Genomic DNA, 72,089 nt, shown 5'->3' with positions numbered 1-72,089 from the left:
GTGGAAATTTGTACAGTTCCAGCAGTGTTCCAATCTGGGCAGAAATTGCACATGTTGTTCCAGTAAGGGCTGCTAGAGACTTGCTCTCTCTCCTACAGGTGTAATTTGGGATGTCGTTGCCCAGCCCTGAGAGCCAAGTGAGTGAACTCTCCAGTGTCCTCTGTTCATAGTGCAGGACATTATAGAGATCAACTCCCAAAGATATGTTGGGTAAAAAATGGTGGTTTCTGTTGATTTCCTCAATGGCAAAAACCAAGGCCACAACATACTTATAGTTCTTGTACTGAAACCTGCTGTGACGGATGGGGCTCCTTAGGGAAAAGACTCAAACCACAATTATCTTCAAATCCAATGTAATCACTTAATTAAGGAAGAATGCCAAGCCAACTCATTCCATCTGTGGCAACAGCTCTCCTGAAGCCTTAGAATTTATAGCTAAATCAAGTAACATCACCTGGGCTCTGGAACATCCTTACTGAATTCCACACACATGGAGAAAAGTGATTAAGTTTATGAGAAAAGTTTAATGAATGGAAAAGCAGATCACATTCAGAGTGCGTTTTGTAAATGGTTCTTTGGTTCAGGATCCAAAATGCTTGTTCATTTGAACACATCATCAAATGCTTCAGAGAACAGCAATAATATCAACATGAGATTGGAGATAGCCCTGGGGAGGAAGAGTAATTACAACTGAAGGCTCTGGGACAAGCAGAGAAGCACGGCATCTGTGGGTTGAGAATGGTGCAGCAGAAGGCTGGCAATCAAACTGCCTAAATTTCTGCCCCATGAAACTCGTGTATCTGCCACTGTCAACAACCAGGCAGCTAGGATGAGCTTCAGAGTTCCCATGAAGAAGGAATCACCGTAAAGCAGGAACATCTGGGAGAAGTTTGAAGGAATTAAAACTGAAAACACTTAGGAGTCTAAGAGACACAGCCTTGTACAGTTTAAAAATTGAAAATGTGATTACCAAAACTGACTGAAATAGAAAATAAAGAGAGAATATTATACAAATGTGGCCATGTGGTTTCAAGAGAACATTTGAGAAAAAAATTCCAAATATCCACCAGGCCTGGAAGAATTTACGTGGGGCGTTGCCTGCACGCCAATTTGGCCAGGAACAAGGTCTCCTGAGCTGGTGTGAATGGAGAGCAGAGGGCGAAAAGCAAAGCATTTAGCCTTTCGTCCTGCAATGAGAAAAAGCTCTCCCTCCAGCATCCAGGTGCCTGAAGCTGCGGGGACACATGAGTTGAGCTTGACTTCTGCCCCCAGGAGACTCACCCCAGACCTTCCCTGACAACACACCTGTCATTATAAATAACATGTCAATACATTTGAACATTTAGATGAAATTCACAAATTGCCAGGAAAATGAAAGTTAGCAAAACTTTCTCAAGAAGAAATGAGAAATCTGAATAGTCCCATATCTAAAGAAGAAACTGAATCCATAGTTTAAAACATTCCCACATTTCATCGTGGCCAACACCGCTGCCGGCAAATTCCACCAAACATTCAGGAGAGAAATAATACACATTGACTCTAGCTCTTCCACAGAACAGGAAAAATGGGAAAACTTTTTGATTTATTTTATGAGAATAGATTAACTTTGCTACAAAAATCTTACAAGGTCATTACAGGAAAGGAAATTTACAAGCCTCTTTTTTTCTGGAACTAAACTCATGTATTCCTAAAAAAAATTAACCTTCCAAATCCAGCTCCATATTTGAAGCAGGCCACATCATGACCAAATTTGCTTAAAGCATTGCCATTCAGTGTGCTACTTCCTGAAAAAGGAGAAAAAATAATCTGGGTAACTGTGGTTATTATCCATTATATATATCATGTATAATCTACTATAAACAGAACTGGTCATGTTCTGTTTGTTGGCCTGGGTGGTGTTAACACATGTGTACACTTTTTGATAACTTATCAATCTTTACACTTGGATTTGTGCTCTATTTGATTGTATGTCATATTTCAACAAATATGTTTATTAAAAAGAGAAAATGAAAGCACAACAATGAATGAAAAACACAACAGTTATCCAATTGAGAAGTGCCCAGAGGACTAACCAGAAAGTTTGGGGAAAACAAACCGAAACAGACCTAACAAGTTAAAATGCAGAGTTATTTAGAGTCAATACAAACCGGAAATTTACCTTATTGAAGGTGAAATTGTAGAGATATACACATGTGCATGTGAGTATTCTATCATGTATACATACATGTATGTGATATACATAGGTACATGCATTATATATATGTGTGTTTGTGGACACACACGCACATATGCTTCTCTCTATATATAGAACTTATAGGAGGTATATATATGTGTGTGTGTGTGTATCTATACATATACATACGGCTGCTCTGGAGAGGGAGGGAGGGACAGATGTTTACTGACCACCTACAAGGTTTCTCAAACTTAATTTTTCCAACATTTGAAATGTCATTTTTTTTAAATTAATATATGTTTCAATAATACATTTGTATTTTAATGTGTTATACCAGTATAATCCCAGCATTTTTAATTTGTTCATTAATGGCAGAATTCTCCAGCTTGTATGCATTCTCTTGATGCTGTGATGTAATAGGCTGGGCGCTGACAGCCTGCCTTTTGTATTCCACAAACCTCAAGTTTGTGGTCTCTCTCTGGCCTGCGGATTTGGACCAAGTTTGTGCATGTGCTCACTAGCTGTTCTCCAAAATTCACTCTAACCACCACTGTTGGGAGCATACACAAGGAAGAAGCCCTAGGGTGGAGGTGTGTGTATGTGAGGCACGCAGAGCACTGGGGGTGCCTAAGGGCCAGCTGGGGAGATCCATGGGTGAGGCATACCCCACAAGTCATGGGAGACTTCTTGATGGAGTGCTCAGTGCAGTTACAGGATCCACATCCTTTAAAGCCCTCTAAGAGTACCTATCTGCCAATGCCCCCAAACTCTTCAACCCATCCACACTCATATTTTTGTGCTCCAACAGAGGGCTGGAACTTCTCTTCTTGAAACCTGGACTTCCACAAAGGCCCTCTCCTCTGTGTGTCATGATCTAAGACAGTGTTTTCAGGGGTTTCCATGCAGCAGCTGAAAGGAGCTTGAGCTGGTTCACGGGCCACTGCAGGGTCCAGAGCTGGGACCGAGGTCTGTCTGCCTATTACCAGATGCATGGCTGGGTGAGACTCCCTCTGGGTCCCTTGGCATATGGTGCTGGATCCCACTTCTCCCACAAAGGCACTTTTGTCTATGGATGGATGCCAAAGCATTGTTAGTGCAGGAGTAGAAAAACAGGAGGTGTCTTATTCCACCATGATGCTGATATCACTCTCCTTTGAATTATAGAGATTCCAATTTGACTCAGTTTTTCAGGAGCCTGCTATTTGCCTACAATTCTCTACAACCTCAGACTCTCCCAGACCCACTCTATGAAGGACATAGAAAGAATGTTCTCAGATCTACTTAGAAGGGCCAGGCAAATAAAAGCCAACAAATTGGTTCTGGTCATTCTGCTGGGAACAGAGGGCAGTGGACGTCTCATACATTCTGGTTTGGAAGCAAGAATTCTTGTTCTCTGTGGATGAAGAAACAACAAGAAAAGAGAGCCTGTGGTAGGTAAATACATGCTTGATTCATCTGAAAAGTTCATGTCCTCCCCTTCAACTTGAAGGTTAGTGTAGGGAGAGAGCACGGGTAGTTTCCACTGTTCACCTTCTCCCTTAATATTCAGAACAGAGAATCAGTTTTATTTTGGGTGGCAATTCAACAAACTAAAAGATAAAGTTCCTAACCCTTCTTGCAGATAAGAGTGACCAGACCAAATTCAGGCCAATGATGTGTGACAAGAAGTATGGAGTGGGGGTTTGTGGAGGCTGCACAGATGGAACTGACATAGATGGGAGGTTCAGCATTAGACACGTGACACCAATCCACAGGTGTTGTAGGTATTATCTCATATACACCTGACGATGTTCCTAGAAAGCTGTTTTTAGCACCATCCCCATTGTGCAGGTTGGGAGACTGGGGAGATCTTGAGAGGCACAGTGGCTTTTCCAGGACACAGAACTGGTAGGATAAAAGAGGTGTGACTTCAGCTCTGTCTCCTCAAAGATGGCCACTGGTTCCACTCCCAAGGAGCTGTGGGGAGGGTGGTGATGGATATTTGTGTACAGTGATGGAGATGACATGGGCAAGGAGGGAGAGTAGCCAACAGCCTAGCGGGGGCTTTGGGTGGGTCTGATTGAAGGAAGGGGCCAAGTAATAGAACCTTGAAGAAGTGACCTCACTTCCTTGGTGACAGCCCCCAACAGAACTTAGAACTCTGGTTACCAGGCAGCCACACTGTAACCACAGCCTCCTGTCCAGTTCATTTGAGTGGAGACACTCGACACAGCAGGATGTTCTCGTGTTGTCCCGTGACTTTCCGAGGCTCTGGCCCCCGGAAAGCCAAGAATGAGAGCATATTAAGTGGCTTTAGACATTGGCTCAGCCCTCACTTCGAATGTCTGTGGCCTTTTGGCAGGAGGAACCATCAGGTAACAGCGTAGCCCAGGGCAGGCCACTCTAAGTCAGGCCACAAGTGTGATCCCAAATGGACAGCCCCACACCCCTTGACCCTCATTGTGTGTGTGTGTGTGTGTGTGTGTGTGTGTGTGTGTATGTGGGAGGTGGAGTTAGAGAAGTTAGTATGGGGAGGAACCACCCTGAGCAGGAGCAGGTAGCTAAATGGTGGAGATCTGGTTGTGTGTCATGTTCACACTGAAGATCTTGGCTGCAGGAGAGGATGGTGAGTGCTGGGGACCAAGCTCTTCTACCCACATGTGAATCCCAGGCCATCGAGGTGTTCACATTCCTTCCCTGATGGAGACTATGCAGATGCCCCTCTGTGCCTGAACTGTGGTGGGGTTTCCCTCTGTGGCGAAGTCCAGGCAGGCCCCTGATGCCTCCTGGCCTGACTTCTGGGCACTATCACTGCAGAGCTGCACCCAAGTGATGGTTGAGGAGCTGGTAGATGGTTTCCAGTTCGCCATCTCCCTGGAGAGGACACAGGTGCACCAGTCCCTCAATGAAGAGGGCTGGTCTGAGGTGAGTGTGGGTGCAGAGGGGTCTCATACCCAGGACTCTGAGATGACCAAGGCACTACTAGAATGCAGACTCAAATCTGAGTCTCCCCTGGAACCCCCCAGGGTTTTCTCATTAGAGTGCTCCACAGTCCCACTCCCAAAGGAATCTGGACCTCCACTCCTTCCCACCAGCTACACAGGAGGGTAGAAAGTCACCTCAATCCTCCCGCTGGTTCACCATGATGTCATTGAGTGTATGTACCTCCTCTTCTCCCTCAGTGTGAGGATGAGTCCACCGTGAATTTCAATGAGGCCTGCAGGATGCGGGCCCTCCAGACAGGCATGATGGACAAGCTGACAGAGTCCATCGCACCAGCTTTCCTGAGGAGGAACATCTCTAGCTTCACCACCTTCATGGTCAACTACTCGGCCTTAGACACATCCCACCAAGTCAAGGACCAGCTGTTTACTAGGTGAGTGGCCACTCCCACCTCAGCACAGTGGTGACTCTGCCCCCTGCCAGCTATGTGTCCTGGGAGTGTCACCAAATCTCTCTGAGCCTCAGTTTGCTCCTAGAAAAGTAGGGTGGGAAAGGATAAATTTCATGGGGATCTTGTAGGAACTCATGGGATCAGCCATGGCGGGTGCTTACATGGTGCCTGGCTCTGCAGAGAGGGCTGTGGACGTGCTGTGGTTGTCATGGTGTTTATTTCTCTCTTCCCCGTCAAAAGTAGTCTGCCTCACCCATCTCTGAGATGCGGCCTTTCTGAGTTTGGAAAAGCACATGGAAACCACCCTGTCAAGGAGTTGGAGATTCCATTCAGCTGGTCCTGGTCCTTTTCCTTGGGGTAGCCAGTCAAGGATCTCTGGGGCAGCAGAGAGGCCCTAGGCCCACTCAGGTGTCTGGGATGGTTCTGGGTGGACTACATTTATTCAACCATGTAGATTAAGCACCTACTGCATGCAGGACATTTGGAGACAGTAAACTCAGTGAATGAAGGAGACACAATGCGTGGCCTCAATTTCCGTCTGAGAGTCAGACATTGACATTAGACATCATTCGCAGGTCTTGTCATCCACCGTCGATCCCAAGGGATGCCCTCATAGCCTCCTTTACATCTGGAGGCATCTCCCCTTATTCCAGCCAGGAGGGCAGAGCGCAGGACCACCTAAAAAAGTGAGTGGTCTTTGGGTCCAGAAGGACGGCCTCCTGTCTCTAAAGAACAAGCTGTTGGGGGAGAGATGGAGGCTGTGGCTGAGGGGAGCCTGTCAGACGCCGCATCTCATGCATCTTTTGATTCCCATGGGAAGGCAGAGGCCCGGTGGCTTCCACTCCAGGAGGACAGGAGTCAAAGAGCTATGGATGGGTGCCAGGACCCCTGGGAACCAGAGGGGTCGCTGGGCTGAGTTCTCCCCTAGAAACCCATTCCCACCACAGACCCATTTGAATCTGCCTCCCCTTCTCCACATCTACCTCTTCTGGCCACCGCCTCCAGACCCAGAACAGGAGGTGTGTGAGCAACCTGGTCACAAATCTGTCTCAGTGCTCAATCCAGTTGCACAAGTGCATGGAGGGCTGGGGTGGGCTGTGTCCCAGACCTTCAGGAGAAGAGTGTCAGTGGGAAGAGAGTCACAACAGACTCTGTGTCAACCTGCTGGATAAGCAGGCCTGCCACTGCCAGGACAGCCTCGTAGGGGTCAGGGCTGCCATGTGGCTCTCACCTGGATGGAGAGGGGCAGGCATAGGGTCCAGTCCCAAGCCAGGGTGTCTTGGGTGAGAAGTGTGGAGGGAAAGGCCAGGCCTCTGACTCTGTTGCCCAACTGCCTCCCCCAGTGCCATCTCTTCTCTGGTGGGAACCTGCCTGGACCCAGCGCAGGATTTCTGGGAGCTCCTGCACTATCCCTGCTTCAGCATGAAGCTGGCCTCTCTGCATCTCAGCTTGCCTGGCTCGGAGCTGCAGGGCCACGCCTACCTTCTCCAGGTCCAGCTGGAGCATCCACGGCCCATTGAGGCAGAGCTGGAAGGTGAGGCGACTGCAGTCTCGGATGACAATTTGCAGAGTGTTCGGAGGCCTGGTTCACTTCAAGGCAGTGGGGTCTTTCCTGGCTTTGACAGGCACAGGGGAAGTCAGCTACTTGAGTGACACTGTTTCTTTCTCCTGCTGCAGTACCATCTCCAGAGCTCCCTCCAGCTCCAGAGCCAGAGCAAGGGCCAGCTCCATGGCTAGATCCAGCTCCAGCTCTAGTTCCACCACCTGTGCTAGAGCTGGAGCCAGTGTCACCTCCACCAGTCTCTCCAGGGCCAGAGCCACCACCAACATCAGCTCCAGCCCCAGTGCCAGCTCCTGAGCTGGAGCCAGCTGGACCATTGGCTCCAGGGAGAATCCTCCCTCCACCTGGAGAGATAACAGCAGAGCCAGATCCAGCCCCAGAGCCCGCCTGCCCCTGGGATGTGACCACCAAGAACCTGCTGAGGGAGGAGAAGCCTGACTTCTTGGAGTTCCCTCCCCGGCTGGTGGCAGAGCAGTTGACACTGATGGATGTGGTGAGCAGCGGGGCTCTCAGGGCAGGTGGGGCCGGCCTTCCCTGTGCCATCAGCTGCCCCACACCTGCCATTTCCTGATCCAGAATCCCATGATCTCGGTCCAACCTCTTGCTTCCCCACTTACCCTCATGTGACCTGAGCAGCCTTCTTAACTCCCAAGCCTTTGCTGTCCTCATGTGGACAGTAGGGATGGACTTTGAGAGCAGCTGCCATGCAGAGTGGCTGTGCAGGTGGATGAGGTGGAGCAGAGAGGAAGTTGGGCAGAGTCGGCGCTTTGGTGGCGGAGGGGAGCACACTGAAGTGCTGTCTCGTCCTTGGGTAGTTCACTCATTTGCCCAGGAGGCCTCAACAGCCTCAACGCTAATTAGGCACTTAATGTGTACATGACTACAAGGCAGACAAACAAAGCCCGTGGTTGTTGCTGCCTTGGGGGAATGTGCATCTGAAAGAGGAGTCAGACCCCAGGATGGTCAGAATGGGTGGAAGATGCCCCTAGAGATGGTCAGGAAGGAGCTGAGTTCTGGTGCTTGGAGGAAGTGAGACTGGGCGACGAGCAAATGCCACTTCCCTGTGCCACAGTATCGGTTCCTGGGTCATCCTGTGCTGGGTGCCCTCAGGGGACACAGGCAACACCCAGGGACTCCCACAAGCCTCAGGCCGCATTCTCAGCTTCCTGATCTCCAGCTCTCACCACTGACCTGGCCTGGGACTGGGGCTGCAGATGCTGAGCTGGGCTGTGGCAGGGCTGGGTGACACTCCCTGTCCTCCCCAGGAGCTCTTCAAGACAGTGAGGCCCCACGACTTCCTCGACTCCATCTGGTCCCAGTGTGACAACAGGGGCAATGAGCACCTGGCACCCAGCATCCATGCCACCACGACGCACTTTAACAGAGTGGTCGAATGTGTCATCACCACCTGCATTGGGGACCCGAGCATGACAGCCCAGGACAGGGCCAGGGTGGTGGAGCTCTGGATCCAGGTGGCCAAGGTAAGATGTGGGAGGCCCTGGGAGCCCCTCTCTGGAGTCGGGGGAACTGCCCCTTCTCCTTTCTCAGCTCTCATGTTTGAAGTCCGTGGTCTGAGCTTTTGCACAATCCTCAGGCCCCTCCTGCCAGGCCTCGATGACCTGACTCCTGGTCCCTGTGCTGGGAAGCTCATCCCTTCCTGGGTTCCTTCCTTGGCTTGAGCTGAAATCCTCCTCCCTGGAAGTATTCCTCATCAGATTCCAGCTGTGCATTTCCCGGGTCCCTGAGCTGCTGTCTCATCCACGATAGGAGACATCAATGAGGCGACAGAAGCCAGAGGAAGCAGGGCTCCAGCTCCCCCTCACAGCTCATTCTCTTTCCTTCCCCAGGAATGCCAAGGCCTGAGGAACCTTTCCTCTCTCCATGCGATCCTCTGGGCTCTGCAGGGCCCCTCCATTCAACGTTTAAAAGAGATGTGGAGACAGGTGTCCAGGTGGGTAGGCCTCTCTCCATGCGAGCACCACCTGGGTGGACCAGACACCCCCCACAGGGCTGGCATTGCCCTTCAATCAGTTGGGACCTCCTGGGAGACAGCAAACCCTGGGGATAGGGTCTGACCTGCTTGGCAGGCTGGAAGTCTTTCTGAAAACTTAGGCCAGTGGTTCTGCTTCAGGAATCAGTTTCCCTAAGTGACAGATCATGGCTTGAACCAAATTGAAGATTTTCAAGTGTTTGCAGCAACAGAACTCTCTGTCCACGTGAAATTAAGACTGTTTAAAACACATCTGCTGAGAAAATAAGAGAATGGAGGCCCCAGGTGACAATAGGAGAGCCCCCTCCCCAGTCCCAGACACCTCAGGGCTCAGAGGACACGGTGAAAATGCTCACCCAGGCTGTCTGGATCTTCTGGGTTTTCAAACAAAAGGGGTTTACCCTCAAACCACTCCACAGTGTTTCTTTCCTTTTTTCCCTCCTCAGGAAGAACTGTCAAATGCTTAAAAACATCCTCCAAACATGCCACCGGGAGAGCAGGAAGCTTCTCAAGGAGGTGAGTGGAGGCTGGAGAACTGGAAGGATGGGAGGTGAGGTGGGGAGGGACCAGGCAGGATGTGCTTTGGTAAGTTTTTCACTTAAGGTTCCCCGAGAAATAACGGTCTGTCTTGTCCAGCTGGACAGGAAGCGGGGGTGTGAGCTGCAGGGGCAAGTGGGGACTGTTTGGGGCAGGAGGCCTTGGTCATGGGATACAGTGGTGTCGCCTGGACTGTTCCAAGAGGTGAGGAGCTGGCAGAATGAGCAGGTGTCTGGCTTCCATGCGGACCCATCAGCTGGCCCTCATCATCCTCCAGGCTGGTGGGTGGATGGAGTGGGTGGGGGTTCCTTTCTTCCTAAAGCAACCCAGTCTGTCCTCAGGAAGCCAGGCCCCTCCTGCTCCTTCTGTCTTCACTGCACCTCACAGGGGAGGGCATTCTGCCTGTCCCAGGGATGGGCACTGTGAGGTCACACAGGCCTTGTGGACACAGGGGCTGCACAGCCTTGGGCCAAATGGTGGATCTGGGACAGAACTGTGTGCTCTCTGGGACTGTGCACTCTAGCCCGATAGTGGTCACTGCTGACAAACCAGTGAGTCTCCCCCGGTGCCTTGTCGACAAGGATACGCCCCAGATGGCAATGAGAATTATAGAGGAACCTACAGATTCTTAATGGACCTTCCTGACAGATTCTTAATGGCCTCCATCGAGGCCCTGGCAGGAGGGGCCTAAGGATTGTGCAAAAGCTCAGACCACAGACTTCAAACATGAGAGCTGAGAAAGGAGAAGGGACATTAGAAATGTCCAAGTGAAAAAGGATGCAAATGTCACCATTACACAGTGCCATGGTCACCCCCTACACTTTCACTCAGATGTGGCACATAGGGGTTCCCTTCCTGAGTGAGTGAAGGAGGAGTTCTGTGCAGGGACTATCCTGAGGGGATCCATGGAGCTGAGGACTTTGGCATGGCCTCAGGTCCAGCCTGGTGTCAGAGAATCCCAGGGGGCTGGAAAACACAGAAGCCACTTGCATGGGACCCCGAGACACCTTGTGCCTCTCCATCCATGGCTCAGGTTGACTGAGGGCCTCAACACACCCCGAGAGTCCAGAGGACAGGACATTGGTCCGAGGTGTGTCTGGAGGAGGAGTGAAGGCCAGGGTCAGGGCCTCTGGCTGGGAGGGGGAGCGGTCTCCTCTGTGGTCCCCTGAGCAAGTCATTGCCCCTCTGTGGGCCTCGGTCTCCTCATCTGGGTAATAGAGGGAGATGATCTGTGGTGCAGGCCTCACACGGGTGATGAGGTACAAGGGGGAGAGAAATGTGCAGGAGCTTTGTGCTCCTCCTCCTCGAGGGGGGAGGGGACAGCACTGGTGACAGTCAGATGACACTGAGTCCTCAGGGGACCCTGGGAGGCATGGGGAGTCCTCCTCACACTTTCCTGATGAGGAGAGAGGCTTAGGGGCCTGGGCAGGCCTGAGGGCACAGAGGAGGGAGTGTTGGAGCTGGGAGTGATCTAGAATCAGGGCACCCTGGAATGGGAGCAGCCATAGACACCAGATGTCCAGGGTCCAGGATCAGGGTCCTGGGAGACACGGGAAAGGTAGCATGGCCTCCCTGAGCCTGTCCTTGACCCTGCAGGAGGTGATATCTGTGAGGGCCACCCTACAGATGGACCCCCAGGGAGCCCAGGAGAGACAGCAGCAGCAGGTGAGGTGGCCTGAGGGGGAGGATCCAGGTGTCAGAGGAGGGGTCACTCACCTCACGGCTGGAGGCCTCCCTAAGAGAGGGGTCCCTCCTCCTCCAGCCCAGCTCCAGGAGCCCAAGAGCCTGAAAGGCCTGCCCTGGAAGTGACCAGGAGGAGGCCTGGAAGGGCTGGGCCCAGGATGGGTTAGGGTGGGGAGGAGCAGGGACCACATACCCTGGGATTTGCCAAAAGCCGCCCCTGGGAGGTGACTGGGGAAGTTGGGTGGTCCTGGAGGGGGTAACTGGGGGGAGGCCGCTGAGGGTCCTAGGCTGTTCTCTGTGGGAGTCTGTGGTGGGCAGGAGGCTGGGGTGAAGGGATTTGGGGGAGGGTCCATGGGGGCACCTGAGAGGTGGGACTCATCTCACCACTCCCACCCTGATTTCACAGGGTGTCGTCCCCTTCCTGGGCATGTTCCTCTATCACCTGAAGCTGCTGGACATTGGGATGGAGGATGACCTGGAAGTGAGTGAGCCTGGTGGTGGAGACAGGGAGCAGGATCCTGAGGTTTCGGAGGCGAGAGCCCTGCACTGGGACCTGAGCTCTCAGTATCTGGCAAACCTCCTCTCATGAGAGCCCCATGGCCACCCCTGGGAGCTGGGGAGTCAGGCACATCTTAGCAATGCGTGAATAGACGCTCCGCATAAGCCCCCCACCAGTCTACCTGGGCTGGTGAAGCTCATAGCTGCCTGCCTGCAGAGCTGCAGGAGGCTGTGTCTGAGATGGATTCAGCCTCCCCCTCGGGCCCTGCCCCTGGGGGAGTGCCATCAGCCCCTGCAAGTGAGGAAGCACTTCTGTGTTCCAGCTGTCCCTTCCTCCCTGAGGCCTCAGTCTCCCCGTCTGTCATCAGAGAGGGTGTGCTACATAAGGTCTCTGGCCTCAGCTCCCCTGTCCCTCCTGCCCTGGAGCCCAGAGCCTGGCCCAGTGTCAAGTTCTCTTTGTGGAAGGTCTGCCCTCTGCTGGGCCCTGACATTCCTGCAGCCTGAGAAGGGGTGGGATGGGGCTTGGTTATGGGCTTAGGGGGCTGTTTCTGATGGACATTGGCTGTCTCCCTTCCAGGGAAATCGGGTGAACTTCCAGAAATGGTGTGAGGTGAGCAGCTATGGGGAGGGTGGGGATGTGGAAATCAGAGACCTCGCCTGGCAAGACTTTCTCTGGCCTCATCCCTTGGGTCTTACATTTATTGGGAGAGTCAGATCCACAAAGCTGGGGATCCCATCATGTTGGCGGGTGCGGGAGGGGCTGGCATCAAGGACACCTTTCTGGATGAGGAAGTAATTCAAGCCAACTGTGAGGACAGGCAAGTCCTGAATGGAGTGGGAAGGAAGGAGGGTTCCCGAGTGAGCACAGACCCCAGACCAGATCCTCACTCTGCACAAGTCCCTGGCAGCGTCCCCTACCCAAGCCCTGTCTGCATTCTGTCCTTCCTCCCAGAAACTCAAACTCATCCGGAGGATCCAGCTGCTCCAGCAGGCTGCAAATGCCTATGACCTGGAGCCCGACGAGCGATTTGGGGCCTGGTTCCAAGCCATGGAGCCCATCAGTGTCCATGAGAGGTGAGGGGGACAGGACTTGGGTGAGGGCAGGGCAGACTCTCTCTGATGGCCAGCTCCAGAGCCTGTGGCCTGGCTCGCTGATCAGCCACAGAACTCGTAGCGTGGTGACCCATGGGGCACCAGGACTCAGCTGCTGGCAGGCTCTGGGAGGGGCACCTGAGGTGTGGCTCCTGGTAGCTCACAGGTCCACTCTGTCCTGTAGCTACTGGGTCTCCTGCCAGCTGGAGCCCGCACACCAGAAGGCGAGCAAAATGCGGCTCTTCATGAGGAAGAGGAACCGGACATCCTCCAGTTCAGGGCCGAGTGAGTGTTGGGACCAGGAGCGACTGACTCCAGGGGCTCAGTACAGCTTCGGGCTAAGCATGGGACTGGATCCCAGCTCCACTGCTGAGCAGGCCTGGGACAGGCCGCTCCCCTCTCCTCTCTGGGATTCAGTTGCATCCTCTGAAATGGGTGATGCTAAATGATGCCTCCTGCATCAGGGACAAACGAGGTGCTGTTGATGGACTGAGCACTCGGTACAGGGTTTGGATCAGAGTGCAGGGGAACAGGGAGTTGTGCCATGATTCTCAGGAAGGATCCCCAAAATAGTCTGTTTCTTCTCTTCAGCCACCATGCCCTTGGCGATGAGCCATCACACTCTGGAGACCACAAGTGCAGCTCCTCCTGACCAGCAGGGACACTGGCGCCCTCGGGGTGCACCGGGCCAGCTCTTCCCACCCTGAGTGAACGAGGACATCCTAAGACTTCCCCTGGTTTCTCCTAAATCCCGAGAAGGAGGGCACCACCCCCTCCCTCTCCCTGACATCACCACGCCAGCCACTGTTAACCCATTGGGAAGGAGTGATATTATTTCTTTAACAGTAAATGGTAGATTTGACTCTTACATTATATCCTGTTTCTTTCACAGCCTGGGTGTTGTGGTGTGGTTCTTTCACTTCTTATGCTCATGTAAATGAGACACAGAATCTCACTTTCCTCCTTGAATGAAGAACTTGTGTATCGTCACAGCTTATTGTATGTGGGAGAATGGAGGAGGGCCACCCTCCTCCCTGGCTACTGAATGAAACCCTCAAGTCCCCCTTCCTCAGAGGACAGGTGCATTTCACTGTGGTTCACCTGGGCCAGGAGCAGAGACAGCCCCTCAGATCTCCCTGGATGTAGAGGTTGGAGGGACTTTCCCAGGCAAAACAATAACCACTGAAATGTGGGTGTCTTTCAAATAGCACTTACCAGGACCATGTCCTTCCCCAGGACAGCGGCTGTCTTTCTACAGCTTTCCAGGAAGAAGGAATGTTTTTTGCTTCTCTTGTTGAGGTTTCTTTGATCAGATATTGGAACTTGCCGTTTTCTAATCAGTGTCTGGATTCGCATCAACACTAAATGAGGAAAAAATGTAAAAAGATAAAACTTTGCATGTGGAACGGACAAGGACAGAGGAAGACCATGTGCAGATGGACTAAGGGCCGACAGGACACCCCCATCAGGCCGCCTCTAGGGCTTCCTGTTCACCCTTCGCCTAGACTGGAATCCTCCTGGGACCTGGCCCATGCCCTTGGAAGTCCTTTTCCCCCTTGTTTCATGTCACTTTATGATGAAGTGCTGCTATTCCCGCCCAACTCTAGAGCTTTATGGATCAGATAATACCCAGTTCATAACAGTCATCTCAGACTGTCCCATAATTAGGTATTTAGTCCCAACCAGCACCAAGTAGCAAGAAAGGTGCCATTTCTCAAAAGGAAAATGGATATCTGCATGGTTTTGCTTTAAAATCCTAGGTGTATGCATTGTCATTCTCTTGTGGAGGCCTGCCAGAAGATCCCGAAAACAGCCCTAAATGCCAAAGACCTGCTGATTCATATGGCCTAAATGGTAGAATAGCTTATACTGTACCCTGGACCAGCTTCAGAGACTTCTTTTGCTCTGAGCCCCATTTGAAACTCAGTAAATATGCAAAGTAAATCACTCAAATGAGACACATATTGGCTCCAGAACCCAAAGAGGCCCACAAAGCATTGGATCTTTTTTAATGTTAATAGGTGGAAGATACATCAACTTAACTTTCACATTGAAGGAGGGATCTCAGTATGCCCCAGAACCCTAGAGCCCTACAAACCCACCAAGTCTTCATGGGGTTTATCTCCCACTTATATATCTTACTAAAGCTTCCAGGGTATTTGCTACTTCCTGCCCAACAAATCTATTAGCATGATTTCATGGATTATTTAGCCTCGATTATGACAGAGAGGGCTAGAGCCGAAAGTAACAGTGAATGTTTTGTTGACCCGATCATGTGGAAGCAAATTACTTCTTGGTTGATGTAGAGAGAATAAAGCATTTGCCAGAACAATAGTTGCATACCAGTTTTTAGAGACTGTGCTGTTTTGCTCCAGTAAGGAGACTACATCTGTAAAAGCAGCAGCATTTAGGATCACCACCTGATTAAGTGTATGAAAATCTGCTACCACTCTCCTAAACCCCACTACCATGCATACAGGCCAAGTCAACACACTTGCATCTCTCAAGACTTGCATGGTGGCATTACTCTCCACAGACTTCCTCAGGGATGCAATATTGCTTTTGATTTATTATTTTGGTTGAACAGGGAAATTCCAGTGGTTTCCAGTTGGTCTTTCCTGTTATATAAGCCATTGTTCTACAGGCAGGGAGCCAGTGTGAAGAGTCTGCTAGTTTGCAAATGTGTTCTTGAGAACTATAAATTCAGGTAAAATTTAGATACAAAGAGAATTCCTATTGGGTTGTATGTGTGGACCCACTGGGCCCACTGTGAGAAGGAATCAGACCAAAGAACTATTTATCATCTAATCTCTCTCAATCTCCACTCTGACTATTTGACCAAAAAGCATTAGGGATCCCCAGGAATTAGCATCAACTCCAATTCTATCTTAGTCATTCCAAAAAAATCTGGCTGTTTCCCTCTTCCCATGCACAGATACCTTGGTAAAGGGTCCCAGGTCACTTTCAGAAGGGCAAAGAGGAAGATTTACAGTATACTATGTTGGCAGGGTTATAGCATTCTTCCTCAAAGGGACCCCACTCACATCTCAATTTCGAATATCTATCCCTGCACCAGTACCAAACTGCTTCTATTAATACAGCTTTATAATGTGTCTTGAAAATTGATAAGGCAATTCCTAATATATTCAATGATTGTTTTGGCATTCTTTTTTTTTTTTTTGGAAGATTGGCCCTGAGCTAACATCTATTGCCAATCTTCCTCTTTTTTCTTGAGGAAGATTGTCCCTGAGCTAACATCTGTGCCAACGTTCCTCTATTTTGTGTATGGGATGCTGCCACGGCATGGCTCGATGAGCAGTGTGTAGGTCCACGCCCAGGATCCGAATCCTCGAACCCCAGGTCATTGAAGCAGAGTGCAAGAACTTAACCACTATGCCACTGGGCCGGCCCCATATGTTGGCATTCTTATATATTTCCTTGTCCTAATGAATTTTGGAATCCATTTGGCAAAATCCACACACACAAAAATTCTATTAGCATTTTTATTGAGATTGTTTGGATTTATAAATTAATTCAGGGAACACAGAAATTTTTCATAACATTAAGTTATCCCGTCAGTGAACATGATATATCTACTTATTTGGCCATTTTATATCTTTTATTAAATTCTACAATTTTCTCAGTAGAAGTCTTATACATTTTTGTTAGTTTTAGTCCTAATCGGTCTCACATAAAAAATTTAAAACTTTTATGGACTCACATTCTCATCCAGCTATTTCCCTTTCCACTTTATAGTCAAACATCTTGAAAGAGTTGTCTACACTACATGTTTCCATTTACTCATCTCACTTCCTCTTAAACATAGCGCAATTTGGATTCAATGAGCTCCACTTCATCAAAACTGCTCAGTCACTGATGACACACACAACTTTAAAAATCCACAAGTTTTTTCCTGACCCTTATCTTGCTTGATTTTTAAAAAATTTATATGTTTTCACTTTCAGTTTCCAGTTCTGCTCGTAAGGAGCTTGGAAGTTACCGCTCCATCCTGATAACAAGCAAAAAGCTGAACAGACTGAAAAATCAACAAACAACTATTCTTGGATCCATAAGACAGGGGAGGACACAGGGTAAACTGCTGCCCCCAAGAGTGGAGAGATGGACAGGCAAACACAGAGAGCCGCAGCTCACCAGAGCAGAGACTCGCGCAGAAACCACCTCCAGAACCAGCGCCAGGGTAGGAAAACCTGAACTGTAATGGACAGATTGGTGAAGGCTCAGTGTGGACAACTCTGAAAGTGAAGAACTCTGGGGTGATCCAGCCATAGAGGGGCCCCCAGAACATTGTGAGATTACCTCCAGGAGCTTGACTAGGTTCCCACAGTAAGTATCTGAGAAAAATCCCCTTGTGCTCCTGGCAGGAGGAGGGGAAAAGGAGCCATTCTGAAATACTCCAGAGCACTCTGTTCTTCTTAACAAGGCCCACCCTCAGGGAAAACTGCCTAACAAGAGCTTAACCTACTGGAGTATTATCAGAGCCTAATTGACCTAGGGGAGGGGAAATACCCAACTCCAGCCCACTCTAGCCATCCTGTCTCACCTAAGGGGGAAAAAAAAAACTGAGAAACAGTCATGAAGTTCACAGTGCAGAGGCATAGGCTCACTGAAAAACTGAGACCTAATCTTAGGACTATAGAATGCTTCCCCTCCCCAACACCTCACTGCCACATCACTAAAGGCCTATTTACAGCAGTTCCTTTTACCCAGTGCATCATATACAGCTATCAAGAAAATTTACCAGGCATATACCAAAACACAAAAAACATAATTTGAAGAGACAGAGTAAGTATCAAAATCAAACATGGCAAGGATGTTGGAATCATCAGACTGGGAATTTAAAACAACTGTGATTAATATGCTAAGAGCTCTAATGGATAAAGTAAACAGCATGCAAGAACAGATGGGTAATGTAAGCAGAGAGATGGAAACCCTAAGAAAGATTCAGAAAGAAATGCTAGCAATAAAAATCACTGTAACAGAAACGAAGAATGGCTTTGAGGAGCTTATTAGTAGGCCAGACATGGCTGAGGAAAGAATCTCTGAGCTAGAGGATATATCAATAGAATCCTTGAAAACTGTAGAGCAAAAAGAACAAAGACTGAAAAAAAAAAAAAAAACAGACTATCCAAGGACTGTGGGACAACTACAAAAGATGTAACATACGTGTAATGGGATTACCAGAAGGAGAAAAAAGAGAGAAAGGAACAGAAGAAATATTTGGAAAAATAATGATCAAGAATTTTCCCAAATTAATGTCAGACACCAAACCACAGATCCAGGAATCTCAAAGAATACTGAGCAAGATAAATGCCCCCAAAAATTACACTTAGGTATATCTTCAAATTATAACCAAAAATAAAGAAAAAATCCTGAAAGTAGCCAGAGTATAAAAACATCTTACCTATAGAGGAACAAAGATGAGAATTACATCTAACTTCTCAGAAACCATGCAAGCAAGTAGAAAGTTGAGTAAAATATTTAAAGTGTTCAGAGAAAAAACCCCACCAACCTAGAATTCTATACTCTATGAAATTATTCTTCAAAAGTGAAGGAGAAATAAAGACTTTCTCAGGCAAACAAAAATTGAGGGACTATGTTGCCAATAGACCTGCTCTGCAAGAAATGTTAAAAGAGGTTCTTTAGAGAGAAGGAAAATAATATAGGTCAGAAATTCAGATCTACATAAAGAAAGGATGAGAGTTGAAGAAGGAATAACTGAAAGTAAACCAAAAACTCTTATTTTTCTTATTCTTAATCTATCTAACAGATAACAGTTTGTTTAAAATAACAATGTATTTGATTATGTACGCTTACGAATATGTATGCTTATGTGTGCTTACATATAAGTGAAATGAATAACAGCAATGATACAAGGGATGGGAGTAAGGAATTAGGATTATTTTGTTATTATAAAATACTTATGCTACCCAGGAAGTAGTATAGTGTTATTTGAAAATGGACTTGGATTAGTTGTAAATATATATTGCACTCTAGGGTAACCACTAAAAAAGTTTTAAAAAACTGTAACTGATATGCTAAGAAAGGAGAGAAAATGGAATCATACAAAATGCTCAATTAAAACCATAAAAGGCAGAAAAAGAGTGGAAGACAAAAACAGGAACAAAAAACAAAAGAAACAGGGGCCGGCCCAGTGGCGCAGTGGTTAACTGTGCGTGCTCTGCTGCGGCAGCTTGGGGTTCGCAGGTTCGGATCCCAGGCGTGCACCAACGCACAGCTTGCTAAGCCATGCTGTGGCGGCGTCCCGTATAAAGTAGAAGAGGATGGGCACGGATGTTAGCCCAGGGCCAGTCTTCCTCAAGAAAAAAGAGGAGGATTGGCATCGGATGTTAGCTCAGGGCTAGTCCTCCTTACAAACAAAAAAAACCAACACACAAGAGAAACAAATAGAAAACAGTAATGAATATAGTAAGTATATGTCAACTATATCAAAAAACACTTTAAATGTCAATGATCTAAATGTACCACTTAAAAAACAGAGAACGTCAGAAGGGATCAAAAAACATGACCTAACTATATGTTGTCTACCAGAAACCCACTTTCAATACAAAGACACATATAGATTAAAAGTAAACGGGCAGAGAGAAATATACCATGCTAACAATAATCAAAACAAAGCAACAGTAGCTATAGTAATCTCAGACAGAGCAGACTTTAAAGTAAGGAAAGTTATCAGAGATAAATAAAAGCATTATATAATGATAAAGGGGTCAATTCTCAAAGAAAACATAACAATTCTGAACGTGCATGTGCCTAACAACAGAGTGTCAAACAATGTCAGGCAAACACTGATAGAACTATAAGCAGAAATAGACAAATCCACTATAATAGTTGGCGACTTCAACACCCCTCTCTCAGAAATGGACAGATCTAGCAGGCAGAAAATCAGTAAGGACACAGTTGAACTCAACAGCATCATCAATCAACTAGATATAATTGACATCTATAGAGCACTTCATCCAATGATAGCAGATCACACTTTCTTCTCAAGCTTGCATGGAGCATTCACCAAGATAGACCACATCCTGAGACATAAAACACCTCAACAAATTTAAAAAAATAGAAATCATACAATGCCTGCTTTCAGACCACAATGGAATTAAACTAGAAATCAATAATAACACTTTACATGTTTTAAATTTACATAATTCACTCTTTGTGATGTATATTTCTATGGATTTTGACAAATGCATAGAACTGTGTATACCATCACAGTCATGATCCAAAAAGTTTCATCACCCCAAAAATTCCTGCTTGCTGCCTCTTTGTGATCAACCCCTCCCCACACCCCACTCCTGGCAACCTCAGATTTGCCTTCTATCTCAATAGTTTAGCCTTTCCCAGAATGTCATATAAATGGAGTCATACCATATGATGCCTTTGGGTTCTAGCTTCTTTCACTTAACAAAATACCTTTGAGATTCACACATGTTGTTGCATGAATCCATCAGGGTTACTTTCTCCCTTGTGTTGCTAAGTAGTATTCCAGTGTATAGATATACCACAAACTGTTGATTCATTTATTTACATTGGAGTTGTTTCCAAGTTTTAACAATTAAAAATAAAGCTGAAATAAACATGCGTGTACAGATTTTTGTGTGCACATAAGTTTTTAGTTCTCTTGGGTAAATATTTGGGAGTAAGACTGCTACTCCCATATAAGAATAAGTAAACATATAAGCACTGTATATATTTAAATTTGTTTGTTAAAAAAACTATTAAACAGTTTTTCAAAGTGGCCATACTGTTTTACAGTCTTATCAGCAAAGCATGAGGATTCCAGTTGTTCCACATCTTTGTCAACACTTGGTAGTGTCAGGATTTTTTTTTTTTACCTTCTAATAGACGTATAGTGGTGTTTCATTGTGATTTTACTTTGTGTTTCCATCATGAGTATTGGCATCTTTTCATATGATTATTTACCATCAATATGTCTTTTTGAGTAAAGTGTCAGTTCAAAACTTATGTTTCTGTCTTTTGAGTTATTTCTTGTTGAATTTTGTGAATTCTTTACATTCTGAATAAAAGTCTTATTTTATTGAGGTATAATTGATATATAACATTATATTAGTTTCAGGTGTATAAAATAATGATTTGCTATTTGTATATATTGGGAAATGATCACCACAATAAGTCTAGTTAACATCTGTCACCATGCATAGCTACAAAATTTTTTCTTGTGATGAGAACTTTGAAGATTTACTCTCTTAGCAACTTTCAACTATGCGGTACAGTATTAACTATAGTTGTTATGCTGTACATTACATCCCCACTACTTATTTATTTTATAACTGGAAATTTGTACCTTTTGATCTCCTTCACTCACTTTGCCCACCACGCCCCCACCCCTCAACATTGGCAACCAGCAATCTGTTCTCTGTAGGCATGAGCCTGTTTGTTTGTTTGTTTTAGATCCCACATGTAAGTGAAATCCTACAGTATTTGTCTTTCTCTGTCTGACATTTCACTTAGCATAATGCCCTCAAGGTCCATCCATGTTGTCATAAATGGCAAGATTTCATTCCTTTTTATGGCTGAATAATATTTCAGTGTATATATACACCACATTTTCTTTATCCATTCATCCATCAGTGGACACTTAGGTTGTTTCCATGTCTTGGCCACTGCAAATAATGCTGCAATGAACATGCAATGAATATGAAGTCTTTTGTCAGAAATGAGACTTCTAAATATTTTCTCTCAGTCTGTAGGTTTATCTTTTCCTTCTCTTAACAGTGATTGTTTCAGAACAAAAAGTTTTCATGTTTATAATTGGTCATGTTTTGGCAGCATTTGACATTGGCTTTCTCATCCTTCAAGACTCAGTTTCAGGAGGCCCACCTGAATTAGGCTCCTCCAGCTCCTTTACCTTAGCAAATTTCTATCATATCACCCTATACATTTTCTTTATGGCACCTCTCACAAACTGTAATTATTTTATTCATTTATTATGTTTATTATCTGTATTCCCCACTACATTATAAGCTCCGTGAGGAATGGGGGCTGCATCTGCTTTTTCACTAGTACTATCAATGACTAATACAGCGCCTGGCAAATAACTATGGAAAGGAAGGAAACAAGGAGAGAAAGAAGGAAGGCACAAAGGAAGAAAAGGAAAATCTTGAGGGAGAGGTCCAAGATTATTCTCAGAATTCAACTTCAAGAAACTAGCTAATTGTTATGATTTAAATGGAAATAGAAAATACAGGATTGAACAGCAACTCCCCACTTCCAGCCCACCCCCCATCAGCCCTTGGCAACCACCATTTTACTTTCTGTTTCTATGAGTTTGACTACTTTAGATACCTTATATAAGTGGAATCAGGCAGTATTTGTCCTTCTGTGACTGACTTATTTCACTTAGCATAATGTCCTCAAGGTTCATCCATATCGTAGCATACGATAGCATTCTCTTCTTTTTTAAGGCTGAATAATATTCCATTGTATGTATGTACCACATTCTCTTTATTCATTCATCTGTTAATGAACATGTAAGTTGTTTCCACCTCTTGCCTATTGTAAATAATGCTGCAATGAACATGGGAACGCAAAATATCTTTGAGATTCTGTTTTCAATTCTTTTAAATAAATATCCAAAAGTAGGATGGCTGGATCATATGGTAGTTCTATTTTCAATTTTTTGAGGAACCTCATACTGTTTTCTGTAGTGGCTGCACCATTTTAATTACCATCAACAGTGCACAAGTGTTCCAATTTTTCAACATCCTTACCAACACTTGTTATTTTCTGTTTTTTTGACAATGGACATCCTAACAGGTGTGAGGTCATATCTCATTGTGGTTTTGATTTGCATCTCTCTGATAATTAGTGATGTTGAGCATTTTTCGTATACCTGTTGGCCATTTGTATGTCTTTTTTTTTTGTGAGGAAGATCAGCCCTGATCGGATGGCACCCTAACATCGGATGCCAACCCTCCTCTTTTTGCCGAGGAAGATTGGCCCTGGGATAACATCTGTGTCCATCTTCCTCTACTTTATATGGGACACCACCACAGCATGGCTTGACAAGCTGTGCGTCGGTGCGCTACCAGGATCCAAACCTGCAAACCCTCGGGCCGCCGAAGCGGAGCACGCACACTTAACCGCTGCGCCACCGGGCAGACCCCTGTATGTCTTTGAAGAAATGTCTATTCAAGTTTTTAGCCCACTTTTTAATTGGTTGTTAGTTTTTCGGCTATTGAGTTTTATGAGCTTCTTATATATTTTAGATATTAACCCATTATTGGATAACTGGTTTGCAAATATTTTCTCCCATTCTGTAGGTTGCCTCTTCATTCTGTTGATGGTGTCCTTTGCTGCACAGAAACTTTTCAGTTTGATGCAGTCTCACTTATCTATTTTTGCTTTTGTTGCCTGTGCTTCTGGTGATATATAAGAACAAACCTTTTAGCAAGGTCTTCCCGGCTTTCAAATTCTGGCCCCAGCCTGCCTTTCTTCTTTGAGCTTTCACCATCACACCACTGCACACCACAGTCCAGGCCACTGGACCACTCCCAGTCCCTGAGAAAGCCATGCACATGTATGTGTCTCTGCATATTGTCCTTTCTTCTTGGAATATTCACCCTCTGCTGTCTATCCAGCAGGTGCAGTATTACAAAAGTCTCTGGTGGCTTTCCTGATCCTCTTCCTCCCAAGGAAGAATTAGTTGCATTCAGCTTTGTTTGGTCCCCTAGTGAAGTATGTACTAGAGTTGTTTACAAAATTGTTTCCTATTCTAGACTATATTCCAGAAATTAATATCTACCAGATAGTGTATGCTATTTTTTAAATAAATTTGGTCATTTTGTCTCGATTTCTTTATCTATAAAATGACAGTGCTTTTAAATTTGCTTGTCAGTAATAACCAGCCGAAACTCATTTTTGAAATACAGATTTGAGGCTCCCTCCCATAGATTATGATTGCAGGGTTCCAGGAATTCATATTCGAAATGACCTCACTATGTGATTCTTATAATCAGGTATGTTTAAGAGAACTGAGTTAGATTACTCTAGGGCCCTACCCTGCTCTAAATTTTTTCCTTTTTTTGTCTATAATTTCTTACGGCATAGAAGAGAATAAAAGCGAAGGACAAAGGTGAAGGGCATGTTTTAAGATGACTAGCCGGAGTTTTGGTAACTGACACCCATCCCCTCTCCTTCAGTCCTTATTTTCAAGGGCAATTTTGAAATTTTAAGCCTGGTAAACATGTGGAAATATGATTAGAGTAAAGAGAAAGTAAGAGGAGAAACTGATTCGATGTATATCTAAATTACAAAAATACCTTAGACAATTTTCCATCAATAATCAAAATAACACCTTACACCGATACAATGCTTACAACTTGCAAAATACTTTCCACTTCCTTTATCTTTTTTACACTTTATAACCACACTGTAAGTTCAGCAGGGAAAAGCAGGGCAGCAATCATTATTTCCATTTTATACAAATATTTTTTGAGTGCCTATGTCATATGAGGAAAAAATAGAGTATTTCATATAGAAAAAGGCTATGATCTTCTATGCGTTTAAAAGAGGTAAAGTTCTCAAACTGTATATGCCCAGGTAAAGAGTTATTGGACTGAGTTGGAAAGATATATTATCCAGATATTTCAAGGCCATCGAAATCTTTTTTTCCCACCATCTATGCAGAGTTATTTAGGGAACTGCTATAAATGCCCTCTTGACTTTTCAAATTTGAAATAATTTCAGAATTACAGAAAAGTTGCAAAAATAGTAGTTTCCATATACCTTTCATCCAGCTTCCTCTAATGTTAACATTTTACATACCACAGTACAGTTATCAAAATCAGGAAATTAATGTTGGTACAATACTAGTGACTAAACTACAGACTTTAACATTTTTCCACTAAGGTCCATTTTCTGATGCAGGATCTAATCCAGGATCCCACATTGCATTTAGTTGTCAAGTCTCCTTAGTCTCCTTCAATCTGAGATAGTTCCTTGGTCTTTCTCTCTCTTTCGTGACCTTGACACTTTGGCAGAGATACTGGTGGAGTTATTTTGTCATATATCCCTCGATTTGGGTTTGTCTGATGCTTTCTCATGTTTAGATGAAGGTTATGCATTTTTGGCAAGAACACCACAGAAATGGCATTGTGCCCTTCTCAGAGCATAAAGTCAGGAGACGTGGTGGTCTCTGCCAAGTTTCTCCATGTAATTATTCCCCTTCCCTTGTCATTAATAAATATTTTAGGGGAAATACTGAGACTATGCAAATATCCTGCTTCTCCTCAAACTTTTACCCACTAATTTTAGCATCCTTCAATATATTTTGCCTCTGATAATTATCAATACGGTGTTTGTCTAATGAAGATTTTCTTTCTTCTTCTTTTTTTTTTTTTTTTTGGATATCTGATCTTATTTGTTACTCTTAGAAAATTTCATTTTTGACTGGACTCAGACTTAGAGGTAGAAGCTCTCAGGACAGCCCCCGTCTCTTGGCAATCTGTTCCTGGTGTTTTTCTTTGGTCTCCTTCACTCTCTTGGCCAAAAGTTCAGCATATTCTGCAGCCTCTTCCTTGTTTTTCTTAGTACACTGTTTCTTCAGAGCAATAGGCCGCCGTTTGTGTTGCAGGACACGTGGAGGAACAAGATGCTGAATCTTGGGTGCTTTGGTCCTAGGTTCTTACCTTTTTTGTCTAGGGGCTTTCTCACAACATTCTAGCGGACATCATCCTCTTTAGAGAGATTGAAAAGTTTGCAGATTCTGCTAGCTCTTTTGAGCCCCACACGACGAGTCACAGTAGTATCAGCGAGTCCAGAAATATCCTTCTCCCCTTTTTTCACAATGAACAAGTTGAGAACACTCAGATTGGCAACCACAATGCAACCCCCAACAGATTTGTGCTTTCTTTCTCCAGTCCTCCTCCGTCTGTAACAGGAATGCCCCTCACTCAACAGCAGGCAGACACGGCCATGGGTCAAGACACCCTGCTTGATGGGGAAACCCTGCTTGTCATTCCCACCACTGATTCGGACCACATAACCCTTCCACTCTTCACCCAGAGCGTCAGCAGCAACTTCTGTGGCCATACGCTTCTCACAAAATGTACAAAGTTGGCATTCATCGTCCACTTCCATGAGTTTCTGGCAGCCAGTGACTGGGAAAGAGATGTTCAGCTTCATCCTGAAGCAGCCGACTACCTCCGAGGCACCACAAAAAAAGAGGCTAATGAAGACTTTCAATTTTCCTCATTCCTCTATATATATTAGTTGGAATTTTTCTCTAAGGAGAAGCTATCCCTTCTCTCTCAATTATTTATTCATTCATTTGTGCCCTTCATTTTTGCTTGTGTGTTCCCTCTGTTTCTCTTCTTTGCCAGCCCAGTAGGAATTTAGCAAAGCAATAGATAAAAACAAATATCATTTAAAAAGACAACTCCCAAAGTATTTTCAAATTTTTTGCACTATCCTGTCTAACCAGATGGACTAGTCAAACAACAAAAAACTTAGATTAAGATCAGACACACAAACAACATTGATCAAAGCAACATGAATCCATAAGAAACAAACTGACCAAAAAAAAGACAAAAGTCCTTACTCACTGACTGTGTGTGGTATCTTAGGGGCAAAAATTAAATCAATGCATTTTGACAACCAATGTTCATTTTGTTTGTCTCCAACTCTCTAACCGGGTAAAGTTTCTAAATAAAAGAAGAAGCTAATTGCTTTATTTCAAAATGGATAGTGGTTTTTAATGGTTTATTTTGGCTTGGGGCTTTTTCTCTCCAACCAGGACATCTATTCTTCTTCAGAGAACAAAACAGAAAATAAATTATTGGTACCGAAGTAGTATGAATATTGATACCATCAGATGTTTCTACCCTAAGAAAGGTTATTTCCACATCTATCATCAACGAAATGTTTTGCAAAACAGGTTGTTTTTCCAACAGATTGGTGTATGGTGAATCAAAAAAGTTTGCATGTGAGGAGAATAAGCATTGATTCTAGAAATGAGCCACAATCTCTTGGGTGGCCTAAGAACAAGTTACCAAACTTGCCTAGACCTGATTTTTCCATCTGTGAAATGATGATAGTTTTTACCTACCTCATTAAGAGATGTCAGACATTAATTAATGTTCATAATGGGCTTGAGATCTGTGATTAAATCTGTTATCCTTGATGGAAAACAGAGCCATTCAACCACTGAGGAGCAGTAAACAAATCAGGGGGATGTATAGTCCATGGAAAGAAATACTAAAGAGTGAAAAGTTAGTCAAGAATGAGGAGTGGGGGCTGGGACAAGAACCTCTTTCGGTGTGTAAGTATTCGTGCATTGTTATTGTTCATGGAATTAAGAAATACACCTCTCTGATGTCTCAATATGCGGACTCTTCTTCGCCACACTAAGGTTCTTAACCTTTTGCGTGTCATGGATATTTTTAACACTTCAGTGAAGCCACAGACCTCTTCTCATAATGCTTTTTAAATACATTAAAAAGTATGCAGGATTATGAAAGAAACCAATTTTATTAAGGCACAGTTATCATAATGTTTTTAAAAATTTAGTCTTAGAATTATATGTATGCTTCTTTATTAAATTAGATGAGATCCAATAGCAGTCTAATAACTATCATAATTTCAAAGTTGTGATGGTTGTAAACAACATTTCAAGATATTTGCAACAACTCTAATGTGATATAAAAATATCCGTGTTTTCTGTTAGTGATAAGGTTAGAGGAACTGCTCTTATTATTGCGGTTTGTTGCCTACATTTATAATTTTAAATTGCTAAGTTTTAGTTGGAAGTTACTGAAAATAAAGATGTATTATTCTTCCCATCCAATTTCACGGACCCTCTAAACTTTATCCATGGGCTTCTTGGGGTATTTGGATCTCAGGTTAAGAAACTCTGTTCTAAACCTATCCTGGAAACCCTCAGATAGCCAAATACTTGATATTATTTCTCCAAGTGCAATCAGGTGATCATAGCTATGGAGTGTTTATTAAAAATGCAAACCTCTTGACCTTTTCCTAGACCTGCCGAATCGGTATTTTTAACAAGCATTCAAGTGACTGATATACACACTAAAGTTTGAGAACTGCTTCAAAGGTGGTTACATCAATACTTATCTTCAATAGAATCACAATTATCAAGCCACAGATTCTTAAATATTAGTTTGAGGTATTATAATATCGTATAATATTATAATATGGTAGGTCTGGAAGGGGCCTAGAAATTTCAATCTTTTAATAGGCCTTTCAAATATTGTGATGAATATGTTCTCAACTCCATCATGAGAAATATTCCTAAACGAAGACACTAAAAGTCAAAGTATAAAATCTGCCCAGGAATGAGAGGAACCCAATCAGGAGCTTTCCATCAGAATCATCATCACAATACTCCACTACCCTTTCCTTTTCTGCACCAGTTAATACTCTTCAAAAGAAAATCTTTAGATAGAAGAATTAAATATGGAATCAATGCATTGTATCACAAAAGATACAAAAGGTGAGTGACATTCTCTGTAACTTTTAACATCATGCTTTAAACTGGTAGGCAAAAATTAAATGTCATCAACAACATGAAAAGCAGAAAAACAGAGTAAAAGGGCTGCAGAAGATCTAAAGATCATCTTGAGTTTCAACTACTTCCCTTTTTCTTCTGCCTCACAAATCTTTATCCCTATCCCAAAAATTCTCTGTAATTTGAGCTTCAGACCAGTAGATCCAATTGTCTACTAAACATTTACCCCTGCATACCACAGACAACTCAGACATGACAACCAAAACTGAACTCATCACATTCCTCTGCAGAATGGCTTTCTCTTTCATATTGTGGGTCTTGGGTATTGGTACCATCTAGCAAGATATTCAGAAATTGTCCTAGACATCTCCCATCTCTCACCAAGTTTTTCTTTGCTAGGGGACGCTTTTGGAGTGATGGTCAGTGTTAAAGCTCCAGCAGTGACCTAGTGTTCTTCATGTCTGCATGTTTGGAGTGCCAGCCTCCAATGTGGCTGATGTCATAAGATTGACATAGTGATTGAAAGAGTCCTTCTCAGACAGGTCTCATGCCCCAAACTAACTCCAAAAACACAACTGCAGCCCTAGGAAGGCTTAGGAGATGTGGCTTACTCCAGCTCAGATTTCAGACTCTGAAAGAAACACCTTTTATTTCTATGATTCATTTTTTCCTTGTATTTATGTTTTCTTGCCCTTCACTCCATTCAAGTAGTAAGACTTTGAGTTCTAAGTTTAGGGTGTAGTTCTTGGAGAATGCCCTCTCAGACTGCCTGTGATCTAGGCAAGAGAAATTCTTGGGGGTTCACAGGGTCCTCGCTGAATCATGGAGTTTGGAGGCCAAAGACACCTAATAACACATGATTCGGAATTTGGAATTCTCATCACCAACATCTGGTGTAGGTAAGCTGACCAAAGTGAGTACACAGACAGGTTTAGGAGGTAAGATCACTGAAGAACCTCAAACCTGAAGGGCTGTTGCACTATTTATGGGTAAATCCCCCTAAGAAGAGCAAGGCTACTGCACCAGGACAGGATCTAGTAAGTGGACCATGGTCTTGATGAAGACAAAGATTCACTTCTAAAGTAGTGGGCTGATCTCAAGACAGAGCCTCAGTATGTAAACTTCTGATCCAGTCATATTGCTAGACTGCTCTGTGTTCTTCACTCCAGGATCAATTTTCCTTTTCATCCTATTCCTCAGTCAGGGCAGAAAGAGTAATATGTAACTCCAAAGGAAATAGAGCAAATTTCTGCTGGAGCAGAAAAATAGGTGGCAGAAAAGAATGTCTGCATCACTATGAGAAGGATAATTTTAACCAAGGCTATGTGGTTTCAATGCTGACAAAAGGTGAGATTTGGGGAATGAGACATGGCAGAGATAATCTACTTCTCAATGGGCCCCTGCATGTAGAGGGGTAGGAAGTGCTTACAGCAGCAGTAGGAACAAACAAAGCTGGTTCCGCTAGGATTAAAGCAGCTCACAGAGTGGGGTCTATATTACTGAGCATGGGCCACCCTCAATTCAGGATTGTGAGGCCAAAACAATGGGAACCTTATGGGACAACAGGAATAATTCAAAAAAGAAAGAAGAGGAGGATCCCAGGAAAGGCCCACATCATGGAGGTGCAAACCTTGCAGTCACTGGTAGTGGACCCTGAACAACAGACAGGAATGGATTGCTCTCTTGGTGCAGTTGGAACCAAAAAGTCTTTATTTATTATTTTATTTTATTTTATTTTTCATACTGATGCCTTTTCTTTTTTTAAAAGATTGGTCCTAAGCTAACATCTCTTGCCCATCTTCCTCTTTTTTTTAATCTTTTTCTCCCCAAAGCCCCAGTACATAGTTGTATATCCTAGTTGTAGGTCCTTCTGGTTCTTCTATGTGGGACGCCACCCCAGCATGGCATGTTGAGCTGTGAGCAGGTCTGCGCCCAGGATTCGAACCAGCGTACCCCAGGTCCCTGAAGTGGAGCATGCAAACTTAACTGCTATTCCACTGGGCCAGGCCCCTATTTTATTTTATTTTTCTGACTACTCCCTCACCCCAGAAAATACCAGTGCTCTTTTGGCATATGGCTGGTAGCAGTAATTGGATTTAGACCTGCTTTCTCAAATCCAGTAGGCACTAACCACATGTAGCTATTGAGCACTTGAAATGTGGTTAGTCTGAATTGAGAGATTCTTTACATATAAAATATCTATCGAATTTCAAAAACTTAGTACAAAAAAATGTAAAATATCTCATTAATTTTTATATTAACTACATGTTGAAAATATACTATTTTGGAGATATTGCTTTAAATAAATATATCACTAAAATTAATTTCATCTGTTTCTTTATTCTTTTTTAATGTAACTGTTAGAAAATTCAAAATTACATATATGGCTTGCATTATTTCTCCATTGGACAGTGCTGATCTAGACCAAGACATACCTTGGTTCCACGGCCATTGTTCTTTTTGTATGTGCTAAGGAACTAGTATTTAACCAATGATTCTAAAACTTAGTGTGTTTAAAAATCATCTGAGGAACATAAGAAAATGTCTTTCTTGCCTCCACCCTCCTAGCAAGATTCTAACTATTGCATTTGGGATGTAGACAATGAATTCGTATTTTCAACCAGTTCCCTAGGAGATTCTGATACAGGAAGTCCTCTGACCGTACCTTGAGAAATATTGGCTTAGGGTGAACAGCACTGCACTGATCATGTTTGATTCTAGGATGTTTTTCTCTTTTTCTAAATTTTGTGGGTGGGAGAAGCTGCTGTGATAATCTCATGTTCGTGCTGACTCTCTGAAACTTGGGCTAAGTACATCCAATGATGGTTTTAGGATTGGATTAACCAAACTTTAAAAATGCTAAAACCTTTACCTCAGATTTAGTGGAAGATGGCCCAGGATACAGCTACAGAGGAGAAATCTCAGGCTGCAGTGAGGGCCCTGAATTAGTTCCCTTGTATATGAGAATGTAAGAACTGAAAAGAAAATGTGCATGGGTGCAGGCAAGAAGGAGGGAGGCATGCAAGAGGGCCTGAGACACTGGATCCTATATTGAAGCTTTGACTTCTCTGTAGGAACAAGGGGTTGGCTTGATGCTGGGAAGAGATTTATATTACTAAAATGTATACGGTGTATTCACAAAATGACTAACATTATGTGCTGAAGTCAACAAGGGCTCACTGCATACCATGTGGTTAAGAGATGGATTTTGGAGCTAGACCGTCTGAGTTCTAATAGTATCTCTGCCTTGGGCAAGTCTTTTAACCTCTTTGCTTTTCTTTAAAATAGAAAAAATAATTGTACCTACCCATAAATTTTTTGTGAGAATTAAGTGATCTGATACATGTAGAAAATACAGAATTGTGTCCGGCACATAAGAGCTATATGAATGTTAGGTATTATTCTTGTATTACAGGGTGGTGAAATTTGCTGGGCAATATAGAGCTAAAGATACTTTACAATAAGGAAAGGAACAGAAGGAGACCACTTTACCTATTGCAGACAGCAATAGGAAGCAGCAAGTGCAAATGCTTGGAGAGGACAGGGAAGTTGCACAAATACTGATCTTACTCGGCTTACTACAGGGTTACGACTCGATAAACCCATCGTAAGTTGAAAATATCATAAGTCGAAAATGCATTTAATACATCTTACCTACCAAACATCATAGCTTAGCCTAGCCTACCTTAAATGTGCTCAGAACCCTTACATTAGCCTACAGTTGGGCAAAATCATCTAACACAGAGCCAATTTTATAATAAAGTGTTGAATATCTCATGTAGTTTATTGAATACTTACTGAAAGTGAAACAAAATGGTTGTGTGGGTACAGAACGGTTGTGAGTGTGTCAGTTATTCACCCTTGTGGTCGCGTTGTTGACTGGGAGCTGCGGCTCGCCACTGCTGCCCGGCATCACAGGCGAGTACCGTTCGGCATATTGCTAGCCCGGGAAAAGATCAAAATTCAAAATCGAAGGATAGTTTCTACTGAATGCATATCACTTTCACACCATCATATAGTCAAAAAATCACAAGTCGAACCATCATAAGTGGAGAACCGTTTGTATGTGTATAAGGTATACTGGGAGATGAGGAGAGAGGGCAATAAAATAGGAAATAACAGAATCTGAAAGAAGGAGTTGCATTTTGTAGATGGGAGTAAGCCTATCTAGCCTAATTTAAATATACATTCAAATTCAGTATTTACTTATTAAAAGTGCAAGCCAAATATAAAAAATATCTTTGGGTCAGATTACCTTAAGGGGCTAGCTCCCAGTCCCAGCCACATGTGCAGTTTCCAGAGTTGTCATGCGCCCTCTCAGTTTGAGTATTGTTCCTTCCTATTTCAGATGTTTCTGGGGGAAACTTCAGGCCTCGAGGAGGCTGAATGGCCCATCTCTGGATGATGTCGGGGAGCTGTGGTGAGGATTATGTGCAGTTAAGGCTTTTCTGATACTCTGCGATCTCCCTCAAACGGAGCAGCAACACCCTAAGTGTTAAGACCATGTGGATTAAGAGGAGGAGGACAAAATAGCAGCTACTATCCGCTGTGTACTTGAGGGAACTCAAGGTGTTTCTTGCTTCACTTCGCCTCCAAAGGAGGGCAAGGAGAGATAAAGACAAAAGTAGGCAACAACGCTGGGGGCTGGTGTTCCTCATGCGACAAGTGAAAAGGTTAAAGCAGTACTTTCTCAACCTTTTTCAGTTTATGTCACGGCCCGAGGCAACTGACGTGGAGTCCTAGCTGTCGGGCTTCTATCCCCCTACCTGCCCCAAAGGCACACTTCTGAGCCTTTCGTTGGAGAAGGACTATTTAAAGTCCCAGGAATACATGTGGTGTTACATCTGGCTTTTCCTCACTCAGTTTTTCTCTAAGAAACCTGCTTCCTTTATGGGTAAAAGGCAGATGGCCCCAGGGCATCTCCTAATTGGGAAGGTGGTGTCCCCTTTTCTTTCTTCTCTTCTTCTATTCCTAAACCTTACCTTTTATTAAAGGTCACGTGGGGAAAGAGATAAAAGAAGATTATTTGAGCTTTCTGTTCTTGGTTTTCAAGAAAAACATTTTTTCTGCTTATGATACACTTGCTTGGGGTTGTTCTTCCTAAGCTCTTCTTACCATCTATAAGCCCCTCAAGAGCCCAGATCAGTATGTGGACTTAAGAGAAAGTGGCCAAGGGTGACAGGTGGACATTGGAAAGTGTGGAAAGATGTAGACCCAGAGCAAAAGGAAAGCAAAGCTGCCTCAGCAAAACACAAAACTGAGAATCACAGCACTGACCTCCATCTGCCAGGAACCAGAATAACTGTATTTAATATTAATCAAATACACTAATATAACTCTGGAATGTTTAGTTGCCCCAGGTTTCAGATATTCAGAAGTATTAAGCATGGGAATGCGGTGGTTATATAAAACCTCAATAGTATTCCGAAAAATCAGTCACAGTGGTAGCTCTCCTAATTGCCATTTACTTAACTCCTCACTCCCACTGGCTGACTGACGCCCCATGGTCCGATGAATCTTACCCTGAGGCTCCTTTCGAGTGCCTCCTAGTATGCTACTCTCCCAGAGGAGTTGCGAGATTTCTAAGAGTTATATATGTGATACCCAACCTATTTAAGCCAACTGTGCTTATTAGTGTAATCACTTAATTTAATAAAATATTCTTATTAAATTATAAATATTAATATTTTAATATTTTTAAATTTAATACAATATTTTCCATTTTATTAAGTTATAAATAAATGCCAAAATATAACAGCAAAATTTAAAACCAAAGAAATACAAATGTGAAAAGAAAGATTTATATCTATAAAAACTAAATTTAATGTCTTGTAAAGCCTCAATAAAGGTGAGTCACTTTTAAAATGTTGCTGTCAAATTAGTGTTCAAGGCAACTGTAAAAATTGGGGGGAAAGTCTTAAAAGTCTAAAAAGGCTGCACTCAAATTGCTTTATAAGTATCATCAACTCCTATTTCACTTTAAAGAAACAGAAACTAGAAATCAGAAATGAGGCAATTTGTGTATTCCATCACGCCATTTTGAGTATTTTTTCATGCCAGAAAGAATACATCAGGAGACTTGTACTCAAGGAAAATTCATGAATAATGGACATTTATATATTTTAAGTAAAGATAAAATGTTTAAGATATGTTTGTACCATTTGTTTTTTATGATTTCCGAATCTTAACTGACTTTTTTGGTGTGAACCAAACAATTCTGGGTCATCTTTAGGTCCCAACTGCATGGTGGAAGATGGTTACTATTGAGTTTTTTTGAAATTTGTAACCGAATGTGTTTATGTAATTGCTTCATGGGATCGCATTGTTTTACTTCCAGGGAAAGAAATGACATCATATTACTGGAGGATATTTTCTAGTACCTACAAAATAATGTATAGGTGGTGAGAGGGGGACAAATAGGTAGGTGATGAGATAGCCTTCTCAGAACACCAATAAACCATAACTTTTGAAACAGCCTTAAACAGCTAAATAGAATTTATTTGGAAGGGTTCTTTTTTGCATTTAACTTTTGTTATTTAATAATTATTTTCTTGTAATAAAATATCTCAATAATATTGCACAACAATTTTTACATCGAACCCTAATTTTAGTAAGTTTCTGTAGGAATTAGTGAAAATAAAGTTATTTATGTAAACTGAAACTTAAGATTTCCAGCACAAATTCACACTATTATTGGGGTTCATCAGGGTTTCATCAGGGATGCAGCACTCAGGTTCCTTTCCTTCTTTCTATCTGAAATTATATTATTCAGTTGTAAGTTTTTATAAAATGCATAATGAATATGTTAATCTGCAGGTAACTTTCAACAGACTCTAATTTTACTAGGAAAACTGTGTAGCTAAAAAAGTGGTTACCCGGGGCAGCCCCATGGCTTAGCGGTTAAGTGCACGCGCTCCGCTACTGGCAGCCCAGGTTGGGATCCTGAGCGCGCACCTACGCACCACTTCTCCGGCCATGCTGAGGCCGCGTCCCACATACAGCAACTAGAAGGATGTGCAACTATGACATACAACTATCTACTGGTGCTTTGGGGAAAAAAAAGGAGGAGGATTGGCAATAGATGTTAGCTCAGAGCCAGTCTTCCTCAGCAAAAAAAAAAGAGGAGGATTAGCATGGATGTTAGCTCAGGGCTGATCTTCCTCACACACACACAAAAAAGTGGTAACCCAGTCATCTCTTTTTTTTTTTTGCTAAGGAAGATTAACCCTCAGCTAACATCTGCTGCCAATCTTCCTCTTTTTGCTTGAGGAAGATTCACCGCGAGCTAACATCTGGGCCAGTCTTCCTCTATTTTGTATGTGGGTCACTGTCACAGCATGGCCACTGACGAGTGGCGGAGGTCCATGGCTGGGAATCGAACCTGGGCTGCCGAAGTGGAGTGCACCGAACTTAACCACTAGGTCACAGGGCCAACCCCTCCATTCACCTCTTTTTAATGCCCTAACACATTTTAAAAGTCAAGAGATGAGAAGGAGCAATATTAAATTCAGTATTCAAAATTAAGAATTTTTACATTAATGCTATCAAATAACTTTTACTCATTTAATATGTATAAGCTTGGTTTTTTCATAGATCAATTTTATTATATCAGGCATAACAGGAAAACTTTTCAATCACAATAACAGGTGACTAAGGGAAAACTTTTCTACCTAAGGTAAATTTTGAATTCTACTTATATTTTTCTTTTTTTTTTTTTGTGAATAAGATCAGCTCTGAGCTAACATCCACGCCAATCCTCCTCTTTTTGCTGAGGAAGACTGGGCCTGGGCTAACATCCATGCCCATCTTCCTCTACTTTATATGAGATGCCGCCACAGCATGGCCTGACAAGCGGTGCATCGGTGCGCACCCGGGATCTGAACCTGGGCCGCCAGCTGCGGAGTGAGCGCACTTAACCTCTATGCCACAGGGCCAGCCCCCTGCTTATACTTAATGAAATATAAACAGAAAAAAAGGAAGTCCAAGTAAACTCCTGTCATAACTCACCTGTGTCCCGTTACAAAGAAAATTCTTTATCTGTTTGAATTTATATTGCCAGGAACAGTGGTATATTCAACATTTCAGCAGAATGACTGATCGGCTTTAAATAAAATTCTATAACTCTTCTCATTAGAGCAGTTTTATGTGACAAATTATGCCTCAAAAAATTATAATAAAACTCCTCTCTCTACCTCGAGATCCCAAAAGGATGTAAAACACATTATGAGGTTCTACAATGATAATTAATTATAAAACTTAATCTGCACTCTTAATGGCACATGTTTTTAAGTTGCATTTTTTTTAACAACAAAGGACATACACTTTTTAAATAATTACATATCCCTATTCATTTATAACGAATATGGCAATGAACCTATTTTGCACTAACCGGATAGAAATCTTTATTTCCTCTTTTAAAAACTATTTATTGAGTGCTAAATATGCCTGGCACTATTCTAGATGCTGGAGATATAGCAGTAAACAAACAACTCTTATGGACTTTATATTATAGCAGAGGGACATAGACAATAATAAAGTTAATAAGTAATTAATGACTAAGCTTTTCAACAAGGGCTATGGAAAAAAATAAAGCAGAGAAGGGAGATAAAGAGTGGAGGGGATATGGGGGATAGAAGGCGGTCTGAAATTTTAAATAGAATGGTCAAGAAAGGCCTCACTAAAAAGATATCGGTAGGGCGGGCTGACCCGGTGGCTTAGCGGTTAAGCACACGCGCTCCGCTACTGGCGGCCCGGGTTCGGATCCTGGGTGCACACCGACGCACCGATTCTCCGGCCATGCTGAGGCCGTGTCCCACATACAGCAACTAGAAGAATGTGAAACTAAGACATACAACTACCTACTGGGGCTTTGGGGGGTAAAAAAAAAAGGAGGAGGATTGGCAATACATGTTAGCTCAGAGCCAGTCTTCCTCAGCAGAAAAAGAGGAGGATTAGCACAGATGTTAGCTCAGGGCTGATCTTCCTCACAAAAAAAAAAAAAAGAGAGAGAAGATATCGGTAGGGCTTGTAGACATTTGTAAAGACTTTGACTTTTATGTTAAGCAAAATGGGAAGCTTTGGAAGTTTGGAAAAGAGAAGTGGCATGATCTGACTTACTCTTCAAAAGGATCCCTAGCTGCTGTGTTGAGCATAGACTGGGGAGGGAGGCAGGGATGCAGAAGATGAGTTAAGAGGCTATTGTAGTAATCCAGATAAAAGATTAAGATGGTTTAAAAGTAGTGAAAAGTTTTTGGATTTGTGATGTCTTTTGAAGGTGAATTCTAAAAGAATTATTAATAGATTGAATGTAGGTATAAAAAAAAGAAAAATCAATGATTACTCCAAATTACAAATTCCTTATTGGAAAGCAGCATTCCAAAATAATTAAATTCAGCACGCACTTGTTAAATAAGAGCATCTTTTGAGATAATAATAACAACAACAATAATAGCTGTATTAGTCAGGAAGGTCTAGGTTATGCTTCTATGAGAAAAAAAGAAAAGAAAGGAAGAAAAGAAAAAATCTCAGATAAAAGTCAATTTGTTCTTTTACGCAAAGTTCACTGCAGGTTCAGGAGTGATTCTAGGGCAGCTGTGTTCCATGGATTTTCCAGTGATCCAGTTTACTTTGATGTGTTGGCTCTTTCGTCTCAACTTGAGGCCTCCTCCACGACCAGTAGGTAAAGAAAGATGAAGAGTTATGAATGGGCTTTTCACTACCTCTGCCTGAAAGTGATGTGTATCACTTTTGCTCACATTTCATTCACCAAATCTAGTGGCACAGCTCTACTCAACAGCAAGGAAGCCGAGCAGTAGTATTCCATGTGTCAGGAAGGGGATAAGAATGTATAATACTACAAGCTAGCTTTGTCTACTGCATTAGTTAACATTATCCAGCATTTTCCATATGACAGGCTATGCTACGATCCACAAATAAAGACTTCCAGTGATCTGTTCTCAGTGGTTTCTACTTTGGAGTGGCACTTAGGCATGTCCGCTCTGGGCTCATTATCCTAGATCCTAACAGATCTGGTTTCTAATCCACCGTGACCTGGATTTAACAATGCTCTGGGAAAACTCAACTACTCCCAGAATGTACATGCAATAAGGAAACAGGGATTACGTCTACTGGTTTCCACCTTCATCTGGGGGTCACAGCATACCCTGGGGATAGGATTATCATTCCCAAAGAAACAAGCCACAGTTTAGCAGAGTCCGTGCTTAGGCATAAACGTTCATGAACTCTGTTCTTCCAATGTTTGGATATCAAATTTCTTGTTTTCTGAAGTTGATGCTGTGTCTGAAAAGATTAATTACCAAGGTGTCTAGGAGTTAGCCCTACCCTGGGGCATCCTCCAACTTCATAAATGTTACTCTCGGCCAACGAGCAGTTAACTTTTATACCTAGTAGGATTGAAAGAAACCCAGGGCACCCAACATGGCACCATATGTAATGAGGATTCCTGTAATAAGGACTGAATTGAGGCCCGGTATCTATGTTATGTTGCCTCTCCTTTCCCTCAGGTCACTCATCTCAGACCAAAACACAAGTGTTCATCCCAAATACAAACTTAGAAATTCAAGAGACTGTTAAAACCACTTTTGACACCTTAACATCTTTGAAGGGCATCCCTCTATGTTAACTATCCCAGAGCCATGCTGCAATTCTAAGTGGTGGTGGACAGGTTAATTCTGACCAACAATTTATCTTTTATTCAAGGGCATGCTCAGCCCTAGACATTATAACCCTTTGGTCCTCCTTGGTACGCCAAAACATACTCAGCTCAAGTTCAGTTTTTAGAAAATAGAGACTCAGTGTAAAGATGGAAAAATTTTTATTATCTTAGCACATGTGACAATTCCTTTTATTGAGAGAAAGCTATTTTTATTGGGAAAATACTTTTCTTAAAGCTGAGTATAACAGCTGGGATCCTGAAAGTCTGGGTATTAGCTAGCATGAAATCTTAAGAGGAAGGGAAAAGTAACTCTCTATAATAGAAGCAGAGGAATTTGAGTTTCTGGGGAATATTTGAGAAGGGAAAAGGGAAGTGAGCAAAGTTGATGGATATATATATGAGAGAAGGGCCAGAGAGAGAAAACCCCTCTGGCACAATATCTGAGAAAGAACTTAGGAAATCAACAGTGTCTTACAAGAATATGAGCTGTGGCATGCAAACTGTTTCTCCTTGTCCCCTACAATAGCTCAAATAAAGTCTATATTTCTCACTCATATTTTAGTATGAGTCGATTTTTGTATGGAAGAACTGAGTTCTGCATCTCAGATTAGACAAAGTAAAATAAAGTAAGTATCTGAGAATGCAGTAGGCAAAAGGAAAAGGCATTTCCTGTTGACATTTTCATTACATCTTTTTTTTTTTTTTTGATGAGGAAGATTGCCCCCAAGCTAACATCTGTGCCAATCTTCCTCTATGTTGTATGTGGGACGCCGCCACAGCATGGCTTGTTGAGCAGTGTCTAGGTCCGTGCCTGGGATCTGAACCAGTGAACCCTGGGCCACCAAAGTGGAGCCTGTGAACTTAACCATTACGCCACCAGGCCGGCCCCCTTCATTACATCTCAAGACCTCTATATGCAGATTCTCCTCACCATTGTCCACCAGATGGACCGTGTGAAACTTGTTTTAGGAGAAATCCTCTAATCTTATTACCAGCCAGTGGTTTTGAGGGGAAATAAAAAACGTTATTTAAGAGAGGAGTTAACAGTGGAGACCAAGAGAAATTCACTAGAGCTTTTTTTAATGAAATTTTCCTACCTGACTGTGGTCATAATCCAATATTCTTTGAAATGGCTGACTATCTCAACAAGTTTGGCAGATACTGTCTAGATGCCCACAAACCCATATCTCTTCCTGAGCACACAGACAGTATTGCCCAGCATCTGTTGCAACTGAACGTGTGAAAAGACTGAATTCTAGCCAATGGAATATGGGCATAAAGGACATGCGCCACCTCCAGCCTGACTCATAAAAACTTCCCTCGTAGGGTCTTTAATCTGCTACCTGATTGGAGAGGTCTTGGAGGACCTAGAATAGGGCACAGCCTAGGTCCTTGAAAAAATACTTGGAAGGCCTCCCAACCAGGGCCACCTACATGGGACTGTTGTGAGAGCAAGAAATAAACTTAATACGTTAAGCTACTAAAATTTGGTGTTTATCTGTTGGAGCAGCTAGCATTACAACTTAACTAATACAAAGAATCACAGTTTTCACTACAAGGAAAGATTCGTATCTTTTCTCTGACACTTAAAATCAAAGAATTTTAGACTTGAGTGAAATAAGAAATCACCTAGTCCAACCTATGTTCTGCATATAGGGAACCCCAAGTTTGTCCGTAATTCTTCATGAACTCTCTTCTAAGTAGGGTTACTAACTTCTTGCTTCGTTTCCCACATCCTTCCACCATTCCCAGACTGGGTTTGGGTGTACCTTCCCCAAATATGATAATCTTAACTGTTCAGGAATGGTGCTTGTTTTTAGGTTACTCCTAAGTGTCCACGGAAACTCAGAAGCAAACTCCATGAGGTTACAAATAACAACTGTTCAAGGTGCTAATATTGTTCTGGATGAAGTTATACTCCAAACATTTGTGTAAGCATAAAAACAAGGTCCAATACTCTTCTTCCAGATGAGCTATATCCAGGAATTTAATACTTAGGACATTTGTTCATAGTTATTGTGATGTTCCGTGATTTTACCTTGGAAGTTTTTTTTGTTTTTTCTTTCTCCTGAATGCATCTTCCCCATTATGATTACTCTGTTACTTCAAAACAAACTCCCACATATCTGCCACTGATGAAAACTCTCGAATCAGTTTTGATCTTTGGCAAGCCAAGATTCTTCCAAAAGCATTTTTTCAATACTGGCTATTTATCTACTATTGTAAATATGTAATTTATTTTCTATATCACAAACATTTAGTCTCTATTTAGGAATCTTAGTTCAGTGCTTAACATCAGCAGCACTATTATGTGACCTGCTTGATGAAATATTATTTGGGGGTAAATATTCCCAGACCACCTTAGGGCATTCTGCGAATATGTTCTATTCTTCTTTTTCCAAGCAGTTCATATTTCACCTTCAGGGACTCATTTGTTCACTCCCATTGTGCAAAAATGTCTTTATACCTTATATTCCATTGCTACAGTAAAAGTTTAATACAGTAGTTAGTATGCAACAAAGTATATATTAAGCAAATGGTATATTAGATGTTTTATTCAAATGTCAAAGTAAAACTTTGTCATTTAAACAGCTCATAACAATAGCAACAAATTTCATCTTGTGTATATTTTCCAGATTTATGTCCCATTACAGAGTCAGTAATTCCTTCACAAGCCGTGGAGCATCAAAATAGGTCCCTAATAATTGAAACATTTTTAGCCTTCCTGCTTTGTAGTAACAATTGCCATTTGATGTTTTCCAGCATATTTTATTTTCTTCCTTCCAAGATAGATTTCCTTATTCTGACAGGACAGTGACTGAATTCTCATCATCTTTTAAAAATTACAATCAGGATGTTTCATAAAACTCATGTTTAATGTTATTATCTAGAAATCCATTTGATGAATTTTATTTTATTATAGTGTGGGGGTTTGTTTTCTTTTTTGAATGTTTGAAAATCTTTAACCCAGTTGGAAGCACATACCGTTAGCCTGATAAAATATTGGGTCTTTGTTTTCAGAATAAACAAATACTATTTCTAACTGTGTGGCATCAAAATAGCTTCCCATTATATTATCTTTTTACATAGAATATCCATTAGAAAAAATTTTCTAATGCTTCTTCCTTCTTAGTGTCTCATGTACTATTCTGTTTTTCCTCTTTCCATTGACACATCCTCGTGGGCTAGGTACTGATGCCTTTAGATCAGCATGACTACCATAGATTCCTAATTGATCTCTCTCTCTAAAATCTCCAGTCTCTTCTGTACATAATGGCCTTATTATTTTTCCCAAAATTATTCCATTAGATCATTTTCTTATTCAATAACTTGCCATTGTTGGCCAAAGTAGTAATTTCTTTGTCTGCCAATCATATCTAACTCATTTTTGTAACCCTGGCTCTTAAAACCAAGTATGTCTATACTAGATAATTCTTTTTTATGAATGGCTCCAAAATTATTTCACAGAGGTGCCAGAGGAGTGCATAGCAGAAAGCAAGTAATACTGTAAGGGAAAAAGAAAGCCAAGAAAAATAACGTGCAACGAATTCTTATCATATCATCTTACATATTTCCCTCAAACAGCCTGTGAGCTAGACATCATTATTCTCATTTCATAGATGAGAAACTGAGGCTAAATAGTTATGACCAAGGGCATACAGCTTCAAAGTAGCAAGTCAAGAGTCAAAGACGGGTCTGACTACAAAAACTTTCTGCCTCTGTCTCTTGCCTCAGGTGGTGCTATCTATGTTTTGAATCAAGAGTATTAGTTTCTCAGCTGAGAGGGAGGGGGGAATTCTATGATAGGAAGAGGGAACAGTATGAACAGATAGACACTCATATACCTGGGGCATTTGGGAAAATTGAGTTGTCAACTATTAGAGCATAGTTCCACCACCACTTCCGTTGGTGGATCAGGTAGACAGATTAGAGAACCTACCAGTGGTTTGGAGCAGGACTTGTGGTAGAGGGTGGAATTACCAAGCAGTTAGCCATGACAATTTGTATGTTACCAGAGGTGTTCTGGAGCAAGATGGAGCTATCCGCTCTCTTCCTCAAAGGTATCCACTATTCTAACTTCTACAATTTAGTTTCTGATGTTTATATTAGTGGAATCATGCAGCTGTATTATTGGACGTCTGGTTTCTTTCAGTCAATATTATATTTCTGAGATTCATCCCTACTGTGTATGTAGCTATAGATTATGTTCACTTTCACTGCTGAATGGTACTCTATTTCATGAATATGCCACTCATTATTTATTTATTTTTTTAATTATTATTTTACTGTGGTGATAATACTTAACACAAATCTATCCTCTTAACAAATTTTAAATGTACAATACACTATAATTGACTAAAGATACAATGTTATACAGCAGATCTCCAGAGCTTATTCACCTTACTTATCTGAAACTTGATGCCTGTTGATTAATAATTCCCCACTTCCCTCTCCAGCCAGCCTCTGGTAAACCATCATTCCAGTTTTTGACTTTATGCATTTAACTATTTTAGATATGTCCTGTAAGCAGAATCATGTAATACTTGTCTTTCTGTACCTGGTTTATTTCACTTAGCATAATGTCCCCAAGTTCCATCCATGTTGTCACATATTGCAAGATTTCCTTCTTTATTAAGGCTGAATAGTGTTCCACCATATGTATATACCCCATTTTCTTTTTATTTATCCATTCTATATCTATCTGGGTTGCTTCCAGTTTGTAGCCATAATAAATAATACTGTTATGAATTTCCAGTGCAGTTTTGATGTGCATGTCTGTATTTCTGTTGGGTGTATACCTGAGACTGAAATTGCTGTTCACTGAGTGTGTATATGTTTTAGTAGATAATATCATTTTTCCAAAGTTGTTGTATCAATTATACTCCTACCAAATGCATATGAGAGTTGCAGATCAACATCAACAGTTAGTATCCAAATACACATCAACTTTTGATATTGATATTTTTAACTTAAACCATCCTGATCACTGGGTAACGTTTAATCACTGTAGTTTAACTTTCTTTTATTCATTTATTTTTTTTGTGAGGAAGATGGGCCCTAAGCTAACATCTGCCAATCCTCCTCGTTTTGCTGCGGAAAACTGGCTGTGAGCTAACATCCATGCCCATCTTCCTCCACTTTATATGGGACGCCGCCACAGCATGGGTTGCCAAGCGGTGCATCGGTGCGCACCCGAGATCTGAACCGCCGAACCCCAGGCTGCCACAGCGGAGCGCGCGCACTTAACCACTTGCGCCACCAGGCCGGCCCCTGTTGTTTAACTTTCATTTCTCTGTTGACTAATGATGTTGAGTATCTTTTAATATATTTATCTATCATTTGTATATCGTATTTTATGATATACCTATTCGTTTCTTATCCATTCTTCTATTGTTATCTGTCATTAATTTGTAGGGTTTCTTTGTTATACACATTGCAAACGTCTTTTCCTGTCGGTTGCTTGCCTTTTCACTGTCTTAATGGTATCTTGCGATGAACAGAAGTTCTTAATTTTAATATTGTCCACTATGTCAATATTTGCCAATATTTTCCTTTCTAGTTAGTGTAATACTAGTGTTTTTTGTAATACTAATTAAGAAATATTAGCCTATAGATGTGGGATGATAAATAAGAGGTGTCTCTAACAATCGGGACTCAATTAAGGACAGGATCAAAGCAGGCACAGAAAGGGAACAAGCGAGCAGAGACAGATCATGAACCGTTAGGTTCACGGTGTGTGGGTGTGTTGGGATGACTTAAGGCTACGGAATTGAGACGGACACTACCTCTTACTCAGGTCTTCCCTGCCAAACAGGACTCAGTCTAAGTTTCTTTGGAATGACCTAAGAAACAGCTGGCATGCATTTAGGGGCTTGCTATGAGAGGCTGGGTTGCAGCACACCAGACTGCCAGGGCACTGCTTTCACTATGTACTCTATTTCCCCACCTGACGACGTAGGGCCTAGACGAAGAGCAGTGTGTATGTCAGCCAGGCTTGGCACGAAGGAATAAAAGACAGCGGAAACGAGCAGGGGTAAATACAGACAGGAGCACCAAATTCAATGAATGAATAATACCAATTCAATGACTGATCTTGAAGAACTTTATGAACTGTTCTCAAACAGGTACAAGTGCTAATGCCTATAATATAGGAAGAGCCATCCGGTGTTTCCCATGTGGTCTGTCTGCCTTGACGTTTGGTATATAGATTTCTACATACTTTATATTGTTTCTCGCATATTAGAGTATATTATTCAGTTTTTCCTGTTTTAAGAGTCAAATCTGCTTCTGAAAAAAGACAGGAAGGGGAGAGAAATTTGTTTGGTTAATTGAAAAAAATCAAGAAGTTCATGATTTCAGGCATGACTAGATCCAGGGAATCAAAGACAAATCATTGGGTCTCAGTCTCTCTCTCTCTCTCAATCTTTCTCTCTGTCTCTGAAGTCTGTGTATATTAGCAAAAGCACATATTGAGGCAGTGTACAATAGTGGTAATGAACACAGGTTCTAGATCCAGACTGCGTAGTTTCAAATCTCAGCTTTAACATTAACTTTGAAACTTTGGGCAAGACATTTAGCCTTATTTACCTCATCTTTAGATTGGGGATGATAAATGTCAACCCTGCCTCTAAGGGTTATTGTAGGACTAAATGATTAATTGTGTGGTTAATTAACACATAGTAATTGCTCAATTAATATTATCTAGCCATATCTCGATTCTATTTTCCTCTGCATTAACTTCAGTCTCAGGATCTCCTTAGACAGGATCTCCACATATGGTAGCAAAACTGCTACCAGCAGCTCAAGATTTTTTTTTTATAATTTTATTTATTTATTTTTCCCCAAAAGCCCCAGTAGATAGTTGTATGTCATAGTTGCACATCCTTCTAGTTGCTGTATGTGGGACGCAGCCTCAGCATGGCTGGAGAAGCGGTGCGTTGGTGCGCGCCCGGGATCCGAACCCGAGCCGCCAGCAGCGGAGCGCGCGCACCCAACCACTAAGCCACGGGCCGGCCCTCAAGATTTTTACTATTAAGTTTAAATCTGTTGTAAAGAGAGATTTCCTATCCCCAATCATTCCAACATATAGCTCAGAAATGAGTTTTGTGCCTTTGATATTCCTGTCTTCTATTGTGTAGTTATCCATGACTCAAGCACTGTGGCGAGGCTAATGTGGTTCTCTGACTGGATCAAATAATCACTCCTGGATCCAAGCTGGTGGGATCAGTCCCAATCTAGCAACGTGGCTTGACAATGGAAGAGGGGCAATGCCCTAAAAAAGCTAACGCCTTTACCTTAAGAAAAAAGAACGTACTGGCTAAGCTAAAACCCCAAGTGTACAAGAACAGAGGGCATCGTGTAGGTTTTCTTGGGCAGCTCCTCCAGCTATCAATCAGAGGTTTGTTCTTAGAGGGGCAGGAAACAGGGCAGCAAGGATGGAAGCTGTGATGGCAATGAATGCTGTGATGAGCTCAATGGGTAGAGCTATACACTCCTGGAAAATTCCACCGTGGTGGATTATGACTTGCATCTCTATACTATGTAACAATGGAAATGATCTTCTAGAACATGGTTGGTGCAGTAATTGGTCTAAGATGGTGGGTGATGGACAAGTGGATATGGAGATGGATAACTCTGAGCAGTGACTGCTGGAAGGCATGAGGAAAAAAGGGCTCAATGGTAGGATATCAGTGTTAGGTAGTTTTTCTTATTAAATCATATGACAATGACCAAGGGAATTGGAGATTCAGTCAAGAGAACGAAGTCTGCCATTTTGGTGAGTGCATCTACCAAGACTGTGATATAATCTTTGGAAAGATGCAAGTATCTTATGAAATCTAGGGTGATAGTTTCTCAGAGGGGCTGGGAGTCAGGGTGAATGAAGCAAGTCTTCCAGGATTTTCTGATCCCAAAGAAGTAGGTAACTAGGTGGTGCTATAGCGTAGGGTATTGTGTTGGAAGAAGGAGTACGTGAAATTTCTAAGAGCAACATGAGTATGAGGGCACAATGAAGACTCATGTTTGTATTTCCTCATTTGAATCATGGGGCAGGGTATTTTGTCTAGTTTAGGACCCGACTGGGGCTCTGTCTGGCTCACTACCAGACACTGAAAGGCATAATCTCCACTTGTTGTTTCTGCCTAATTGTCTCAGTTATTGCCAATTATGGCCAACTAGTGGACTCGCAGTCTGGGCCAGCTTCCCAGTCAGTGCTCTCTTGAGCTCCTCTTGGTTTAAGCCATAAATGTGGGCTAGCTTCAGTCCAGTTGCTGCTAGAAGAACCAAAATTCTACATCTACACTCTCCAAAACCGAAGTGCTAAATTATTTTGTTAGGGTGGGTTGGACACTTCAGACATAGCCTAGAAGATGGCCAGAAACCCCCACATAATTCCCCAATGGGGACTGTCAGGTTATCTAAATAAAATTAACCATTTATCTATGCATAGTTAGCAAGAAACTAAAAATGTCACTTTTTTAGATTCCATATTCATGCATTCAAAAAATATTTATCGAGCACCTATTACGTGCCAGGAACCTTTTTAGGTGCTGGGAATGTTACTGTGAGTGCAGCTGATAGAAATCACTGCCCTCATCTAGCTCACATTCTAGTAGGGTAAGGCAGACATTAAACAAAATAAGGAAAACATACAGTAAGGAAGAAATGTCATAATGTCTGAGATTTTCTTTAAAATACACCAGAAACAAAAGTAATGGGGGTATAGATTAAATAAGATTGGTAAAATATTGATAATTATTGAAGCTTAGTGATGGGAACATGGGGATTCATTATACCATTCATACACACACACACATACGCACTTATTCATTTGTAAGAAAAGCTATATAGAAAATGAAAGCAGAATAGGAGAATAAGGAGTGGTTGGGGTACAATTATAAGTAGAGTGGTCAGGATAGGCCTGCTGAAAGGTAACATCTGAGCAAAGATCATATGGACAGGGTTACTCACTCTTCTCAGATATATAATGACAATGAGGTCTTTTCATTTTCTACAACCTATCTGATCTTCCTTGTGAGCCCCTACCCTTTTGGGAAGTAAGGAAGAAAAAAACCTACATTTCATCCAACCCAGGAAAACCTCAGCCTAATCTACTTGTCGCCTCAAAGATGTGGGATGGGACAAACTGACACGGCGGTGTGGAGACACAAACCTCTGTCATCTATAGTGAACACAACCTTGTCAGTTATCTATAACAGGTCTAAGGTACCCAAGTATCTTCGAAGTCTGCAAGTCTGTACATTTTTATGTCTAACTCAAGTTTATCATTTTTATGTTCTCATCTTTCTTGCACAAGATCCCTCTCCCTAACTGCTCCCCAGTTTTTGCTAAAGGTGACACTAACTAGATCACAGCTTGCTCTCCACTGTTTAACAGTTACTTCATTTTCTTATTAAAATATCCTTATGATAAGGAGGGATTCCATTGCTCAAGTCATCAGGCGTGAGGCCTGTACAGTGTAATGTCAGCGATAGCCTGTCCTTTGGTCAAACTCCACTGTGGCTTTAGCTCATCCTATGCTTATCGGCTTAAGAATGTAGACATTCTGCAGTTGCCTCATCTGTATTTCTCACAATGTCTTGGTGACCTTATACTTTCCCCTGAATTCAGTGACTTCATACAGTCTGCTTTTTTTTTTTTTTTTTTTTGTGAGGAGATCAGCCCTGTGCTAACATCCGCCAATCTTCCTCTTTTTTTGCTGAGGAAGACAGCCCTGGGCTAACATCTGTGCCCATCTTCCTCCATTTTATATGGGACGCCACCACAGCATGGCTTGCCAAGCAGTGCGTCGGTGCGCGCCCGGGATCCGAACCAGCGAACCCCGGGCCGCCGCAGCGGAGCGCGCGCACTTAACCGCTTGCGCCACCGGGCCGGCCCCCAGTCTGCTTTTTATAACCTACATTAATGCAATTCCATTCTCCAATAAAAGGTATTTTGCCTCTGATCAATTCTACTCAACACCAAGAATTGGAAGACTGATCCTTCAGATCCTCTCCCTAAGCACTGCCCCCAACCCCGCCCACCCCCTTGAGAAGCCCACTTAACCTCTCTCCTTTTTCTCTCTCATTCAATCCTCCCTTTTGAAAACCCTAGGCTAGTAATTTTTTTTAAACTTAGATCACAGTTTAGTGTGTTGTGAATAGAGTATTAAAAAGAAATGCAATTGTAGCGCATAGAGTATATCAAAATGCATTGCAAGTAATACGAGTAAATTTTTTGTGTTTGCTTCAGGTATAAAATACATATACTGAATATTATACATACATGTGAACTGGGTCACAGCACAATGTTTCCTATTGTGGTTAGTGGTGCTTTGAAAGCCGGGAAGCTATCAGGGCTCACTTTTGCTATGTTAAATGCAAGTAAAAGGAGTTTAGGAAAAGCTTTTCACTCTCCATGTTTGCAGGACAATTACCTTCCTAGAGAGGTCAGGAAAGTCAGCTTTTGAGTCTAAAGCTCATCAAAGTCCTTTTTGGTGTAGCTTCTTTCGTGTAATAGCCTCTGGCTCCCTTGTGTAATAAGCCTCAAGACCAGGGCAAGGAAGGCTGCAAAGAAGCACTAAGTTGTATCAGTGTAATATTGTAAATATCACCCTATTGAACATGCCAATCATAAGTCTTGGGCTTCCATATAGATTTGCAGTTGCTTAAGCAAAAAAGGCAATTTTTCTTATTGACCCCAAGACATGTTTGAGGAGATAAAGCAATGATGGCTTGCAGATCCCTGAAACAGCTGTGGCAGGAGACGCTGGTACCTGCAGGACAAGCAGTTTCTCTCTTTAACAAATGAGTTCTGCCAGGTAGGTAAGCATAAATATTGTGGTCAGCAGTCCCCTCCCTTATCTCTGGCCTTTAACAGATGCACTTATCCCATTAGAAAGTAAGGATTTTTGTTGACAGCTATGTCATTAGTAGCCAGAACAACATCTAGCATATAATGTACACTCAAAAAATATTTGTTGAAAAAACTGCTGTTTGAAGTGTATTTCTGCATATAGCTTTAAGAAAAGTATGTTCCTAGAATGAACAGTTGCAGCAAAATGTCCATTGTCCCCACATAGGGATTGGGTGTTAGGTTGCCTGGGCTGCAGACCATTGGGCATTAGAATGGCTACGGTGACCGCATTACCAGCAGAGGTCCAGAATAGAGAAAGCCAGGTCAGAATCCCAAGATTCAAGATTTAAGAGCCAGAATTTACATATAAAAGTCAAGTTTTTAGTAATCTGAAGAGATGGAATGAGGACACAGGATATGTATAAGAAATGGACAGAAACAGAGAAGTGGGGACCAGACCGGTTTCTGCAAACACCAGTGGGTGGTTTCTTTTATAGGCCAACAGGTAAGTGGTACAGGGTGAGTTAGATGATGAAGAGGTGCCATGTTGAAAGAGAAAATGGGAAGATGGTTAGAGAAATAAAACTGGATATGTAGGTGGGCTTTTGTGCGAAAAAAGGAAAAAAGTGAGGGCCTGAATAAAGCAGAGGAAAAAATAGATTTTAGACACATTTCTGATTAGAACTTTCAAGACTTAGTGATCAACTGTTAGTATGATATGAAGGAAGAAAAACAATGATTAAGGTAATTTATTTGGGGGAACTGGGAATACAGTGACTGTATTAAAAAGAGATAGAGACTCTATGGGGAGTGGTTTTGTTCCCCCATAAACTCATTACCTTTATGAGTTTAGTTTTGGACACAATAAATTTGAAGTTTCTGCAGAAAAGTCAAGTTGAGAGGTCAAAAAGACGTTTGGAAATTCTCATCTAGATCTCAGAAAAGAGGTTAGAGATGGAGCTAAAGATTTAGGAATCCATTTGTGTATAAGTGCTAATTAATTTCATAGGACTGACTTGAATGCAAAGATTGCTTGTGGACTCATATAGAGAAAAGAGAGTAAACGATGAGGTAGTCTAAAATTTAGGGGTAAATGGAAGAAGTGAGAGGAAAACAGATGAAATAGGATTGGTGGTATTTTCCAAGAAGATGAATTTGACATCTAAGCCTTGTTTTCTTGTCCTTTCTCCATGATTATGCCACATGTGATAGCCAAAATTAATGAGCTCTTTCAAATTTCTTCCTTTCTCTCCCCTATTTCCATATACACATATAAGCTGGGATCCCAGCAGACACTCTGAGATTCTGAGATCCGCATGTAGGAGGTTTTTTAGGGGGCAGGAGGATACTCTTTGGAAAAAGTTGTGTGAGAGGTAAGAGAAGTAGGATTGGATAGAGGGAGAAGTTGAACTGTGGTGTCGTCGGAACAGAGGCCTCAGTGACCCATGGGAGCTCTGAAGCCCCTTCAGAGAAGCTCTGAATTAAGGCAAGGGTGCCAAACCTTTGTATCCCAACATCGACACAAGGGGTGTAAATTTGAAGGTGGTAGCTTCTTTAAGTCAAGATAATTTCCAGAGAAGAATGTAGCTATGAGCAGTCAGCAGCCCACACTCTAGGCAGATGTGGGCACAAATGTCTCAGTCCTTAAGAGGCTGGAATCTGGGTGTCACTGCACAGCATCCCCTACAGATTCTCATTTATATCTTTATATGGGTGTGTGTGTGTGTGCGTGTGTGTGTGTGTGTGTGTGTGTGTATTTGGTGATTCTCTGGTTTGTCAGTAGCCTATTATAAAAAAATGATTACTGATGACAGAGGTATTCTGGTGATAGAACAAATATATTGGTAAACTTACTGACTGCACCTGCTGTTGTTGCTGAAGCTGCTAGTAAGAACAATTTTCCAACTCATATCCTAGAGGCAGAGAGCATAAACTTGGGTGGGAAAAACAAAGTTGCGGGAGCTCGTCTCTTCCCTGAGAGAAACAGTCAATAAAAATGTGTCTCATATGCTTCTGATCTTTACAGTTTCCTCATATTGCAGCACTAGAACAGGAACTACACCATATTATTTAGAGCTAAATAATGACAAATACAATTTTTGCCAGAAATTTTAAAAGCGTATCAAAGTTCTTGCTAAGAATAATTTTAACAGACATATAGATGTCTCTATAATGTGCTGTAAGTAATATTTTTTTTGTGTGAGGAAGATCAGCCCTGAGCTAACATCCATGCCAATCCTCCTCTTATTTTTTGCTGAGGAAGACTGGCCTTGGGCTAACATCCGTGCCCATCTCCCTCCACCTTATATGGGACGCCACCACAGCATGGCCTGACAAGCTGTGCGTCGGTGCGCGCCCGGGATCCGAACCTGGGCCGCCAGCAGCAGAGCACACGCACTTAACTGCTATGCCACGGGGCCGGCCCCTGTAAGTAATTATTTTTATAGGTCATCCAAACTTAATACTATCGTACAAGGCAAACCTAAGAGTTTTATGCTTATATATTTCTGGGTTGTCTCAAATCCTCTTTGTAAAGAATTCAGATGTATATAAATATTAACATATTAATAGAAAAATAGTTAATTAAAACTAGGTAATGGAATCAGGAGAATGTATCAGATTTATTTGTGAATAAATGTAAATTAATGATTTTTGAATTGTTTTTGTATTAAGTAATTCTGAGGGGGTAAACCTGACCTTATTCAAGCCTAAATTTCTTCAGATCTCTTCTGAATCCACTACAAAGTTTATAACATGTCCATTTCACAGATATATTAAAGAAATGGTTGGTTGGGGTGGGGTGGCGGGGCTAAGGACAAAATTAAACAGACTCTGCCATCAAGTGGCTAGGTAATCTTGGATACATCATGTAAGCTCTTCAGGTTTTCATTTTCTTATCTGTAAAATGAGGAGGTTAGACAATTACTAAGGACCCTTCACGCTCTCAGGGACATATCAGAGGGATAAACAGTTCGTCAGCAATGAGTTCAAACAGCATGTAGCACATGTTACTGAAGGAAGTGTTTTTAAAGTAGAATTATAGGATTTTGCCTGTGAAATATATATAAGCTATAGAATTCCTGAAAGTAGTCTATGACTGCCCTCTCCTGTTAATTATATGGTGAGGAGAAGGAATAAACCAAATACAAAGGGTTTTTATTTTAAACTAACTTATAAGATTCCTACCACCCCGTCCAACAAATATCCATTTACTCAGAAAGGAGGAAATATGTTAAAATAACACATTCATGTGAGTTTGATCAAACATTGCACATTTTTACAGTTATGAGAAAGACCATGGCTATCACTGCATTAAGAAATTGACCCAAGGAAATATTATGCAACATATGAGGCATCATCAATTCATGTCATTAAACCTAAGTGTGATGCTTAAAAGAATAAAAACATTTTTAAATGCCATAAAGCAGCAGAGCTAATCTAGTTATTATTTTGCCTCCAAAAAAGCAGCAAGAAAATTTCTATTATCTGCTTGCCCAAATCTCAAAGTTCAATGACGTATCCCAAATATCTTTAATGTCTCTTGACAACTAATGGTGCTATTAGGTATTTGATTTAAATTTCCTTTGTTTTTATTCTATATTTTTGGTTGTTGTTGTTGTTTTATTCTGAGCATCAGAAATCAGCATTTTAAAATTGCAACATGAATTCCCATACTTCTACACTCAAAATACAACTATTTCATTCATTCAACAAGTGTTTTTTAATTGAGATATAACTCACTTACCATAAACTTCACTCTTTTAAAGTATATAATTCAGTGTTTTTCATCATAGTCACAAGGGACAACTATTTATTGAACGCCTACTATGTGCCAGGTTTCTGTTCAACTTGATTTTCATGTAGTAGAAGTCAGAGTTTTCAAATTATAACGTGAACATTCCTTACCTTTGCCAGAAAAGCCAGGTACTGTTGGAATAATTCTTGGTTCCTGAGCAGAGACAAATTTAGACACTGAGGAAAATGGAATATGCTCCCAGAGCTAAAGACAACGCGGAGTCAAGAACTGTTTCCCTTTTGGCGCAGCCTGGCTCGCTTGTGAACGTAGATAGAATCTCGGGTATTGACTGGACAGATGTGTGATGGCTTGTCACCAGGTGGAACTGGAGAGCACAGAACTTTAGAGCCGGGAGGTGCCTTAGAGGTCATCTATATCTTATCCCTCCACTGTACAGATCAGGAAACCCAAGAGAGAGAGTGACCAGCTCTCAGTCACAAACTCAGAGCAAAGCTTTCACACTCTTACCCAGTGCTCGTTCCTCTCTGACAGTTTCCAAACGGTATTTCTCAGGGACCCAGGATTCTTTGCGGAGCCTACAGGACTGCTAGGATGATTAGGGGTGGCTGAGTGGAAGATCCTCTGTGTCCCTCCCTAACATCAATTCCAGCATCTCTACTTTTACTTCTTTGACTTCATAAGATTCTAAACAAGCTTTTGTTTAAAGATAGCTTCACTGCTAAAAAATAAATACATTAAAAAATTTTGGAACTTGCTAAACTACTCCATATTGTCCAGAGGAGGTATGTACCTATCATTGCACACACAGTTTAAATAGTCTGCCTAGAAAACTTCTCAACACTACCTAAACACTTAACAGGTTTCTTAGTAAATGGTATGTGTTTTAAGAATTGCTCCTTTTTCATGCTAGCAAAATTTTAAAAATATATTGTGCATGTTTGAAAGCCCCCAAAGAAAGCATTTTTCATTTAATAACCCCAAATTCAGGTACTGAAATTATAGAAAAAAATACATGTGGGTAGATGATTGTATTTATTAACTGACTGCAAATCTATCTACATTCAAAAACATACCTCTGACTACAGTTTCTGTGATATTAATCTGAATTGAAAATAGAGAGCATCTTTCCTAGAATACTTCATTTTTCAAAATAAAGTACTAATAAAGGGTTTAAAATCAAATTATGCCTACAGGAGTAATAAAGGTGCTTTGCCGAATAGTCTACTCAAATACATATTCTAGTACTAGTATAGTCCTACTGCTGGTATAGCGAGTATTTGTTTATTTCCTGGGGGACTGGTCTTGAAAGAGTGCAAAAGCCTGACTTGGCACCTGGAGTGCCCCACAGGTTCACTAAGCGTCACTAAAAAGCAGTTGGGGTAAAAAAAGTGGGGTGCAGACACTCACTAGATCAAAGCTCTTTGAAAGTCATTTCAATAAATTTCCTTCTGTAGGAACTTGGACGCTTTCTTGGGTCACTTCCTATATTAGTTTTCTAGGGCTGCCATAATAAAGTACCACAGACTGGGTGGCTTAGACAACAGAAATTTATTTTTTCAGAGACCTGTATGCTAGAAGCCTGAGATCAAGGTGTCAACAGGGTTGATTCTTCTGAAGCCTCTCTCCTTGGCTTGTTGATGACCGTCTTCTCCCTGAGTCTCCACATGGTCTTCCGTCTGTACTTGGCTGTTTCTGAATTTCTTTTTATAAGGATACCAGTCATATTGGATTACGGCCCAGCCTAATGACCTCATTTGAATTTAATTACCTCTTTAAAGACCCCATCTCCAAACGCAGTCACATTCTGAGGTACTAGGGGTCAGGACTTCAATATATGAATTTTGGGAAGACACATTCAGTCCACAACACTTACCATGCAGCAATACATGCTGCTGGTAAATGTTTAGCAAGCAGCTCTCCTAAAAGAAAAAGCCCTGAATCGTAGCATTTGTTTATTTCTGTGGTAAAAATTTCCCCATCACAGCCAATTTCAAGCTGCCAACGTGATTCCTCTGAATGCAGAGTTGGGAGGAGATATGCAGCAGCACACCATTTTACAGTATTTCTACCATAGAAATACACAGATGCAAATAACCTTAAGAGCATAGATCAAGAGTCAGCAAATTTTTCTGTATGGGGCCAGGTAGTAAATATTTTTGATGTGCTCAACTCTGTGTTGTAGCAGGAAAGCCGCCATAGACAGCATGTAAACGGATGGGCATGGCTGTGTCCCAATAAAACTGCAGTTTGCAGTTGGTCTTTGCCTAGTGATGAGGAGTTGGGGAGATCCAGTGTTCTATTTGCTTCTTCATCAGCTTTCAACCAGCCCTCCATGTTTCAGCCTTCCTCCCCATCCCCCGATTAACTTCTTCTGCTACCAGCTGCTGGCACCCCCGGGGTTTCTCAGGCTAGACCAGTGGGGCAGCTATGGAAATGCACTACTTAGATCTCCCTTCAGGATATAACTTGCCATTCAGCTGCAATGAGTGCCATTAAGCTAACTGCCTCCATCTGCAGCATTTTCAAGATCTGCTACAGCATTCCAGTTGAGGTGACCTCTTCCCTGGCAGCCCTCAGCCAGTGACTGAGCATGCCGATGGTACTAGGGCCTGGCCATTTCTGCCCAATGTAGGCCATTGCTCTGCCCAATGAACTCCACATTGTGTTGGCTGAGTTTTTGTCAGATCTATACCGTAATCGGAAGCTTTTCCTTCCCAAAGCTGCTTTCTCCCTCTTCACCTTGTTTCCAATAGACTTTTTGTACTCCTAACTTCATGTCATCTTCTGTTTCTTGGAACACCCAAAGGGACACAGTCGGTAAAAGGAGTGGTCTGAGAAAGCAGGAAGTGAGATAGGGTTTGGAGAACTAGATCAGAACTGTCCCACTGTCAATGAACCTCATCACGTGTGGCATTTGGGGCATGGATAGTCCCTGGTAGAATGTGGGGGCCCGGTTACTAAAACTTTCACCAATTGTGACTTGGGAGATTATTCTGATGCAGCGGAATGCCCTATGTGGGGCAAAATACAGGCAGTTCAAAAGTGTGTGTACGTGTATGAACAATGGATGCAAGCTATGATTGGCTGGCCATTAGGTTAGACGGTTAAACCTGAGAGCAGCTAACAAACAAGTGGAAACTCTCTCCTTCACTAGCTGTGAAGCTGCTAAAGCAGCCAGACGGCTTGCTGAGCAGCTGCCATGGACGCCCTTCACTCCTGCCCTGGGGAACAGGAAAAGCTTGACTACCAGACTCAGAACTTCATTATCAAGAAGCTTCAAAAACAATTGCAGCCAGGCCGGCCTGGTGGCTTAGTGGTTAAGTGCGCTCGCTCCGCTACGGGCGGCCCGGGTTCGGAGCCAGGGCGCGCACCCATGCACCGCTTCTCCGGCCATGCTGAGGCCGCGTCCCACATACAGCAACTAGAAGGATGTGCAACTATGACATACAACTATCTACTGGGGCTTTGAGGAAGAAAAAAAAAAAAAAAGGAGGAGGATTGGCAATAGACGTTAGCTCAGAGCTGGTCTTCCCCAGCAAAAACGAAGAGGATTAGCACGGATGTTAGCTCAGGGCCGATCTCCCTCACAAAAAAAAAAAAAAATTGAAGCCAAAGATAGGTAACTTGTTGGAAAACTTGGGACACCGACGCATGGGATGGGGACAGCTGGATGGATGCCCACAAAGATTCTGGCTCCTGAGACCCCTCTGAACACTGAGAGCCTGCAGAGGTTGCCCACCTTTCTTACTAAAAGCTAACACTCCTCCCACACAGAAAGCCACTGCAGCGAGTGCTTCTGAATAAAGCAACAGAGAGCCCTCTCAGAAACTTATCCCACCTCCTCTCATGGCAGTCACGCCAATAACTAGGGTTAAGTCACAGCATAATCTACATGGGAATGTGCTAGGCCTGATCTATACCCCAAAGAAGCTGCAAGAATGAGTCAGCATATATTGGCAGGAAAAAGGGAAGTTTTTAGGACTGGATTTTGAGGGTGCCTAGTCAAGAGACCTAGCATATAAGATTGGATAATGGTGAGCTTATTGACTTGGAGGCACTCTTGAGATATGGGATTTAACACCATGGCAGGCCCCAGGGGATGGCGCAAACTCCCCGTTAGGATGGTTCCTAGAAGTCTGGAGAAAGTAATAGCCTGTGCTGAGAGATCTTGAAATGCTTAAATTGCCATGGCAGTCAGTGGAGGGCGGGATTAAAAACCTCAAGGGGAGTGGGCAGGCTGGAGTGCATATATTATGTGAGGCCAGAAGCCCTTAGGGAAGATTATGGGAGGGGCCAGAGGATACATCATTCACCAAGGCCTTCAGTAAGAGAGACATCCTGGTAAAAGAGACACCACCCTCACCACGAAGTTCAGTGACAGTTCACCTCTGAGGGCCAGGGCTCACAGTAGGAGATGCTATCACAGAGCTTGGCTTATTAATAGCAATGGGAATGATGGGGCCCAGAAGCATAGTAGATCCAGGAGGCAGAACTTAATGCCAGAAGTCAGAGTAGTCACAATTATCAGAATGACTGGCAAAATCAGAGTGATAGCCAAGGGAGCTTGACCTAGAAAGAGTTGTGGAGATGTTTTATAGAACCCAGTGCTCCTAGGGGAAAAATAAATGGGCAGGGAATAAAGGTACTACCTAATATATGTAATCAAAGAAAGCAAGAGTGGATGAGGGTGGTCACTACAATAAAAAGTGTCACGATCTCTTGTCCAGTTTCCAGATCTGAGTCAATTTTCAGACCCAGAACCTACTGACTATAAAGGTGGCCAAGTCCTGGAGGAAAGGACCCCACAACTCTATGGCAAGTATATACTGTAATAATTCTTCTAGTCCTTCCTCAAAGGGACCTACACCATTTTCTCAGGTGACTGCACACTGAGAAAGGGGGAATATCTAGACATTTCAGGAAAAATTAGACACAGGATCTGAGTTGACGTTGATACTTAGAGACCCAGATTATCATCTTGGTCTCCTCATTAAGAGTAGGAACATACAGAAGCCAGGCAATAAATGGCCAAATCCTGGCTCAGAGTAGGTACACTGGGTCCATGGAAACACCTAGTGGTCATTTCCTCAGTCCCTGAAGGTTACAACTGTGAGTAACATACTTGGCAGTTGGAGTAATCCCCACTTTGGGTTTTAGCTCCTGAAGTAAGAGCTGTGACTGTGGGGAAGGCCAAGTAGAAGCCTTGGAAATTGATACCCAGCCTGCTTCAGACAAAATAAACCAAAAACAATGTATCATCTTTTGGGTGTGGATGGCAGAGATTAGCGCCACTCTTAAGGATCACAAGAATGCCTGGGTGGAGGTCTGTGATGGTTAATTTTCTGTGTCAACTTGACTGGGCCACAGGGTGCCTGGATATTTGGTTAAACACTTTGGGTGTGTCTGTGAGAGAGTTTCTGGATGAGATTAATATTTGAATTGGTAGACTGGGCAGACTGTCCTCCCCAAGGTGGGTGGGCCTCATCCACTCTGTTGAAGGCCTGAATAGAACAAAAAGGCTGAGTAAGGGAGAATTTGCTTTCTCCTCTTGTCTTCAAGCGGGGACATCAGTCTTCTGCCTTTGGACGCAGACGTGGACCGGAACTTATACCATCAGCTCTCCTGGTTCTCAAGTCTTTAGACTGGGACTGAAACTATACCATAGGCTCTCCTGGGTCTCCAGCTTACTGACCATAGATCTTTGGACTTCTCAGTCTCTATAACTGCAGGAGCCAGTTCCTTGTAATAAATTTCTTTTTATATATATCCTATTGGTTCTGTTTCTCTGGAGAACCCTAATACATGGTCCCTATCATATCTCCATTTAATTCACCTCTCTGCCCCCTGCAAAAACTGGATGAATTCTGGAGAATGACCCTAGACTACTGCAAGCCCAACCAAGTAATAGCCCTGATTGCAGGTGTCAGACTCAACCTGTCTCTTTAGTAGAGCATATTACTATGGCTTCAGTCTCACAGTTTGGGGTAAAGCAAACTGAGCACAGAACTTTCTGGATGTTTATGCTATTTTCTTTCTTTCTTTTCTTTCTTTTTTTTTTTTTTGCTGGGAAAGATTCATCCTGAGCTAACATCTGTCGCCAATCCTCTTTTTTTTTCCCCTCTCCCAAAGCCCCAGTACATAGTTGTATATTGTTGTGTCCTTCTAGTTTTTCTGTGTAAGCCACCACCACAGCATGGCTACTGACAGACAAGTGGTCTGATTCCACGCCCGGGAACTGAACCCAGGCTGTCGAAGGGGAGCACACTGAACTTTAACCACTAGACCATCAGGGCTGGCTCTCCTTCTTTCTTTCTTTGTTTTTTTCTTTCTTTTTTTTTTTTTTTTACAGTTGTCTCATCCACACCTCATTTATCTGAATATTTTTAGCTAGTTATCTTTCAGTTTTTCAAAAGCATTCCACAAAATTTTCACAGAAAAAACTGTTTACCTTCTTAGTTCATCAATTTACATAATTTTTTTCAGTTACATAATTGCAATAACAAGTACAACTAGAATTAACAGGCTTAAGAACAAACACATAATCTCTTAAAATATACAATTCCACTCACAGGAGCAAAAATGTATGTTGCACTAGAGTAGCTTGCCACCTGTAAGCAGTTAGAGATTCCGCATACCAACGACAGCAGTGTGTTTTAGAGATGGCATGGGGAGAGTCGGTCATTCATTCTAAGGAGTTATAGTGGATTTAAGATTAAATGGAGCTCAGTTGTGTTTACACTCAGAAAGGACAAGATTCTCCTCTCCTTCTCCCCAGCCCTGTGTGTTTGTATGTGTGTACTGGGGCGGGGGGGCGGCGATGGTAGAGAAATGTATTTTTGCTCTTTTGTTCTTGTCAACGTTAGACAGATCTGATCTTATCATTTCCCTGCTCCCAAACCACCATCAGTCCCCACTGCCTTCAAGACAAATAAAAACTCCTTAAAAGTGGTGTATAAGGCCCTTCACCACCTCAGACTCCCTATCTTTTCAGTCATATATCTACCTCGTGCCATTTCCCCCACCAACCCTCCTGTCATGCCGAACCAGAGGAGATCATGCTCTTTCACTTACCCATGACCTTGCCTCTCAGACTAGAATGAATTTTTCCTTCTTTTTAGGGTGACTACATAATTTGCTATCCAAACTGGTACACATTTGAGAATGAAAGGGGACACTAACCAGATGGGACAATGGGAAAACAGATACAAACTGGGGTAGTTCTGTGTAAACAGGCCTATGGTCACCGTGCTCATTGTAGGCCCATTGATTTCCTCATTTCTGTGATCTCAGTGCCTAACACTCAGTGGGTGCTCCAAAAATCTTAGTTGAAATTGATCACATATTCTACGACCTTCCCCTATTGTTGTTGTTATTTTCCTCTCCAACCTTGGTCACCACTAATACATATAGAAACTTTGTGTGAATTACAATATGTGCCCTTTCTTCCTAGCAGACTACACAGCCAGTGGACACAAGCTGGGTTTCAGCCACCACTTTTCCTCACATGGGCATTTTTGTGTAGTGAGAAAAGTACTCAATGTGTCTCCAACTATTTATCCTGTATAAAAATTAAGTGGTTGTGGAAGATACTGAAGCACTCTACTAAAATATATGTCAGATGACATTTGAAATCTGGATGAGAAAAGATGCCAAACGAATTTGTAGTAAGAAGAGCAAAGTATCAAACATTTATCTGGAATTTTATGCAGAGTGAACATAAGAGGACTGTGAAAATCTATTCGGGAGTAATAAATTTGCTTCACATTGAAACAGGGAAATATTTTACAAGTGGAACACAGGGCCATAATATTATTCAGAGAAAGCGTACTAGCAATATCAATCTAAGAAAAAGAAAAAATGATATTCTTATCACTTGGAAATGGGCTATGATAACCTTATGTATAAAATGTCTATTTTATTTTAAGAAACCTATCTTAAAAAACAAGCATCCAGTACTTTTTTGGTTGTTCAATACTTTCATAGTACCTACATTTAAAGATACTAGCCATTAGGCACTTAAAACAACAAAAACAACTTCAAACGTCTTGTCCTTTAAGAACCTGCCTTTCCTTTTAAATCTATCTATGTATCCCACTCCTCTATTACCATTCTTTACATCTAGAACACCACATATTTTAATTTTTAAGTTGCTTGTATTAAAACAGTAATTAAAGAAATAATTTTTTAAAATGGACTCAATTTAAAATTCTAATCTCCATTAGGTTCGTTTTGAAAAAGTCTAAATAATTAAAGTTCATTAAGAAATCAAATAGTTTTGAAAGGCTAACAGTTAAAAAGTCCTGTGCCTTGTCTCTCTTCTCGCCATCTCTCTTCTCTCCATCTCTGGTCCCTGTTTCCCAGAGGCAAACACTTTTCAGCTATGAAAGCTGTTTCTTCTGTCAGCAAGCTCCATCTTTCTAAATAATATATATTTACAGCTATTTCCTCATTTACATATTTTAGATAATATTTCTTGACTTGCTAAGAGAGAGTAGGATTTTGTCAGGATGTCTCAACTTCTAGTAATCCCAGTCCCACCTGGTTTAAGAAGGATGAACTGCACTGATTTCCACAATCAGAAGCCTCGAGTTTCTGATGAACTTGAGTCAGCTTCATTCAGTGGCTCTAGCTTCATTTCTCTGTGGTTCCCTCAGTTCTAGTTTCCTCTGTGTGGTGTCCCCATCTTTAGACTGCTTCTCTCGTGGGGGCAAATGAGCTGTAATAGTTCCTGGTTTTACAATGACACACTCAACATCCAGAAGAAAGAAGTTCATTCTCCGCTCTTTCACATTAGAATAAGGGAATCTCTTTTTCTGAATTCCTAGACAAACCTCTTGTAGCTCGTTATTAGAAACTGGGTCACATGCTCATTCTTGGACCATCCCCTATGGCCTAGGGAATGCCATGAATTTATTGGCTTAGACCTGCCCATCCATAAATTTATTAGAGTGGTAAGGAGAATGGGATTACACTAATCAACTTAGATTAATCAGGCCAGCCTCTAAAGCTGGTCTGCATGGCCACTGCCCAACGGGGGAAAGGTGGAATGGATGTTGGATTGACGATGCCAGCTTCCACTAGGGGCATTTAGCACTCACATACCACCTCCACCTCTACCACTCCAATAGAATTACATCACCGTATCTATTTAAATCACTAACAGTGTAAACTACATGATGACCATGAAAAAGATGGCAATAGCGGGGCCGGCTCCGTGGCATAGCGGTTAAGTGCGCATGCTCTGCTGCTGGCGGCCCAGGTTCAGATCCCGGGTGCGCACTGATATACTGCTTGTCAGGCCATGCTGTGGCGGCGTCCCATATAAAGTGGAGGAGGATGGGCACGGATGCTCGCCCAGGGCCAGTCTTCCTCAACAAAAAGAGGAGGATTGGCATGGATGTTAACTCAGGGCTGATCTTCCTCACAAAAAGAAAAAAAAAAGGTAGCAATAGGGTATTATGATTTTACTTCCTTTCTGTAGAACGTTTATGCTTTACCTGTAATTTTTAATTGTTTTAAAAAAAAATCCTGCAAAATTTACTTTTAACATATCCTTAACTTTTCCAAATGTTTCATCACATCAGTTTATTGGGGAGCTTACTTTCTAGCAGGGGAGAAGACAATAGATAGATAACACGAGTAAAATGAGGTAACAGTAAACCATGGTCATTACTATGAAGAACAAGGTAACTAGAAAAAGTAACTGAGGAAGGCCTCATTAGAGAATGTCGTTTAGAAGGCCTCTCTCAGGAAGTGACATCTGGCCTGAGACCTAAAGGATGACAAATAGCCTGCATGAGAAGAGCTGAGAGAAGCATTCCAGGCCTAGAAACGACCAGAGCAAAAGCCTGTGAGTGGAAAAGAATTTGGCAGGCTTGAGGACAGAAATGAGGCCAAGTGGCTGGAACATAATGAGTAGGGGAGCCTGACGGGGATAAGACTTTGGAGAGCTGGACTGAAGAGAGACCATATAGGCTCTTGGAAGACCATGGAAAGGAGGCTGGGTTTTTCTGAAAGGGTGTTAACAGTGGAGCAACATGATTTGTTTCATGTTTTTAAAGACCCCTTCTGGTTTCTACGTTGAGCATGGACTTGGGGTGGGGGAGATAGGGCAGAAATGGAGTTATGAAAAACAGGCAGGATGCTACTGCCACTCTCTTCCTTGTAGCAATTCTACTGGACTGTACTTTTTGTCCTATAAAGATAGTTTTTAAAAAGAAGTTCATTTGAACAGTTTTGAAAATGTCTAATCAGCTTTATCTATTAATGTATTATCACTTAAAATGAGGTGTTAATTTAGCTATGAAGACCCATAGGACATCAAACTTAGACAAAGTACTTGCATTTATTTTCCCTTCCCCTCAAGTATGTCTATTTGTCTTGGCTAATTATTTCAGAGGAATCATGTAGGCTCACCTCCATCTGCTCTGAAAGTTTTGTTCATGACACACATGGAATGATAGTTTCATGTAATGTTTACTTACATTTCTCTAACTAAAGTGATATTAACTAGTCAGAGGAAAAAATAGGTGATCCACAGTAACAAATAATATTAAGAAATCATAAAATCAAATTGATTTTTAATTTTTTTTTAAATAAAGCATTTATGCCTCACAATCACTGCTATACCAAGTCTCCAAATACTTTACACATCAGATTGAAAAATTAAGATCTATGGAGAGTTTAAAATAGGAAAACAGATAGAGAAGCTTCTAGCTAAAGGAGCATTCTTACTTTCTCAAATTAGAGTTAATACAAAGATTAGGATAAATAAATAAATATTTAATTAAAAAAATTAGAACGCGAGTGCTCACTCTACTGAAGTCCCATTAGATTCCCTCCTGTTCCACAAACATAAGCACACTCTGGTCTTAGGGTTTTTGTCCTCACTCTTCCATCTAGTGGAATGCTCCTGCCCCTGCTAAATGTCTGCAAGTCTCTCTTCACTTTACTCAGGTGTTAGCTTGCATGTCTATTACCTTATCAGAGAAGCTTTATGTGACCTGGTTTCAAATGCCTTCCCCATCACCCTCCATCCTTCTCAGTATATATATTTTTTTCTTCATAGCACCTACCACTACCAGATACAACACATTTATTTTCTGGCTCCCCTCAGAGGAATATAAGTTCCAAAAAATGCAGGGACTTTCTTTTTTTGTTGATTACTTTCTCTCAAACACCTAAAACAAATGAGATGATACACAAATGCTCAACATATAGTTGTTGAATAAAATGTGTCCTTATCAAATTAAGAGCAATATTCTTAGCATTTACTGAGTCTAGGCTGTCTTTAATAATGATTCAACTATACCCTGTTCAAGTGAAGACTTTCTTTTCTCCTATATTATCAATCTCAGGGTCAGGATCTAGGGCCAGTATCCTCCTTGTCTCCAAGAACATAAATTCCTTTGAAGCTAATTTCATCGGCTCCACTAGTGGTCAGTCCTCTATAGCCGTCCAATTACAGTCACTCTCTTATTTACTGCCAACTTTGGTTTCTAGTTTAATATAATATTTTCCCTTTTCAAGACTATACATAGTCATTCTCAGCGACTTTCAAAATATATGTAGATGGCCCATACAGTTGCACAGTCTCAATTCTTTTCTGTTAGGGTGTTTTTTTCCCTCATCTCTCGCATTTCTTTTTGATTCTTTCTTAGGATTTCTCTCTCTCTGCTTTTGCTGCTCCTCTGTTCTTGCATGCTATCTATTTTATCCATTAGAGCCCTTAGTATATTAACCACAGTTGTTTTAAATTCCATCTGATCAGAATTCCAACATCTCTGCCATGTCTGGTTCTGATGCTTGTTTTGTCTCTTCAGGTTGTGCCTTTTTGCCTCTTGATATGCCTGATGATTTTTTCTTGATAGCTGGACATGATGTACTGGGTAAAAGGAACTGCTGTAAACAGGCCTTTAGTGATGTAGTGGTGAGGTGTGGGGGAGGGGAAGCATTCTATAGTCCTATGATTAGGTCTTAGTGAGCCTATGCCTCTGGACTGTGAATTTCATGACTGTTTCTCAGTTTTTTTCCTGCCCCCTTAAGGCCGAACAGGATGGCAAGAATGGGCTGGAGTTGGGTATTTCCCTTCCCCTAGGTCAATCAGGCTCTGATAATACACCAACAGGTTAAACTCTGGTTACCTACATTCCCCTCAGGACAGGCCTTGTTTAGAACAGAGCACTCCGACATATTTCCAAATGGTCCCCCCACTCTTCACCCCCCCACCCTGGAAGCACAAGGGGATTTTTCTCAGATATTTACTGCGGAACCTAGTCAAGCTCCTGGAGGTAAATCTCACAATATTGTAGGGACTCCCCTCTGACTGGGTCTCCCCTCTGACTGGGTCTCCCGAAGTTTTCAACTCTCAGAGTTGTCCACTCTGAGCCTCCAGCAATCCGTCGATTACAGATCAGGACTTCCTACCCTGGCACTGGTTCTGGAGGTGGTTTCCTCTCATGAGGCGGTGTCCTCTCTAATCTTGGGGGCAGCAGTTTGCCCTGTGTCCTCCTCTCTTTTATGGATCCAAGAAGAGTTGTTGATTTTTCAGTCTGTTAGGATAGAGTGGTGACTTCCAAGCTCCTTACACTCAGAACTGGAAAAGACTTAATTCTTTAACTTCATCACCTCCAGAGACTATTACTCAGTCTCAATTCACACTCTGGACTAACTCTGGACCATGTAAGCACCGATAGCTGTACTACCTGTGAAATATCAACTCTGAACATCCTATTCAGCTCACCACCTCCGATCCATCAAGCTCACTTGAGCTTGGCAATAAGGCTTTAGCCTCTTAGAGACTACCAGTACATTGCCCACTCCCCCACCACACACACTACTTTTTAATTATCTGTATTTACTCCCACGTGTACCCAGCTTGGATTTCATGATTCATCATTATAGTCATTCCTTTTCAAGCACAATCAACCACCTTGGCTCCCATCTCTCTCTGTTAAATTCACTTAACAAAATCCCAAACCTGCTTGAACTCAATTATGGTTCTTTGTGCAGAGACCTAAGCAACTTAATAAAGAAATAATACAATTAGCTGACTGATTTCTCTTTAAATTCATGATCACAGACCACAAACGAATGTTCAAGCCAACCTGGCAATCCTACTATGCTTCCCTAGGAAGTTCATCTTTACATTCTCTGAGGTAAAAATGCCATATTTTTTCCCTGTGATCTCAAACTCCTCACTCTATCCATTTTCAGTGGAAGATCCTACTCTATAATTCACTGAGAATACAGAAACTATCAGAGAGGATTTACTTCATTTTCATTCCAACAAATATTCAAATCTCTCTGCATCTGCACTCACTTCTCAGCCTCCTCTGTTAAAACTGAAAGTGTCATTTTTCCTATTACGGGCAATTCTAATTTTTGACACCTATATTTTCGCTGCTTCTCAATATTTTGCTTCTTCAGTTATTCCATTTGTCCACTACGCATCATCAAATTTTTATTCTCTGCTTATTATTCATGCCAGTCTACCAACATACATTAGTATTTTCTACTTAAAAAAAAATCCTTCTTTGACTTCCTCCATCTACCACCACACACCTCTCTAATCTTTTCACAGCAAACACTACATATACATACACACATTTACACATACACATACAATTTTTATAAGAAAATGGTATTGAATATTTATAACAAAAAACAGCATGGTCTTCTCCCACCCCTCTCCACTCCCAACTACCTTCAACATTTCTAGCTCTTTATTTTGATATTAATTTCCACACTTCCAAATAATATGCTTGTATTGCTATTTATCGATTAACATAATGTAATGGTAAATGTATGGTAATGTATGGTAAATGAGGACCTCAACTCAACTGTTGTTACTTTTACATCCCAAATTTATCCTGATTCCATCTTCTCTACATCTCCAAAGTTACTCTTCTAATCCTAACAGCCATTATGTACTAGAATAGCTTAGTGGAGAGCCACTTCCACTCTTGCTATTATTATCCATTTTCTACAGAGCAGCTAGAACAATCTTGTAGAAAGTAAATCAGATTACACTATTCTGTGATGCAAAAACCTTCAATGGCATTCTCTTGTGTTTAGAATTAAACCCCAAATGCTTTCCATAGTCCACAAGGCTCTGGCATCAAAGGAGGTTCCTCGATTGTCTCTTTGAACTAATATCAACTTAACTTATCACTCACTATGTTTCAGCTATACTTGCCTCCTTCAGTTCTTCACGTGTAGCAAACCCTTTCTTACCTTAGGATCTTTGCAATTGTTCTCCTTGCTGCTCTTCTCTTGCTGGTTCTTCTTACAATAGGCTCCACTTCAGCTCAAAGAAGCCTTCTCTAACCACCCTACTGCTCTTTCCATTTAAGTATGTTTCTCTTTACTCTCTCTGACATTATCCTATCTTTCCTTTACAGAACCCATCCCAAATTGTAACCTTATTTCTCTATTCATCTGTCTCTCTTCTCCCCCTCCCCTAAACTACAATGTCAACTCCAAGTGAGAAAAATCTTTGTCCATCTTTACAGTTTTCCATGTACCTAGCCTGACAGTAGGCATATAAAGAGCATCCAAGAAATAATTGAATTAATTCTGCAACCTGTGGACTAAATATAGATTTAACCAGCTCAACTACAAGTATATGTTGTATCCAGCAGGAGTGGGATAGTAAATAATAGGCTCTTGAAATCTTATAAGGCATGAGTTAACTGATCCACTTCCCAGTAAGTCACTAGAAAACTTGGCTGCACCCAATTTGGATTCATTTCTAGAGACCTCCAGGGCCACTCTTGACAGGGGATACTAAGGTTCTTCATTTGGGGCAAGGGTATCCCTTTCTGGCTGGTTCAGATTCTTCTGGACTGGAGAACAGGAGGTGCTCGAGGAATTGAGATAGTCTGTGGTCTGAGTCTACTGCAGACTTTAGGGTTTTATGGCATGCAACTGCTCCACTGTGGAGGATTGCCTGCCAATTTTCTTTTAGGGAGATTCCTTTTGTATTTAGCTAATGCTGAAGACCTTAGTGGGTCAGGTTTCTTCTTAAGTTGTCAATTCTTCTGGACTTCTGTTTCTTAGCAACGGCTGGGACTCTCTCCATCCTCATTGTTCTCTGCTTTAGCCTCAAAGCAAACAAGAGAAAAAGTGGGCATGGCAGCCTGCAGTTTGCCATTTAGTAATATTCCCAGACACATAGTGCATTCCAATCCTAGTGGATATTGACAGACAATGTGAAGGATCGTCACACTTTTGTGAGGCATGGAAGGGGATGGGCAGTGGAAAATTTTTTGGAGGGAGCTGAGGAATTAGAGTTCCTTAATATCATTTGCTCCTCCTTGTGAGTCCCATTCTTATGACTAAAATTTCACTTTCTGGCATTCAATGTAAAAACTCTGGTATTAGACACAAGGTGGCAAAAAAAAAATTATGTCGCAATGCAGTGGGCTTCCTCAGTAACTTCCTGATCTGGTTCTATATTCTCAGACCAAAGGCAAATTGGCTTCCAATAATTGTCAAATTTGCTCCAATCTACTTTCATCTGAGAACTTTGTTTAGAATTCCTCTCTTTTCTAATGTAGTTTCCAAAACTCCATGTACAGTAACTGCCACACTTGACATTTTTTATATTTCCCTACCAAGTTCTCTAAAGCCCTACCTCAGTGACTATATAGTTGGAGTTCTAAGACACTATTGGAGAAAGCCTGTGTAAATGATTTACTATTGCATAACACACACAAACAAGTTCCGATTTTAGGGCAGGAAAGTCTTTATTGCCTGCTACCCCACCTTGATTCAGCCAGTTTCACTTTCTCTGAGGTTTGTTATTTCCAACCCCATTCACAGTCAAACTGGAGCAGGACTCTTCCAGTTGTAATTGGCTGAAATTCACTTAAACCAGTTTAAGCAAAGACATGACATTGTATTATAAGGATAAATTATGATAAATAATTCAAAGATAGGGAGCAGACTCGACCTTCTCAAAGGACTGAGATCAGGAACGGTAAAACTATCAGGAACAAAGGCAGCTATTAGATCCGTGTCTGATACGTCAGCACTGCTCCATGAAAGCACAGACTCTGGAGTCACACTGCCTGAGTTTTATTTTAGCTTTAGCCCTTACTTAATTTAGTCAAGCTTCTCAGTTTCCTTACCTATAAAGTAGGGATAACAGTACCAACCTCGCACAGTTACAACACTTAGAACACGGAGTGACGAGGTAAGTGATCTGAGAGTATTCTTGTTCTACAACACACCTCTCAATCTCCACATGCTGCTACCAAACATGGCAGCCCTAGCCTAAATTGATAGGTTTCTTAGAACAGATCAGCTGTCTGATAAACTTTCTCAATCAAATTTAAATTCTCAGGACAATCTGACTGGTCCAGATAGGGTTCAGGGTTTCATCCTTGCTAAAGCCAGAGGCGTTAAGTCACCTAACACTTATACACCTGCTGAGGCCCACCCCTAAACGTCTGTGGATATTTCTCAGTGGTGGGGGATCACAAATCAAAGCTAAAATCCCCCCCTCCAAAAACAAAAGAAAAGGATTTTTCAGTACTTCTCTCAACTCACTGCTATTCTGTTCTTCCATAGTCACAAAAAGTCCTGATATGAGTAACCTGCTCAATATCATATAGCTAATAATGAAGCTGTGGTTCAAAACTAGGTCTGACTCCAAATCCAAAATTTATTTTCACTAAACAATGCATTAGAGTTGTTTATATTTATTGAGACCATACTACGTAGCTGACCCTGTATTTAACCAAACATTTGAGATGCAAGACTTCGAGTACTTCAAAATTAGGTTTCCTGGGTTTTTTTCCTAATTTTTAATTTTCAAAAATTGGGGTATAGCATATGCACAGTAAAGTTCACAAAATTAAAATGTTCGACTTGATGAGCTTTCTCATACATATACACTCATATCCACCCAGATCAAGATATGGAACATTCCCATCATTTTATAAGGCTTCCTTATGCCCCTTCCAAGTCAATACCCATGCCCAGAAAGGTAACTGCTATCCTGACTTCTATCATTATAAACTAGTTTTGTTTGTTCTTGATTTCATATAAATGGAATTATATAATATGAATGCTTTTGTGTCTATTTCACTCAACATAAATTATTGTTTGTAGCAATTTATTCTTTTTTATTGCTGGGTAATATTCCATTGTATGAATATACTTCACTTTATTCCAGTTTGAGGCCAAAATGAATCAAACTGCTAGGAAGATTCTTATACAATGCTTTTAGGAGACACCTGCATTCATTTCTCTTGGATATACACTCAGGAGTGAAACTGCTGAATTATAGGATAGGCATAAGTTTAGCTACAATGTACACTGCCTGTGAATTTTCCAAAGTGGCTGTAACCAATTTACACCCCCACCAGCAATAATACTTTCAGTTGCACTACAGTCTTTTTTTAAACAAGGAAAATAATATAATCAGTCTATTGCGCTAGTCACATTTCTTAGTTCTGCAAACGTATTTTATTTGAGGCTCTTTTGTTGCTGGTTACAAGCAAGGCTTAGTTTTAGGCTAAGTTGTTACGTAGAATAGATCCTCCTCATTCATTAGCACCCTTAGCAAACCACAACCCCCACCCACTGAGATTTCACTTAAAGATACTACCTAGTTTGCCATCCTTTATAGCCGGGTTTCTCAACAACGGCATTATTGTCATTTTGGGCCAGATAATTCTCTGTTGTGGGGGGCTGTCCAGTGCATTGTAGGATCTTTAGCAGTATCCCTGGCCTCTGCCCAATACATGTCAGTAGCAGCCCCCACCCAATTCATTGTGACAACCACAAATGTTTCCAGATTCTTGCCAAATATCCCCTGAGGTGCAAAATCTCCACCCACCACTGCCCTGTTAATAACCACTATTTTCTAAATAAATATTCTGGCCTCTCCACACTTCATCTAAACCAAATGTCATGAGTCAATGCAGTGTTAATACAATGATGTCCCTAGTTTTTCAATACTAATGGCACATTAGAATCATCTTTTTAAAAGGGGAGCTTTGAAAGAACGCATATGCCAAGGCCCCACCTTAGAACAATGGAATGAAATCTCTTAAGTAAGTCTTGAGCATTTTTCTTTTTCTTTTTTTTGGTGAAGAAGATTAGCTCTGAGCTAACATCTGCTGCCAATCTTCCTCTTTTTGCTAAGGAAGATTAGCCCTGAGCTAACAGCTGCGCCCATCTTCCCCTATTTTTGTACATGGTTTGCCACCACAGCATGACTTGATGAGCAGTGCATAGGTCCGCAGCCAGGACCTGAACCTGCGAACCCCAGGCCACCAAGGCAGACTGCGCGAACTTAACCATTACACCACCAGGCCGGCCCCTTGAGCATTTTTATTTTAAAGCTCCTTAGGTAATT

This window comes from Diceros bicornis, assembly GCF_020826845.1.
Source record: "Diceros bicornis minor isolate mBicDic1 chromosome 16 unlocalized genomic scaffold, mDicBic1.mat.cur SUPER_16_unloc_1, whole genome shotgun sequence".
Classification (NCBI taxonomy): domain Eukaryota; kingdom Metazoa; phylum Chordata; class Mammalia; order Perissodactyla; family Rhinocerotidae; genus Diceros; species Diceros bicornis.
This window is presented reverse-complemented; position numbering follows the sequence as displayed.